Here is a 70,390-nt window from a genome sequence, read left to right as displayed (position 1 = left end):
AAACCAGGGCGTGTCGTTCTCTCCTCTACGTTTGGCGTCTTATCTGGGAAGTCCCGCGCCGCCATTTTTGGGTCTTGCTTTTTGGTTTCCTTGTGTTTGTCCATATACGACGGCCCAGCCGAAAAGTTGTTTGGAGCATCTGGCCTCTTTAGCATCCTTGCTCTGTATTCACTACTCTGTGGCATTGGCTTTACCGGAGAGGTGGGCTTCCTCTTCTCAGCCTCTTGCTGGACGAGACTAACAGGAGAGGAGGTCGGGTGCTGAGGTTGGTCGTTTGTTTTCTGTACTCTGAAAGGCTTGTGGGGTTTTCCTTTTGGCATGGCCGAGCTAATGCACTCCGCCAAGATGTCATCTCCTTCATTTTCTACTGTGGCAGCTTGCGTGGAACTTGCAGCACCGGCATCCTTCTCCTCTGTGCTTTTGCCTTCAGGAAGAGTGTCTCTTCTTTGACTGGAGGCCATTTCTCCACGGGGAGCGCAACTTTCGGAACCGGCAAGCTCATTGGGGGGAGAATCAATGGTGAGGTCACTGAGGGACGTAGCTGTAGAAAAATTGATAGGGGTGCCCTCCACGCAGTATATTCTGGGCATTTCGTCTCCATGGGGGAAGTTGCCGTGCTTCTGCTGTTGTCCCCTGTTCTGTGGGGGAAGAAGTTTATATACAGGAAGTTGGCTTGGTTTGCGCGCAACCGGTGGGGGTATTCTGGATGTGGATGGGGGCGACTGTTTTTTAGGTTTCCTCGATGACTTTGTGGGCATGGCAGAATTGATGCAAGCCTCTAGTATTTCTATGTCATCGTCATCAGAGTCATCCAGAATGTCTTTTTCCGCCTCGTTGGACGGGTGATTCTCTTGGCCACTGGGTCCCTGTGCATCGTCCGCCTCAAGCTCAGCCTCATTTCCCTGCTCGTCCTCGTGAACCGGTGGCATTATCTTGAGCTCCACATCCTTCTGAATGTAAGGTTCGTCGAGGCTTAACGCACTGAGGCTGGACGCGCAGGAGAACCCATCCGGGGTGCTTTCCGTCGCAAAGTGCAATAGGGTGTCGTTGTCTTGGATCACCTGGACTTTTTGAATGGCGGCGTTGACGGCCACGTGCCTAGGAGCCATCTCCCTCTTCTCCGTGAGAGGGGCTACTTTCTTGTGCTTCATGGGCGCTGGGTGAGGCGGCGGCGGAGGAGTTTTGCTTCTGCTGGGCGGCATCGTCTGACCCGGGCTGTCGGGCAGATCGCTCGGGCTGATGATCCCGCTGACCATCCCGCTGCACAGCTCACTCTGCACAGAGCTTGCAATGGAGTGGCTTTCGAAGCTGTCCAGGGAGCTCACGGACGTGCACCTGCTGAACATGAGCGGCGTCTCCTGGACGTAGTGTTCTGGGGGACTTTTCGGCGTCTGGGCGCCACTCTTCGACGGCGACTTGGCTCCGGATGAGAACTCGACAGCTTTGTGGTGTCTGGATCCTTCCCCGTGGCCATGGCTCCTTGGAGGCTTCATCCTGACATACTGCACCGATGACTGGCTCTCGTTTGTACGTTGATCTTGAGGACCGGAAGGCTCTTTTTCTGCAATGGGAAGAGTCGGGTAGTTGCTAGCGGCGTTGATGTTCCTCTTGCAACTCTCCATTTCGTCTTCGTCCGAGGACAGCGACGACAGAGAGCTACCCCTGGAGAAACAGATGGGCGTGTCTTCGACACAGTATGTCTGCAGCGTCTCTTGATTGACAGGGTTCTTCTGGCTCACCCGGGTCTGCCTCGCTTGGGCTGAGGAGGAATGAAGCTTCTGCCTGCCTGCGTTCTTAATGGATGTCACAGAGGACGCGGAACCCTCTTGACTGTGGTGATCTTTCACCGAGCTCTGAGTGGAGGAGGGCTTTGAATGGCTGAAGATGGGAAGATGGGATTTTTGGGAGTAATCGATTGGTTGTTCCACGTGATGCTCCTCACTGTACTTGATGCTGTAATTGGTTGGCTGGTCGTCGGGCTCTTCCTCCTCGGAGTATCTCTCACTGTAATTGGTTGGTTTGTCATCTCCATAATCATCCACAGTGCACATGGTCTGATTGATCTTTTTGTTCATTCCTTGGCTGGAACCAGGAGAGCTTTGATCTGGGCAATTGGCGTTTCTAGATCGAAACCCCGCTTGAAGTTCTGTCTGGACAAACCTTGGCTGATATTTCTCTTCCCCTTCTTCTCTGCTCTCTGTGTACAATGGGTAGCCGGGACTTTGGGACCTCCCAGGCCTCTGGTCAGAACGTTTCATTTCCTCTTCCATGTGCTTGGGCCGGGCCCACCTCTCGTTCTGGCTTGGGCTTTGCCTCCCAGAATTCAGCTGCTCGTCAGAGTACTTTAGACTGTAGTTGATGGGCGTGTCCAGGTCTCCATCATCATCCTCCATGTGATTTGCATTGTAAATCTTATGGGCGAGATCCGCCGGGTATTTCCTGTAGACGCAACACTTCCCTTCATCGTCCTCGGAATAGGAATCGACCGAGGGCTTCATCTGACCTCTCTTGCCATAGCCATCAGTGCTATTGACACTGTTGAGGCTGTCATTGGACGCCCTGTATTCCAACTTGGGCATTGGACAGGCTCTGCCCGAGTGATCCGGTTTGCTGTAGGCGTATGCGTTAGAATGGCCATGTGTTGCGGTCGTACGATGGGGCTCCTGGGTGTTTTCCGGCGTCCTGTCGTCCAGGCCTAGGTGGATGTTCTGCACATCGTCCATCACCATGACGATCTGGCCTGTGGTGTTGGGGATTTGAATGCCCATTCTCTTGTTCTCCATGTCGGGGTGGAGCCCCCCTGGCACTCCCCTCCTATCCCTGTCCCCACTCCGATCCCTCTCGGCCCTGACGATATCAGCGGGCCCGCGGTTCTCCCTCGATGACGGGCTGGACAGAACGGGCGTGTTCATGTACTGGGGTCGCACGGGCATGCTGTTGGGGCTGAACACATCCGATCTGGACACCCCATCGTAATCGCCGTAGGCATTCGCTTTGTGTCTTGGCTTGCCCCGGTGGGCCTTGGGGCTCAAATTGTCTATGTTATCGAACGTTTCCGAGAGATGCTGCGCATCCAGTTCCTCGATGAGGGCTTTCTGTTTCCTGACGTGGAGGGAAGGCATGCTGGAGCCAGGGGACATGATGTTGGCATCCTTGTACTTGGCAGGCCTGTTGGCCATGAGGTTCCTCAACGCCGCAGCGCTGCCCATGGCGATCATCTTGTGCTTGGAGTGGATGAGGTTCTTCAGCATGCTCACGGCACCCATGTCCCACAATGCCTCTTGGTCTTTCGTGTTCCGAGCAGAGAGATTCCAGAGAGTTCCACAAGCGTTGCTTACTATGGTCAGGCTGTGAGACTTAAGGTGCTGAAGAAGAGTCTGGAGGCAGCTGTTTTCTCTTAGAACTTGCCTAAAAACAGAAAAGCCATGATGTGTTAATGGGCATTTATGAAAAACATGATTACAACACCCCCCAAAATAAACTTGTATCCTTTGTTATTTGAAACACAAATTACCTATGATCTTCGTTGGTAGCAATGAGACTAGACACATTGCGAAGGATCCCTCCTCCACTCTCAATAATGGCAAGAGTGTTTGTTTGGCTCCTATAAGTTAGAGTGGTGACCAGGAAGGCCAATGCTCCTTGTACAGCACAGATATCCGCCTTGTTCTCAGTGCAGTGAGCTGATAGGTTCCAGAGGGCACTCAGTACACTCTTCAGAGTAGATTCCTTCAACAGAAATAAACGCGACACGTTGAATATCCAAAGAGCACAACCCGTTTCTGTGGGAGTATTTGATTTGTCTAGTGAAGATGTCAATTATTTATACGGGTGCAGACTGCTGTGCGCACAGCGAATCCAAAATCAGCCTGGCGTGTAAGAGCGGGGCCTGTCTCACCTTTTGTACCTCCAAGGCACACTCCATCAGAGCTCTGACACAGCCCACCTCTCTCAGGGTCTTCTTGCTGTTCACATCCGCACGCCAAGACAAGTTCCTCAACACGCTGGCAATGACCTGGGTAGAGAAGTCATATTTATTTGTATAATATATATATATATATATATATATATATTTTAAGTACCGTAATTTTCAGACTATAAGCTGCGCCTGTTGTCCCATTTTTCGACCCTGCGGTTTATATAACGGTGCGGCGAATCTATGGATTTTTACAGCTGACGGCTAATAAATGGGAGCTTCCTCAAGCAGCCATCTCTTTCCCAACAATCCCCTATGTACAAACCCTTACATATGGTAATTAAACATTAAAACACCTGCTGCTTATACAACGCTGACAGAAGACATCCCTGCTAAGATTTATAATACACTGACATTTTTCCTCCAATAAATGTATTATTTTCTGTGCAGCAAAAGATGGCTTCTCGTGACCTTAATACAATGGTTTTATTTTGATGTCGGCTACAGATTAAAACTTTGCTAGATTATCTCTCTGCAGTAAGTCATCCTACTTGGGGGGGATTTGAGAGCTGCATACCTGCTGTAGGTCCTCACTGTCAGACTTCAGCTGTGCCACCATGGCCCTCATACAGCCCTTCATGGAACACAGGGTGGCCTGGGGATTTGGAACACAGACAACGCCATCTATGTCAATCCATACTGTCACGAGTTCCAAACCCTAGCTTGCAGCAAATGACCAATCAATGGTATCCGACCTTATTGGCTACGTCCCCAAATGTGAGGTTGGTGAGGGCCATTCCTGCATATCTCCTCAGGGTAACACTGTAGTGGTCGCTGGTTAGGCCGTAAATCTCGCAATCCACTTGCAGAAGCTCCCCGATAGCCTGCAGCCCCCCTGGGAAATAAGCAGAGCGCCCGGTAATTACAATCAATAATGCAGTGGGCGAGTAAATAAATGTTTTACTACGTGATGTCCTGGATCAGCCAGCACACACAGGGCACGTAACACATTGCGTGGCTGTCATTATGTATAACACATGATGCCTCGCCGCGTGAGATTCTCCAGTGAGAATACATCTAAAATGTTCGATCCGTTTTTAACGTAGCCTATTAAACTCAATATTTTTTTCAATCTGGATTTACTCGATAAAAAAAAAGAAGATAAGTGCATGTAAAGATACAGAGTACACCGCGTGCTTACCAAGTTCATTCATGGCATGTCTGTGCTCTTCGTCAAAAGACAGCTTCATGAGAACACACACCGCTGGGCAGATCTGGTGCTCCACCGGAGAGGGCACTAGGAAACACAGGAGCGCGACATCAGGGTAATAACACGGAACGCTTTCCATTTGAAACACACACATACATTTACATTTAGTCATTTAGCAGACGCTCTTATCCAGAGCGACTTACAGTAAGTACAGGGACATTCCCCCCGAGGCAAGTAGGGTGAAGTGCCTTGCCCAAGGACACAACGTCATTTGGCATGGCAAGGAATCGATCCGGCAACCTTTTGATTACTAGCCCGACTCCCTCACCACTCAGCCATCTGACACGTACTGTCCGTTTAAAAAGCGAGTAGCCCTGGTCACACTTATCACTATGGGCGTGACAATTGGAATGATCTGAACGAGCCTCACTTGGGTTTTGGTCCTGGTCCACCCCCCTCTCGTGGCTCTCCTGCCACTCCCAGCAGGTCTCGCAGTACACCCGGATCTGCTCCAGGAGGTGCAGCACGCGGATCTCCCTGCGGCCGCGCTTGTCGTCCGGCTGCGAGTGGATGATGTTGTGCAGGGCGGCGCTGGCCCGGGCGCGCGCCTCCTTGCTGCCCCGGGAGTTCCCCAGCAGCACCGAGTCCTTGTCGTTGCCGTGGAGCAGCTGGATCAGCAGGGGCAGGCAGCCCGACTGGCGCATGGCGATGCAGCTGTCCTGGGAGCTGGACATGGCCAGGAGGGTGCGGGACATGTCGTCCTTGTCGTGGGTCCCCAGCATGGAGAGCAGGGAGTACACCATCTCCACCTGTTTGAGAGGTTGGGGGGGGGGGGGGGCAGGATGAGGATGTACAGAGGATATCAAGTGCAAATGTCACACTGATATGGAAAGTGTTGGCAGAAATAAGCCTCTTATTTGAGATGTTATACCGAATAGGCATCGTAATCGCATTTCTGTAAGCCATCGTCTAAACAGATTATCTTAATGAAATTGTCAAATCAGAGGGAATTTAACCGTTTGGACTCTGGAGCGTTGCCGAGGGGCTGGTTGACAAAGCAGAGAGCTGGGGGGGGGGATCTGCGGTTACCTTGGTGCCCAGGTGACTCGTCAGTTTCCGGGGTACAGAGTAACTTCCTCCATAGCTCATCTCGCTGGCCGAGTCCGAATCCAGACGACTGCTGGAACCCTGGAAGGAGAAGCACTAGCCGTTACCGTGCGCATTTCACACAGGCTAAATGGCCGCTCTGTCTAGAACACACAAAAAGAAGTGGATATTCGATATGGTTGATCTTTGTCATCGATACTGCCACTGGATGCTACTCTTCCCTCAACATGCTACATTCGCCCAGCTACAGTGAAGTCAGACTACATAAAAAAAAACAAAAAAAAACATTAATATTACAAATGAGACCGGGGAATGTGCCTTTAACTCAAGCTCTGGACTGAAAGCAAGCAAAGTAAAAAACAAAAGCGTCATGAGCGTTAGTTGAAAAGACAGGCGATGCTTTGAGCACAGTCAGGCTTTTCACGACAGCTCAGCGAATCCCCCTTCTCTCTGCCCCTTTAGTGAGGCAGAACCTCGCTAAAGTGCTGAAGTGGAATGGCATAACCAAGCCCATCTATTAGAGATGGGTTATGCTGGGGGAATGCTCGTGTGGTTCTGTTGAGATGGAGGGGGGGGGGGGGGCAGTCTTTACCTGGGCACAGCCAGCGCTGGTCATGGCACTGTCCCCAGAGGCCTGGGCTCCCTCGCTCTGGGTGGCGGGCTCATGCTTGCTCTGGAGGGAGGGGGGGGGGGGGGGGTGAGGGAGGGAGGGAGGGAGGGAGGGAGGAGGAAGAGAACAAGGAGAAGATGAGATGAGACGGCCGCATCAATATGAGAGAGTGTGAGTCAACAGGGAGGATACAAAACCGGTCACCTGGAAGAGGCAGAATTTGTTTAAAAAGAGAGGACGGGGGGGGGGGGGGGGAGGCAGACAGAGAGAAGAGCAACAAACACAGAACAAGAGAGAGGGAGAGAGGGGGGGGGGGGCAGACCGAGAGAGAGAGAGCGCGCTTCAGTCAGTGCGGCCTAAAGTGCTTGCAGAATCATCATGCTTCCTTCCCTGACCTACATAAGCTCCAGCTCAGCCTGCAGGATTACAGTGGAGGGGGGGGGGGGGGGGGGGGGGGAGGGGGAGGGACATTAACCGCGTCCGCCACGAGATTGATCTACCCCCGGGAACGGGGGGAACGCGCTCAGGAGACCGAATACGCACGGGAGGGAGGGGGCCAGACGATAAACAAACGCTCGGCGTTATCGACAGATTGATGGTGTGCACACGGGGCACGTTCTGTCAGTGTGCCGCCAGAAAGGAGAAGGCCCAGCCCGAGCCAGAGTGCCCCCGGCTCGGATGGCGTGCCCGTGCGACACACACCAGGCCCCGTGGGCCGGCTCGTCGGTGCATCCAACAGGAAACAGAAGGCTGGTCACCGATGGCTGCACATGCTCACCCACCAAGTCTTCTGGTGGAGCTGGGAGCTAACAATGTCCCTCTTTTCCAAAAGGAAGAAAGAAATACTAGGCGCATTAGAGCACTTTCCTATACCACAAGGAGAGCGCATTTGGTTTTCACCTCAGAAGTCAGGGTCGAGGGAGGGAGGGAACTATGTGGGATGGATGAAGTTAAGCGCATGCACTTTCCTATACCACGAGGAGAGTGCAGTTGGTTTTCATCCCGGAAATCAGGGTCGGGGGAGGGAGGGAGCTATGTGGGATGGATGAAGTTAAGCGCATGGATGCGGGAGGATGGATGAAGCGCGGGAAGACGCCCGGAGGATGAGGGGAACACCGTGTTCAGGTCACATGACCCCTGCGTCGGATTACTATGAGCGCAGTCCACGAGAATGCTTCACAGTCGTGTATATAGAATGTATACAGACAATACACATGAAACATCACATGGAGGATTATATGGACCTCCGCAAATGGGATGGCCATGGCATGGAGGGGGCACAGAGATGTAATCCGCATTAGCTTCTTTACATGACTACAATTCAACAAGCTGTGACTAAAGAGAGCAGTTGGGCATGTCCATCAAGTCGAGCTTTTCGAAAAACACATCCAGCCTGACGCCGGGAGGTTTCCCCAAAGGGATTTTGACAGCTCAAGTTTTCAAATGGTGCCTTGTGCCTTTCCAAGGAAAACACTGGTCATACAACATACTTAAAAGCATTACAAGAATATACAATTTTCGCATATATATATATTTATTTTTTATTTTTTTTACCTCAGGTTCTGCGGACTGAGTCTGGAGGTGCTGTCGGATCCTCAGCATGTCCTTTTCGATCTGCTGAATCCTGGCTACGCGCACCTAGAAACAGGGACATTCGCCCCATCACTCATCCGAGGTGGTCAGGTATCACATGATGGGAAAGGCTTTCACAGATGGGGAGATAATGCCTTCATATTGAATCTCCTGCGCTCAAGTACTTACTGCCACCCACACGTTATCCCAGCCAACCTCATCTATGTCCATTAAAACGCCAGGTCATTCGGTTTTTGCCCGGTTCCAAACCTAGCTTACCTTCAAAACTATCAGAACAGTATATCCACATTTTATGATATTAACCCTAGCGAACCCCAGAGGAGTTAAACCACTCATAAACTAGACCAGTATTTATGTTTGAGGTCCATTCTTCTCATCCTCCTCGACTTCCATGACCTTCCTCTGTACCCACCCACCCACCCTGGGCCCTCCTCCCTGGTCCAGGGCCCTCCTCCCTGGTCCAGGGCCCTCCTCCCTGGTCCAGGGCCCTCCTCCCTGGTCCAGGGCCCTCCTCCCTGGGCCTCCTCTCGGGTCCAGGGCCCTCCTCCCTGATCCAGGGCCCTCCTCTCGGGTCCAGGGCCCTCCTCCCTGATCCAGGGCCCTCCTCCCTGATCCAGGGCCCTCCTCCCTGGGCCTCCTCCCTCTCACCTGTGCCCTCTTCTCCATGTCCTGGCAGGTGCCCAGCTGCTCCTCCATGGCGGCGCGGATCTGACGGGCCTCGAACTCCAGCTGCCTGCGGGTCATGTCTGTCTGCAGCGAGAACTACAGGGGGGAACACACACACACACACAGTCAGCAACTCTGACGGTGGGGAAAACCCCGTGGCAAAAAGGCGCTTCACAAGCCGCCGCGCTCACGTTCTCAGTCAGCGGCAGGCTGTCGATCCTCTTGGTGAGGTTCTGCAGCTGGGCGTAGTACCAGTCCTTCTCCTTCTCCTCCTTCTCCAGCTCCGTCATCAGCAGGGACCTGCCCTCGGGGGGAGGAGGAAGGCGGGACACGACAACATTACAGGACAGTCACACCCCGGACCTGGCGGGCACGTGGTGGGTTGACTATCACAACGTGCACATACCCTGTAAATCCCACCCGTGTGTAATCCAAGAGGGAACGCTTTCTTAACATGACTTAATGTGTCTCGAAATTGAGTTTATCATTTGGTTCGATCTGAGGCGAAGACGCCCAGACGGGATCCTCTCAGAGCCCCATCAGTCTGATCTCAGTGAACGTCTGGAATTACTGAACACGGATCGATAAAGGTGAAGGAGGACGGGCCCTCTAACGGTGCAGACGGTGTCGGATGGAATAACAGCCGGCTGGGCTCAACGTGGAAGACGGGCCCACCTCTCCTTCTCCAGCTCCTCCAGGTAACCCGCGCTGTCGCGGCCTCCGTTGGCCACCCCTCTCCTGGGGACGGAGCCCCCCGCGGGGCTGGGGCTGCCGTCTGTGGACCTGGCTGAGCCCGGGCCCTGCATGGACGGCTTCTGTCGTAGCTTCACCCCCGGGAACGAGTTGGGGTCCATGCTCATTTCTAAAGAAAGAAAGAAGGGAGTCAGGCGGCTGAGCGGTTAGGGAATGGGCTAGTAAACAGAAGGTTGCTGGTTTGATTCCCGGACGTGCCAAATGACATGTCCTTGGGCAAGGCACTTCACCCTACTTGCTTAGGGGGAATGTCCCTGTCCTCTGTGAGTGTGTGTGTGTGTGTGTGTGTGTGGGGGGGGGATATTTATGTTTAATCTGTGCTCTAGACCTAAGAAACAGACGCTTAGGGATCTCGTCCTGGGTGACAAAGCCTTACCTTTCAGTCTTTCCAGGAGATGGATTTGTCCGGATGCTTCTATAGAGTCTTCTTCAGCGTTTCCTTGTAGCTGTTTAAGCACCTCCTGCGCGACAGAACAGACAATCCGTCAATGACAGGGTCCGGAAACGGTCCCAAAGCTTGAAGTTATTGGTTGACGAGTAAACAGTGGGGCTAATCATTTTAGGCTGAGGCCATCCAACTGATAACGCTGCTAGACTCTGTATGAAGGGAAAGGCTTGAACAAAGAGAGACAGGGCGGAGAGGGCACGATATCTCTCCCCTTCCCAGGGCTTTGAAGTGTCATCAAATAGCTTTCCTGGCCAACAGAAGCAAAAAAAAAACTGCTCTGGGGGCCTACAGACAGACTGCTGCTAATTCTTTAATCTCACCCTCCCTTCATTTCATCTCTCACTAGGCTCTCTGTCTGTGTGTGTGTGTGTGTGTGTGTGTGTGTGTGTGTGTGCGTGTGCGCGTGTGGAAACGGAGGGGGGTTATGGATCTTCTCCGAGTGATTAGATGTTGACTAGTTTGATGGACCAGGACCCGGGCTTCAAAGATCTCCTGTAGTGTCGAGGCTTTGAAAGAGACCTTTCGACTAAATTAGTGGCTCCTTTCTAGATAAAAAGGACCAATGAACATTCGCCTGAAAACCAACTCGAAATGCAACCTGGAGGCACCAGGACAGCAATACAGATACATTGTTTACTTGGTACTTGGACGTTAGAGAACTCAGCAATAAAGATTGATCTACTTTGGCTACTTTTTTTTTTTTTTTGGGGGGGGGGGATTAATTGCATCACAGTAACAACCAGACAGAAAGGACCTCACAGCTTTACAGATCCTAAAAATACAACCAACCCACTAAAGAGGACCACAGCTGTTTTGTTCGACGATACCCGTTGCATGGCTCCCTAGCGGTCCTTAGATAATGTTGCTAATATTTTCTCGAAATTAAAGCTGTTCCGATCGCGCCCCTCAGACCAGCTGAGACATCATTGGACATTTACTCAGACACAATCAAGAGGCTGGTTGTAAAGGGATGAATCCCCTCTCATCGAGCCCTACAAACGCGAGCCACACTAGGCACTTGCTTTGTATCCCGTAAACCAAGTCTTTCCTAACAATACAATCCCCTGTTAAGTTAGACAGTTCACTAACAGCACTTGCGCCATGACCCATTCCAAAAATGCATTTTGGGAACCCTTTGCTCGCAATCAAGATCTCGAGTCCAATTGATCGATAAACATCAATGTCATCTTCATCTGCAATGAAGACCACGTTGCTAGCAATAAAGATGGGACCTATCCATAAACCCTTGGCACAACAGTAAGACAGTTTACCGCATAAGAACACCATGTGCCGATAAAGGAAAAGCCGTCCCATAATACTTACCACAATAAACCTACAGCGTTCATCGAGTGAAAGGTGGATAGTCATAGTCCTACAAGACAACACGGCCACAGTTCGAAAACCCCTCCAGAACCATCCAGCGCGACCGGAGCAGGGCTTCCGGAGGCTTTCATAGCTCGGGGGGGACACCAGAGTACAGCGGCGGAGCCTCCGACTGTCCGGAGCGCGCGTGGGTGTGAGAGAGAGAGGAGGCCACGGCGCCGGGCACCATGTCCGACAGCACGCCTCCCTCTCAGGAAGCCTTGCCTTCCGCCCGCCCCGTGTCAGAGCGTCGGTCCCGGCCGCAGGCCCCAGCTGCTTCCCATTAGACCCCGGGGCTCACTCCTACATAGCCAGCGCACGACCCCTGGAGGGTCAGCGTGTCCGCCCCCCGCCCCCCTGACCTCCGACCCCTCAACCCCACCGGGGAGGACAGGGAGGGCTCGTGGGGGCGGGGAAAGGAGGATGGATGTGTTTGGAGGCTAACGACGCGAGGCCAAACACACACACACACACACACACAGCTCCGACTGTGTGACTAAGACTGGACCCGTGGCCGATGCAGCGCTCCTGTGAAGACCGCGAGTGTGACGCGGATGATCTCCCCGAACAACGGCTTCATTCTCTGCACGGGGATCATATGATAAAGGGCCCTCTTTCTATTCCGAGTCAGCCCAGCTCACAGAGGCCCACTGCCTTCAGCATGGGGGGTGATAAACATGTTGTTCCAACATGTGAAAGCCCCCCGGGCGGAACTCCGAGCACTCGCAGACGACAACCAAAAAAGGACGCGAATTGTGTCAACTCGACACTGCTGTTTTGTAAAACCTTTTAGGTCTTTGAAAGGAACCTGTCAGCGAGAGGGCGAATGAAAGATTTGCACTTAAATCCACTATCCACGAGGCAAAAAAGCCGAATCGATAACCGCTAACTCGTAAATCGCTAACGCTAAACTCGTTTCTCTTTCGGCGTACCACGCTCATTCCTGGAGGTTAAGCCACTCCCACTCACGACAGTCAGCTGAGGGAGATACAAGACACGGGTTTAGAAATCCCAGATAACCCACGCGAAGAGCTCCGAGCCCGGCCTCGATCCGGGGGGTTGAAGAAAAGGTCATCCGATCCTGACGTACGGGAAATCAATGCTGTCAGAGTACCCATCGGCAGGGTCAGATCGCAGCGCGCCGGGGTGGCTCGCTTTGCATTTCATGTGATCCGAACCCCCGGGGGGGGGGGGGGGCATGGGGGGAGGGGCTCGGCTCTGAACATAGGAGGAGGGGAGGCATCATGTCCTGTTTTTGTAGAATGGGGGAGATTTTTTTTCTTTCTGGCATGTCCTTGAGATGTAGAGGAAAAACATCCCATGATACACATGGAGGAGTGAGGAAACAACAGGCATTGTCGTCATGGGAAGGGCGAGCGTGGCGGGTGGAGATTAGGAGAGGAAGGCGTGAAATACTACCCCCCCCCTCCCCCCAACAAGGAGACCTCGCACATCACAGAGCCCGTATCTTGTAATTGAAGGATTACAGCACTCAAAATACGAGTTGAAGCACAATATGCAGCCCACGCTAGCTGCGTGAGCTGTCCTGAGTCCTAGACGCAAACCTAAAAGGTCTGGCTCAAAAAAAAAAAAAAAAAAAAAAGACTGACGAAGACTCGAGAATCGGAGCCTCTGGGATTTTGCTCTTATATAAAGAGCCTGACGAGACCTTTTTTCTCCCAAACATTGTTGAGAGCTTAGGTTGCACGGCGTGTCCAGCAAATCTTAAACCTTAAACGTCTCCACGGAGAACAACAGTAGACGCCTATTCAGACAACCCCCTGTACCATGTATGCTGGGAAACACTGTGGACTCTCACACCCGCCATTGCAACTTTGGCTGATTTATTGCTGAGTCATCCACTAAGTGGTTGCATTGGAAGGACATGACTAAACAGGGCAAAGCCACATGTGTCACTTCAAACTGGAATCTCCCCCCCCCCCCCATCCTACACAACCAGCCACACCATGGTGGAATCAGAGGTTGCCAGAACAGGACATGTCACTGTGTCTGTTCACCCGCCCCTCCCCCCTCCCCCAATCCCCAAACGGAAGACTCAATCAAAGCTGGAACATTCTCTCAGTTCTTCAGGGGGAATCACAGGTGGCTCCCCCCCTCCCTCCCCCCCACACACACACATCCTCCATCCCTACCTCCCCACACATAATCACTGCTTGTGAGGCAGCGCGGCGTCGGAAAAGACGGCATCTGGGGCGGTCGGAGCGAGCCCCGGCATGCCCGCGTCGGGAGGACCGACGCCCCCGGGTAGAGCGAGAGCCTGAGCGCCACCCGAAGCTTCCTCCGAGTCTACCGAGCGAGCCGCGTTTGTGTGCGGGCGGCGGCGGTAGCTGCAGTTCAAAGGAGGAGCATTTTCGGCGAATGCTCGTCTGTCTCTCTGTCTCTCTGTCTCTCTGTCTCTCTGTCTCTCTGTCTCTCTGTCTGTCTGTCTGTCTGTCTCTCTCTCTGTGTCTCTCTCTGTGTCTCTCTCTGTGTCTCTCTCTGTGTCTCTCTCTGTGTCTCTCTCTGTGTCTCTCTCTGTGTCTCTCTCTCTCTCTCTCTCTCTCTCTCTCTCTCTCTCTCTCTCTCTCTCTCTCTCTCTCTCTCTCTCTCTCTCTCTCTCTCTCTCTCTCTCTCTCTCTCTCTCTCTCTCTCTCTCTCTCTCTCTCTCTCTGTCTCTGTCTCTCTCTCTCTGTCTCTCTCTCTCTGTCTCTCTCTCTCTGTCTCTCTCTCTCTGTCTCTCTCTCTCTGTCTCTCTCTCTCTGTCTCTCTCTCTCTGTCTCTCTCTCTCTGTCTTTCGCCGGCCGCAGCTGCGGGGCTTTGAGAGCCCGCGGTGGGGAGGAAGTGGCTGAAGGACGGAACTGAGACGCATTCATTACATACAATGGGAGGAAGGGAGGGGAGAGACGGAGAGAGAAAGGGGGAAAGGGGGGTGAGAGGAGAGGAGGAGAGAGAGGGAGGGGGTTGGGGTGGGGGGTGTGGGAGGGAGGGGAGAGAGGGACAAGAAAAGTGCCCCCCCCGTCTTCCCTGAGGTACAGAAGGAGGAGAGGAGAGCCTCAAATCGATAGACGGTGCCCAGGGAGGATCGCGTTGCCAGAGAGAGGGATTGATTCCCAGCAGTAGTCATCTCATCCATTAGTCACAAGCCACCATAACGGCATCAAGACCGCCATGCACCGCTGCTCGGGGTGACCCGATGACACGATGATAGCTCCAACCCTGACCAATTCGCACTGTTGTTGCGAAGAGCGCATTTCATAGGCAGAATCAAATTCCGATGTGAAATGCACAAATATACACTCACACTGACCGGAGGCGGTACGTGGCTGGCCGAACCACAACGCTTTCTTCCCGGAAGGACACGAAAAACAATACAGATTGACTAAACAGATGCTCTGGTCGTGAACTGACGATTTCACCACACGACACGGCTCATTCTTCGACCTCCAGGTCCGATGCCAGATAAGAGACAACAATAAACAGGCTTGTCGCGGTGCGGCGCAACGCATAACGGCCACTGCGTCCGCTTCTAGCGCAGCACTCAGACTGCAGCAAGGCAGGTCGGCTTACCGAATCACTGACTGGACAGAATATCTCTCTCTCTCTCTCTCTCTCTCTCTCTCTCTCTCGGCATTTGAGAGCGTAGCAGACGCGGAGCTGATCGGGCGCATTGTTAATAAACCGGCCCATTCAGCAGCCCAGCCTCACCGAGGGCGAACAACGGCCTTCCCCAAACACCGACCTGGGGAGCGGGAGGCAAAAAAAAACCCAGGCTGGCTGTCGCCATGACTGGGGTGGGGGGGGACAGGCTCCACTCACCGGTGCTGGAAGCCGCCCACCGGAAGGCTCTCCCAAAGCGGACGACAAATGAGGCAATTAGGCTCGCGCCGAAAAATATCACCGGCGAGAATTGCGACTGGGGGGGGGGGGGGGGGGGGGGGTTCCGCCGCGATTCGCCTCGCGCTTCTTGATGATCGACTTAGGAGAAGGACGCTGAACGAGAGCCCAGAGCGGGTAGGAAAGGAGTGGGACAGCACCAGAGAGCCCGTGACAGCAGCGGGCCTCTGTCTCTGGGCAGAGAAGCCAGCCCTCTGACCCTTCCTTCCGGTACGAAGAGGAGCTCCCAGCAGCCATCCTCCTTATTATCATGCATGGCATAGCAGCGTCCTCCAGGGAGGGGGACTGGCATTCTGGACACAACCCAGGGAAGGAAAAACTGCCTGCCCCTGGGGGGGGGGGGCAGGCAGTGAGAGACTGAAAAGGTTGGCTGGCACCTCCATCCGCAAAGCCAAGTTCTCTTTCACCGCGAAGTAAATGCTAGGCTGCAGATACCGACTGGTAATGTCCTCCCGAAGCCCCGCCCACAAACATGAAGGGGACCTGTTCTCTCTAAGACATGGCGGGCCGTATATCAATGAGCTCATGAATAATGTATTCAATAATCCTCTGGCGGCAGACAATGTACAATATGTGGCGAATGTGGAGAAAGCGCTTGGGGAGGGTGGGGGAGGAGGACATCCTCGTCCGGGCATCTGCCTGCAGACGGCAACCAGCCCGAGAGTGAGCCCCCTTTCATGGTGTACGCCGTGACGCCGAGACTTAAGCTACACATCCACACACATGTCTCGTTCTTATCAGTCAGCTGAGCTACATTCCTTTTACATGGAAGGGGTTGGGAGAGCAATGGGTTTTTAACCACGTAGATGAAACATGACTGTAGTTTAGTCGTGTACGTCACCCTTTATCGTCCTCTCAGGTCTGGTTAACGATGGCCCTCTGAACCGCCCCCATTAATAGCATTTTGATCTAATACTGCAAGCTCTAATATTCTAACGGGATGACGGTGGGAGGCAAACTAAATGTCATGACCATTCCGGAGAGAATCGCTTCTTGACGAGCCATCTTCGCTGACAACACTACAGTGGATTGGACTAATCTGAGTTGGCACCGGTGACTACCCATGGGTGAATTGTGCGTGTGTGGGTGTGTGTGTGGGTGCAAGAGACCAAGGGTCTAAAACGTCTCTGTGAATGTAGCCCAGGGAGTATGATCACATCCTCCCAGCCCTCACCCTGCCAAGTCACATCCAAGTCTGCACTGCCCGCCCCCAAACAGGCTTCCACCGGGCACATCCAAGTCTGCACTGCCCGCCCCCAAACAGGCTTCCACCGGGCACATCCAAGTCTGCACTGCCTGCCCCCAAACAGGCTTCCAACTGGCACATCCAGGTCTGCACTGCCTGCCCCCAAACAGGCTTCCAACTGGCACATCCAGGTCTGCACTGCCTGCCCCCAAACAGGCTTCCAACTGGCACATCCAGGTCTGCACTGCCTGCCCCCAAACAGGCTTCCAACTGGCACATCCAACCTAGCAGTTCCTCAGAACAGAGTGGGACTAGAACGGAGTGGAGGAAAACAAAATAAAAGATGGTTTAGGTAGAGGAAGGTGGGTCAAATGAAATGTTTTGACTAACTACAGAGAGTGGAGCGAGAGAGAGAGAGAGCGAGACAGTGAGAGTGAGAGAGCGAGTGAGAGAGAGAGAGACAGTGAGACAGAGCGGCGGGAGAGAGAAGCCGGTGATGAGGTTTAATTTCAATGTCGGCAGACATGAGGAAGTATTTTAGTCGCAGCTCGCTTTACGTTCTCTAAATCAGGGAGGAAGGATTACTGGCCATAAATTAGTCCGCTTCCTCAGTTTCACCTAAGCATTTAGCTGTAATACATAGCAGAATTTTGCCAGAGAACATTTGCACACATATATATTTGGATGAATCTGTAGCAGTGAGCCCTAGGGGGGAAAAAACACCAATGACAATGCCCTCTTCCCATTGGCTGTCAAGGGTCCTTTTTGGCTCTTTGTATCAGATTGGCTGACTCGTACCAATCCTCCTGTCTCTAGACTCCATGGAGAAGAATCTCAGACGGATCAAATCCCCCTTGAAAAGGCCCAAAAAGATAAATCACGAAGGCCTGCGATTGGCTAACACCACTAAAGCTGGCATCGTACCAAACACAAGGACAATAGGCTCCAAAGTTCTGTCCTGCAGTAGAAAACACTTTCCCTCGAAAATGTTGAACTCGGGGAAGTGTAACATTCAAGTGCTTAACGTATGAGGTGAGGTTTTTTGTGCGTTTCATATCCAGCTGAGAGTTTGACAAACGATCCTACACTTTTATAATAGTATGTTAATAATTTTTGTTTGCTACTCAAACGAGATGAGTCACAAATGTAACAAGGTCAATGGAAAAACCCAATCGAGGCACATCATCCAAACACACAGCGTGGAAGAGCTTCTGGGGTGGCCCGGGCAAGTCACAGGGGGGTTCCAAATGTCTTGCGAGAGCGCTAGCTACTGACCTTCATATTAGACGCCTCCGTCTCCAGCTTGGTCAGGTGGTTGGAGTTGTCCTCGAGCTCTTGTCGCAGGTTGGAGTTCTCCATCTTCAGCGCCTCCACTTGCTTCAGCAGCTGATCGTAAGACGCTGCAGCCATCTTACACTACCTCTTGGCCTGGAGAGACACACAATGCTACACGTCGATGCCGATTCTTCACTCTTCAACGCGGCCCATGCAATATCGCGGCTGTTAATTCGTCCATTGGGATTGGGCTAATGGTTTAGTGCTATTAGGCTTATGATGCATGGGAGCAATTTGTCAACAGCGTAGAGTGAAAGCTGACTTGGTTTTAGATCCTGCAGCTAGTGCCATCCAAGATGTTCAGGGACAGATTTAGAAAACGGTCTTAAAACAGATTTTAAGACCCCCCCCCCCTCCTCATCGCACCCACCCGCCCCCCTTGCTGGAGAGAAGCTGGACTAGGACTAGGCTGGGCCTGAGGGCTCGAGCAGGTCAGAGACGCCTAAGTCGAAGCAAAGAGAAACGCACTCGGACAAAAGCAAGATTCAGTGGAAACGGAGGCAAAAGGAGGTTACAGTCGTTCTGCAGGACGAGAACACTGTAAATGCCTTGTGCTGCTGTGGGGTAAGAGCAATTCTCACACTCGTGTGCACAGGGTTTTATTTGATATACTTATTTATTTTTAACAGTCAACATCAATTATTCAACCGTGGACAGATTTGAAGGCTAGGCTAGGTGGTGGGGCTTACGATTCATTAATACATTTTATCGAATCTGACTGAAAACACTGTCAGTCAGCCCCATGCCTGGCTAGCATTACCTGAATATGAGTCTGAATTGTGATTAGGATTATGCATTATTCAGAAATATTTATTGGATTTTTTGCTTTTCATGTCATGAACTGAATGCTCAATTTCCCCAATAAACGCAAATAAAAATACAAGGTCGATCTTGGTCTAGTCAATATTTTGTCGACAAAGGATTTAGAGGGGGTGTGGGAGAGGATGAAGGGACGAACAACGGCAGTCTACAGAACAGAGGACCGCCTCATCAATATTGCATCAATTTTTTCGAATGCATTAGCTCTAATGAGCACATTTTGGGTTCCAGTTTTAAAGGTGGATGGTCCATTAACATGGAACAATGAAGGAGAGAAAAAATAAAAAAAATGAAGCTTGTCTTCCTGTGCATCCAATATGGATTCCCTTCCAGAGCCAGCCCCCTCCTCCTGCCTCCCATTTCCAAATGACGATTCCATCTTGACACTGCAAAACCACTGGCCGTTTACATTTCCCAAGGCTGACATTGCACTTGCGACACTGCACTGACTGCGTCTTGCAGTCCGTATAGCTACACTTAAAAACCCTGCAGTCAGCTGCAAAGTGACAAATGCCCTTCCGTTGACATCACAAAGAAACAGTGGGCAGCCACTTAGTAGCGTTACCCCACACTTAGCCCAGATAACCTAGCCTCTATATGGTACAATACAGCCCGGGATTAACGACGATGTCAGCCCTAGACAAAGAGACAACCGGCCCTGCACTCCCCGACACCGGCATCCAGAGACAGCCCATGACACGGCTGCTTTGTCTGTGCAGAGCCCCTAACCCAGCGATATGGTTGGGACCAGCCCCTCTCTTCTTCCCCACCATCTTAGCACATTCCAGCAGCAGGACTGACATTTCGGGCATCCAGCCACAAACAGGTTCTCCCTCTCCTTCACTCGTTTCTTTACTCTTTTGGATTTTTTTTTCTTCACCCCCCCCCCCCCCCCCCAAAAAAAAATCCCTTTCTCCCCCCCCCCCCTCTCTCCTCCTCTAACACAATGCAGCCTTGCTTTTTTTTTGCGCAGCCTTTGCAGCTCCTGATGATAAAGTGAGAGTGGAGGAACCATGCACATCCCCCACACCCTCCCTATCCTTCTGCCTCTCCCTCCCTCTCTCTCTCCTCTCAACAACCAACCATCAAAACAAAAGGCTTAGCAGCTACGCCTCACTATTCACACAAACACATCATTATTCCCCCCGTGAGCTCCACAGCCAGCCCTAATCCCCATTAACACAGCGACAAAAAAACATTTTCTCTCTCATTTCTAGCAGCCAGGAATCGGAGAAGAGGAAAACCTACCCCATTTCGGTAGCAGTGACAGTCTCCATCCCATCTCCCTCTCAACTGTGTCAAAGACGCGAAAGCACATCCAGCCAGCCCCGGTCACATGGCCTTGCGGTGAGCCAATCAGCAGGGTGGACCAGCCCTGTTCCGTGGTTCTGCAGTGACCGACGCTGGCTGGCTTGCTTCCAGTTCTCTGCACAGCTGCTTCCCCAGACTCAATTAGGGCTCATACTGGGAGTGGTGCTGGTGGCAGCTCCAGGCACTGGAGACTGGGCAGGGGGGCGAGGAGAGGGGGGGGGGGCAGGATGTGTGAAGTGGGGTAAAATGACAGGTCAGAGAGCCTGAAGGTCGGCCACCGATGGCAAAACAAAGACCCTAGAGAATCTATAATGACTTGCACAAATGAAGGATAATAATAAACCAACAACAATGATAAACCGACTGCTGATAATTAGGTTAACCCCTTAAACTAATATTAGCTTCAAGCCAGGAAGAACGTTGTTCACATGAAATTGTAAACATGAAAAACAACCTTTTTTTTTTTTTTTTGTAAATAAGAGAGATCACAAACGTCTACAAGGTCTAATCCTAAAACAAAGCCAATCCAAAAGGACCAACAATTGCCTTACAGATCTGGCCAAAGCCATTAACTGGTTCACACCACAAGGTTTCATTTGAGCAGAAATTCTAGCCTGGGCCTTTTCCTCCATGTTTTCCTATCCTCATCCTTACATTTCCTGTCACTCTGCACTCTTTCTTTCCCCAAAAAGTAGAAATACCTTTAAAAAACTAAACAAAAAACATGCACACCAAACAAACAAACAAAAAACTTAATATAAACACAAGATGTCACCTAAACAATGATTCCCTTCCATAATTACATAATTATACAAAAGTATGTTGCTGAGTGTCAACTGAAACAATTATAAATTCAGTGAGCAAGAAACAGTGGTAAAATTTCAGTGGTCATACAAACCAAATATAGGCTATATCGTAAATACTGCCTGACTGGGAGTCTACAAATGTTGAAGAGGAAACACTTCCCTATCCAAATCAAATTCCATAACAAAAGAAGCACTGCTCAACTCAATAAGAGTCCCATTACGCGTAGACAGACACCAGAGCAGAACCCAGAACCTACTAACACGCACAGTAGAAATCGGATTCGATAGTCTGTCAAACATCACGAGGATCTCATCTTTCTGATCAAGCTGAAAATAGTACCTTTACTCACACACCTAAGGGCACTCACACATCAATGCTCCAAAGTGCTGGCCTGGGCCAGTCCTGACTGGTTGGAAAATTCTGACAAACATTCATGAGGATGCATTTATTAAGCCATCAAATGGTATAAGTTGTGTGGCTTTAAGTGCCTGAGTCTTGTAATGGGCTCTATATTTTTTCAAACACTATCGGTATTGTGCACAGACATTTCTGGAGCAAGTGACCGATTTCCAATGCCATTCTCAAACAGGGATTAAATCTGATAGCTACTTTGTCCACAGATATAGCCTATTTAGGAAGTAATAAAAGATGCATCTTTCCTCTTGGTATTGGATTGTACCAATGCACTAGTATTGCAAATGAGGATATTGCCAAATAAAAGCAGAGAAATACAGACTTCTTGAATGAACTTCTTCATAGCGATTATATTCTGCGTTCCCTCCCATCCCTCCCCCACTAACTGGATCTGAATTGATGGTCTGTACAACAACAACAAGAGAGAAGGAACAAGTGATTTCTGAATGTGGCCTTGTTTTTTTATATGCAAATGCAAGAGTTTTATAAAAGAGCAGAGCGGGCATTGGCCCTCCTTTAGCTGGATCCTGGTTGTTACCCTGCTTAATAAGCTTCTCACATTCTTCCAGTGTGTGAGGGTGAAACGTCCAGTTGAGGCTATTCGATTTCCAGGCAACAGCCAGAACAGCCCTAACGATACCTCAATGCTCATTACAGCGTCTGTTTCAGTACCCAAATTTAACCAAACGTGGCTACACGCAGCTTCAGAGTGTGGATTAGTTGACTCTGGTGAATTCAAATAAATTGTCAGGCGAAATCATAGTGTGAACCCAATGCAAATCAAGCATGTTCCGATACACAACTGATTTGTAACTAGCTAACATAGCAAGCTCCTAGCTACTGAGCAATAACATTGAACAGACGTGTTGTAATCGCTAGCTAGCAATAACACCAAGTTAACTGCTATGATAATTAGAGATAATACTAATTGATACGTACTGGTTTCTCAACTAAAACTAACGATTCATTTTGTACTTCATGTGAGCTTCAAATATAGCTAGTGTGTTTGCATTCTAGATGTTGATGATGGCTGAACTGGCAAAACGACTAGTTTACCTAGCTGGCGTGCGTTTAAAGCCGATAACTTGATGCCAGTTAATATTTCACGGCTGTGTTTGAAATGGCTAGGATGTAACAGTAGCTAGATCTTGGCTGTAGACTTGTGGTAGTTGCATGTGTTGTTATATTATGCGCCTGGTAGCTGAATAGCTTGCATAATTATTACTGGTAGTGTTAGCCTCTTTGGTCAGGACGCTAGTCATCAGTCCTCCTACTAGCGTACTTAGATTTTCTTAGCAAGCTAGCTTTTGCTAGCTATGTAACTAGCTTAACAGAAAGGTACAATCTCTTACCTCTTCTAACATTCGCTCCGGTATCACTAAATACTCTCATGAACGCATTCCAGGGACCAAACGCCCTATTAAATCCACGCGAATAAGTTTCGAAAACAATCCATGTCAGCACACTGTAGAGGGGAAACTCTTCATGAGTCAAACTAAACTTTTCCCTTTGTGTCTCCCTTTCCGTTTTTTCCTGTGCTGTTTGTGGCATACAAGAAGGGTAAAGCCAGCCTCAATAAGGAATCCATGTTCCGGCGGATTTCTTTCAAAATAAAGGTCTTGAGACAAATTTAACTAAAAATGTTTTTACCTTGGCAATCTTTTCCCAAAATTATTTTTTACTGTATATCGAGGGGACTAGTATGAGTAGCCAGAGTAAATTTCATACATGTGAAACTTTCCTAGTCAACGTTAGCAGGGGGTGCATTTTGTGGCAATACATATCAAGACAAAATCTTTCACTTTTTGAGTGATTTAAGCGCGCGCTCCCGCGAGGGGTTGCTTTTCAGGGCGGGGTGCATCTGGGGGCACAATACCGGTAATGCAATTGAGGACTATTGAGGCCAGTTTCACAGTACTGCCTCTACTAGCAGTGGCCGGACTACGGTCTGTGAACTATGAAGTAATGCTTGGAAGCAATATAGTGAACTAGAACTTCCGGTTCCGACGATAATGTGTAGTTCAACCAATCAAAAACAATCTTTAACCGAGCATCATCAGGAGGCGTTATTATTTTCTGAAATTCCTATTTCTCACCTCTTACATTTTTATTTATTTAAGAAAATTGCACATGCTGAATGGTGACACGCTTGTTACGAAAGGGGAATGTAATCATTATGATTATAAATATAAGGTTTGGACCATACAAATTACGGGAGTTTCCCTGGAGAAATAACAAAACTGGAGGGGGGCGGGAGATGGGTGTGAAATACGGGTGACTCCGTGGAAAAACGGGAGTCTGACAGGTATGTTTTAAACCCAAGAACATGTCATTCTAATGGCGGGGGCAGACGTTATCCACTAGATGTCACTAAATTACGATACAAGCCGATGTCATACAGATAGCCTAGAGACTTTAAAGCCTTGGCTTTACTTTAAATAGCCTACTTGGACACATGCTTCATGTTGACAGGCTAGCATACTTTGGTGTTTAGGTGTTTAGCTATTTCCTCTTTCTTCCCTTTTCCTCTCTCAAAATGTTGCCCTCGAGGTTGACGCGAGATTGTACCAATTTCATTTATTTTGTGGCAGTTTGCCCCAGACCACGATTTAATAAGACCTCAAATACAATTTAGGCCTGTACCGTTTATTGTGGAATGTGCATCTTCGCACACAAAACCTGCATGCGCACACATCCGACAGGTGGCAGAGTAGTATCGCCTATGGATTGGCCGTTGAGTCCAAATAGGCGGAGTCATTTTTTGCCGACACAGAGCTGGAGCTTTGTCATGAGAGATGGGCACCGCTCCTTAGCAACGGCCTGTCTGCAATGCAAGTGGTTTACATGCCTTCCCTAAATGAATATTTGTTGAAAACCAACCAACGCACCTAACTTTACTTTAAAAGGTTACTTACAAAAAGACTTGGGATTTACAGACGCGGATTAGTTAGTAGGATTTTTTCAGTGGATCGGAGGGCACAAGAGGCGCACAATCCATGAGTGTATTAGACACAATACAGAGGGACGCATTGCAAAGACCTGTGGTTTAAAGTAAGTTTGCAAGACTAATGGTTAAATATATGAGCTGTTATTTTTAACTTGTTGTAACCTGGACCTAACCGATTTGAACTAGAGACTGTTAGCCAACAAAAGTAATTTTTACAGACTAGACAAAAGGTTTGGGATTAAGGTGTGTACAAGGGCTTCGTTGTCACTTGGACAAGTGGATGCTATTTGTTGAATTGAGTATCACGCCTTTAACAGTGTGATTCTGTTCTATTTTTCAGGCTTGGACAAATTGGCAATTAAACTACAATTGGCAGTGTTGGGGCACTTTCTTTTAAAACGCATGAATTGGATTTATATTTACTTTAAACATATCAGTCAATTACGACCAGTTTTAATGACTGAACTGCTAGATGTTTTCCTTTACATCTTAAGCTAAATCAGTTCTGTATCCCCTTCACAAGACAAGAGATGAGTTGCTTCTGTGCTACCCCAGAGGAGTTTTACTGTGAAGTTCTTCTGTTGGATGAAACCAAATTGATTTTAACCACACAACAACAAGGGATTAAGGTAAGATATGGTTCACAGTCTCTGTCTCTCAACAGATAACCCTTCCGTCAGACATCTGTCCCCGCATGCGGCAATGAGACATGTGCTAAGGTTCGGTTGTACGTCAGCATTGTCTGATTTATATATTTTTTGAACCTGCCTTGATGAGGAAAAAAGTATTGAGTTTCAAATGTGTATGTGTAGTGGGCCTACCTACCTGTAATCTTCTCTTGTATGTGTGTGACAAACCCATTATTTTTCCATTCAAGAAAAGAACCCCTAAGGACCCAAATTGTGATGAGTTATGAGCTTGAGGTAATATCGGAAATTACAAAGGGGAAAGTCCAACACTACAATGCAGAGGACATGTTCTATATGCATGTGTGCTATTGAAATGCTCATTAGATTCATGTCACATTTTTGCATGGACTATAATAATTGAGCCACCACAAACAATTTGTGCATGTGGTGAAAGTATGCTTTGAAAGGATAATTGTGTCAGGATGAGTGTGATTTTACCCCTGTTTCTTCCCCCTTGGTCTCAGATGAAAGACTTCTCATGGTGTACAGCAAGAATCCACCTTGGTTAGACAAGCCCACCATTTGTCATAATGAAACCCTGGCCATCGAACAGTCCAACATCTCACAGTAACATTGGTTGAATACACAACAGCTTTAACGTCTTACACATACGAGAACATTCCAAGACATGACAAGGTGAGACAGGGTTCAGTAGAAACTGTGAGAGGTAGAATGCCTTCACCACAACCCACAGGTTTGCTAGGGTGGGGGTGGGTGGAGGGGGTAAATAAGTTGTCTTCAACTTATGTTTCCTGTTTATTTACATGAAGCACTTTCAGGTCTTTGGTCTTTTAAGGTCTTTGGCCTACATGGACAGATTATATAATAAATCAGGTGGTCATATCGTGGCCCACATGAAACACCTAACATGTGTTGGGTTGTGTCTCTGTTAGAGAGTCCTACAGTTAGAATATAGTTATACAATCTGTCGTAGCACAATGTAATGTTTCATGTAACATTCATTGTTTGAGACAGTCAAATATTCTGCTGTTCACAAGCTTGGGAGGGTTATATCATTTTAGAGTTGTGTGTTTGAGAGGAGAGAACCACTGAAGGCTTTGATTATCTTCGAGGGATGGCCCTGATGGCTTCACAATGATGCAGCTGCCGTCTCATGGCATGTCTGTATTGTACAGTATGTGTATCACGTGTGTGTGTGTGTGTGTGTGTTGTACCACTCGCCTGTTTCAGAGATCAGGTTGCTCATCCCGTTTTAATTGTTAATGTGAAGCTGAGCATGTTGGTGCTTTGGCAGGGATGCCCGTGCGCTTCCAGATGAACAAAGCTGTGTACCGATTGTGTGTCTCATTTTCTTCTTGATAGAACATTCGCACCCTAAAAAATTACATATTTGGATGACTGCCCAGTCATTTGTACCCGAGGTATAAGCATACAGTTAAAGCAGCAGTGGTGTCAGAACGAAGGGGTTTACTGAATCCTTTCATAATGGAAGTATTAGTCATAAAATAAGTGACAAGAGGGTTCGTAAAGTGAAAGTGGCACTAATCCTATTTACCCTGTCCACTGTTGGTGTTCCAGAGATTGTACTCAGTGGAGTGGCACGTCACCACATATTTTCACGGCTCCCTGCTCTCAGTGACTCTGTGACGGCGAACCACATGAAGAGAGACTCACAAAGACAATGAAAGGGTTGAAGTTAAAAAGCTTGAGCCGAAATAAAGGCATGGAATGTGGCCGTGCACAAAGTGCTCATTCGGGTGACAAATGCTTTTCTGGGGGGACGAAGCCAATGCAGTGGGCTTGCTCGCTCTCTCTCCTTTCTCCTTTTGCGACAAGCCCAAGAGAACTGCCAAGGAAATGGCACGTTGACCTCGACACGCGTGTCCCCCGAGGTGTTGTGCGAGTCCAGCTGTTGCCCACACTTAGTCGCTTCTTGCTTGTGCTATTCTCAGCAGCGCGTAGAGTGAGAACAAAAAAATCAAACCTACATGAAAGGGCGGCCTTCGGTTTGTTTCACGTTATTATTTATATATTTGTCAAAGCGGCGGTTTACGGTTGGGGAACTCTTTGACGTCTCGACGCATTCGGCCCTTAAGCCTGGTCGGTGTCTGTGTTGGAGCGAGCACGGCCCGCTGTACTCGCACAAAGGCTCCATTGAGCTTTTTCCTCAGGGCTGTTTGGGATTTAGTGTGTCGTACAGGACTGCTCACGTGTTGCCACCAGAACAAAGCGAAGCTGCCCAAAGACATCAGCACCGGTGACCCTGAAGGTGGGGTTTGTTTTCCCTGGCCGTGGTGGCGAGGCTCTGGTCCCTTGTCCGTCTGGATGATAACAGGGCCGCTTTTTTTCTCTCTCCCGGACGAGGACAGCAGCTGCTTCCTGGTCGTCACTCAGATTGTCTTTGTCTTCCGACTTCAGCCAAAGCACAATGACCGTGTTATTCCAGCAGGTCACCCTCTAAGGTTTGCTACAAAAGAGCAGGCAACGTTTCATGTCAGTGCACCTATAAAGAACTTCCTGCCTCTTGTCATGAGTGGTGGCTGAAGGGGGTCCCACGTAAACCCGATGTGATGGATGGGTCGCCTCGGGTGTTGATCTGTTTGGCTTAAGGCAAAGGGCTCCCTTTTCATTGGTCCTGCATGTTTCGAATGCTCTTCCACTGTTTGTTCTTTGATTGAGGATACTGTGACGTGAAAGTCATTTGAACCACGTTGAAAAGGCAAGTTTATAAGATAACTTCCCTCTCTCTCTCTCTCTCTCTCTCTCTCTCTCTCTCTCTCACACAATCACACATAATCCTTATCACATTTTCCCTTAAAGCAGTGATTGCTGTGTTGTGTTTGGGAGTGTGCCTGGTTCCTTTTGCCAGTGACAGGGCAGCCAGTCATACAATACAATTAGACCTAGTGGTGTAACTGGAGGGAACAGATGCCGCCTGACGGCAGACTAGATTTAGTTTCTCAGAGCCGCGCACACGGTTGTTAGCACTTGGTGGGATGCACACTCCTCAACCAAGATAATCACAGTTATTCATTTTTTTTCTATAATTGTTTTGTAATAAGATTAACTCCATAGCATCCAATAGATACAGTACAATCCAAGCTGGAGAATCGTGCAAATCTTGCTTTTAGAAGACAGCCTTCCATAAATCATCTTAGGTGCATTAAAACCTCTTCATGCTTGAATGTTTTGGTCTTCTACCAGTCCTCCCCTTCCTCCTTAAGTTTTCCTCCTGTGATTTAGTCATTTGTCTTAGAGGTCAGAGAGTGTTTGAGGGCCTGTTGGAGACAGGCACAGACCTTCCCCTGGTTCGCCCTCTGACTAGGCTAAGCACTTTGGGAATAAATAAACATTTTACACCAGCTGGCTGGAGAATGGTTTTAAGAGTAGAAGAATACAACCCATTCAACCAGATCCCACATAAACAACCCGTTGATCTGGTTTTGAATGAAAGACCACGCACTTGCGAGGACAGTCCTCCAGGGGTTGAGCTAACGTAAAACCGCGAGCCACTTAAGGCCGTTGAAGCTGAGAGGCTTTCCAGTGAGTTTATTTTCCGCATTTGAAAGTTGAAAGAGACTTAAGTGTGTGTGTGTGATAGAGAGAGAGAGAGCGATGATGAAGCCTCACTTGAACTTCCTCGGGGGCTCCTCTGACATCCTTCATCCCCATCCAGCTCAGTGTGAGGCTTCGCGCTCACAGAGAGAAGCCGTCCTTTTACACGGACCGGTGGACATAGCCGTGCTCTTTACCTAATTACACCTGAGAGCTGAACCCTCCATTAGCACCTAAAGGATGAGTTTATGAAACACCCTCACCCACCCTCCCACGCATACACATCCATCCATGTGTCCCAGTGGTCAATTATTTACTCTAATGGCACTGCAAACAGTATTTCCTCTGCGAAACTGATGCATCACATCACGTCAGCGCGCGAAGAAACGCAATCCTTTTCCGTGGAATCGAAATGTTTCCACTCTGTCGCCGTCGGATGTAAATCTGAAGTGCTCGTAACATAACATAAATGATGAGATGAAGGTATTGAACAAAAACGGTGATGGAGGTTCACCTCCAGATGAAAATGTGCAGCATGGTTACAGACTCTGGCACCCTCGAGTTGGGCTAACATCAACTGACATCTCACATCATGAAGCTGTATGTCTACACACCCGTACACTTATAGCTTTCGTGATTGAACCGCGCGCCAAAACATCCTTCCCTTCTTTAGAGTCATGCCAGCAATCCATCATCACAACAATCATCCTTGCACCTCTCCCTTCATCACTCTCAGTACGCGATCCCCAAACAGGTGTAAACAAGCGGGGAAAAAATGGAGAGGGATGGAGTGATCTCATCTTGCAAGACGAAGGTAGGCTACTGAAGTGTGACCGAACGAAGTACCTGCTGCGGAGCCAGGAATGGGGACGGGGGTTGTTGAGCTAAGGGACTTGAGCCCAACCTCAGCTGGGGGGAAAGGAAATGTACTTGGGCCTTTCACCGGGTTGAGAGGAGAACGCCGGCATCGTATCTGCATCACTGGCTGTCTTTAGTCCTCGTGATCAACATAATCTCTGCTTTGACAGGCTGGAATTACCTCGGATTCTGCTGTTATTGTTCACATACCTTCCTTTCTCTGCTCTCTGCCTACACGTGCTCTTTGATTCGTATTCCTCTTCGCCGAGATTTACACAGGAATTCTGGTCGGGACTAGCCCGGCCGCGCCCCTGGGTAAGCATTTCACCTGTGGTCGGGAAGTAGGGCAAACATATGTCCGTGGAGGAAGGGAAGGACACATAGTTGAAGCGTGTCCAAACTTCTGTCTGAGCACACAACCTGTATGTATAGAACAGATAATCAAACCATCCATAGTAACAGTACCAAACAGACATTTCCTAATTAGTTATTGGTGTCTGCATCCATTTTGCAGGGAGCTCTTCGGATATAGATCCATAAAGATGGATCCTAAACCTGACAGATTTGCCAAGATAAATTGATGTTGTTGACCTCTCACACCATTACGCTGTTCATCAATAGTATTTGATCCAGAATAATGATATTTCTGGCCTTAGGAAGGTCAGTCCCCGTGGAGAATAACCTGATGTGTCATATCTACTGCTCAATCCCATGGTTGCTGCTGATGTCATCAAAAGTGGCCGGGCGGTTAATCTCCTCCAAGATGAGATCAGATGGGAGCGCTAGTACATAGCTCACAGCTCAGCTAATTGAACATTTCACAACACACTATTTAAATGAGCAGCGAGACAGGTTGATGCATTATTAATATCCCGACCTATGAATTATTACTGTTGTTGGAAATCAATTTTTCAGACTCTGCAGGGCAGACCTTCTCCCCTCTCTGACGCTTGCACCCAGACACTTTCCTGCTCTGGGATCCGACACACAACACTGCTTCAAAGAAATCCCAGCAAACTGCAACGAAACACTTTTAGTTGTTCGTTTTTGGGTGACAAAAACATTTTCAATGTGTGCCACCAATGTTGCTATATTTCTCGACACCCTAATTGCGGTCAAGATATTTTCGTGATCTCTCTCACAGGACATACAGTGTATATATATGTAAATATGTCTAAATATAATATTATATACTGTGTATAATAATACATCCATTCTACTATGCTACTATTATCAGGACTGTGCAGAGCAAGATACATAGTCAGGACTGAGACTAACTAAATGTGTTATATGGATAATTAGTGGGGACTTAAGTACCGACAATATATATTATAATATCTCTAATCTTCACGAAGACTGAATTCATAAAGTTTGATCTTAGTCTCCTTGGTGACAAAGCAGAATTTGGCATTCATAGCCAAGTCCTGCTTCTGTTTCATGGTGGGCTGCTATATCTGTCCAGAGACAGTTTGATCATAAAATTAGGGTTTAATCTCGCGTCTTCTGAAATCCTTTCAAAAAGAACAGATGGTTGATTATCATTGAAGTTAGTTGGCACTTGTCACCACTGTCTGAAATGGGCATCAGTGTACATGTGAAGGTCTTTTACAAAACTCGAGTACTTTATCAGTAGCTTTTTTTCCTGTTGTGCACGGCAGTTAGACTGTATGACTTTGTGATTGTGCAGCTGATAACCATGGGTGTTGTAGTCCCTTGCATGTGTTGGTGCTCAATGGCCCAGTGGCTTCGACTGTTTGTTGGTTTCACGATTTAGTTCAGTACACACAAAACATTCATGGTGACAGCCCACTCGGCTATCTCGGTTTATCTTTCCTGCTCCTCTGCATTTGAATACCTGCTCGGATTTGGAACTACTGCCGAGGCGCCTGCGAACACGTTTTTGCTCCACGTCACCAGGACCTTTCTCTAGACCCGTAAATCACCTGGAGACGGTGTCCTCTGGGTGTCCGGTGCCAAGTCGGACCTATCTCCGCCCGGGCCGCACAGAAACGGCTTCACGTGTCTGTCGGGAGAGAGGCCGCTCGCCCTAATACAGTGGCAGCTTGTGTTTTTTAAGCGGGGGTAGCCGTGGTAACGTAGTGCAGACTTCTCTGGCACCTGACTGGTGGCACAGGCATCTGGACGGTTTCCAGCGGCAACGAGGGGAGGGGGGGGGGTTTCGATCGGAAGGGAGGAGGAGCTACAGATTTGGTGCCGGGTTTCCTCCGAGGACCGGGGAGGACACTGTGCCAGGGAAGCATGTTGAGCTCCAACCCCCCCCTGCTGATTTGCCCAGCATGCTGTCCTCATTTAGAGAGAAGAGAGAGAGCAATTTCTACTGGGGATCTGGCGGGTATCCTCTGCTGACAGGAACCCCTCGCTCCGCCCCCCTTCCTCCTCCTCGCCCTCTCAGCCCCACCCTTGGCCGCCCGCCCTCCCCAACCCCTGCTGCTGAGCTGATGTGTCTGGGCCGAGAGGAGCCGTGGCCTTCATCCAAACCAGCTCAACAACAAAAAAAGCCCCAAACTGCCCCCACCCTGGAGGGCCCCTGCCCAGCAGCTACCTCCACCACCACAGCCAGCCAGCATCAGGAACCTCAGAACCCAGCAGATGGTCAGAGCGCTCCATGACCCTGTTACCATGGGGAAAGAGTGACAGAGGGAGAGCTAGAATGAAGCTACCCCCCCCCCCGCCCCCCCTCCTCACCGGACACGCTAAGCCTGTGGTACCGACACATATTCTACTGCACGTACTGTATCGAATCAAATTTGAAATTGGATAGCCCTTTTATCCACGCAGTTTTGCACAGGGCTTCACAAGCGCCCACAGAACTAATAGCTAACGACTGCATGTAAAAACACACACGCACGTGGGGCTGCGTGCGTCTCACAAACATCTCACGGCTCCTTAACAGCGGAGGACGTGCCCCATCGAAAAGATACCGTCAGGCGCCGTCCTCCGACATCCGAAAGGGACGCAGCGCATCCCTCACATACGAGCCACGTTTCTGAACAGATTGTGCCATCATTGGATCGACCGTGACCGTATTGATAAGTGGTGTGTCTCAGGGCCATAGAACGCCATAAGGAGACGATTCATCACTGTCTCAGTATCGACAAACTTTAACTCGCGGGCCTCCAGGATCAACAGCGTTCAGCTCTGGTCTCCCCTTCCCCAGCCCCCAGCCTTCATTGACACTCAGCCCAACATTTGTCTCGTTGATTGAGGTCCATTCGCGAAAAGGGCAGGGGCCACAGGCGGTATGTCTGCCGTCTCCGACGGCAACATTTGACCACACACTGTAGAGTGTGATCACACAGCCTAATCAGTAATGGGGATCGGATGTTAATTATACTCTGTTTGAACGGCACAGATAATGACATGTACCAGCCAGCTTCCCAAAGGATATCTGCAACCTTTCTCCCCCTTTAGTTTCAGTATAAATCCCTAGAAAAATCCTGTTTTTTCAGTGCATGGATTTGTATTCCATTGGGTGTTTCTGACCAGTGGGTGTGTTTCTCTGGTAGAGAGAAATACTGACAACACTTAATTTATCGTCAGTCCTCTAGGTGCCCTTTCAAATCCCTTAATGACTCACACTAGGTTCATTTCCCAAGGACTGATTGGCTCTGACCTCATGCCATTTCAAACATAACCCCCTCTGACCTGGAACTACATCAGACAAAGATTTATCCCGGTCTTATACATTACCGGTTCATGTAATAGTTGGATTTGTCATTGTGAATGTATGGTTGGTTTGACACAGGAATGTGGCAAGTAAAGTAAAATCATTCAACACAAAGACAATCATTTTCCAAGACAAGCGCCAGACACCAACGTTATATTTCAAATCCCGGTACCGAGGTTTCATTTTGGAGATAGACCGACTCCATGTGAAGATAAACCCTTCCACGATGACTCAACACAAAACTAGGACAGATATGCCCTTTAGTATGTATGTTTCCTCTCCAACCCCAATACCTTGTTGTGAAAATGTTATTGGACCCATCCCAGCCTCTGATCACCAGACATCCCTTATCGGCAGGGTGAAGATAAAGGAGGAATGCAGGGAGTGTGTCTGGGAGGATTGGGAAGAGCCCTCACAGTAGAAACACAACAGGGTGGTGCCAGGGCTGGCTCCTTCCTTCCTGCCTCCTGATCCTCTCCCCTGGCTGTCAGGGTGTGGGCCAGTTGGTCCTACCTGGATGATGTCATCCAGTAAAACCTCAGCGCTCTGCCGCCCGCGGGCCATCGTGGTGTTCCGTTACTGTATTCAGTGGCCACGTGACCAGGAAGGCTCCTCAGTGAGGCCCACATTGTGCTCCTCAGCGAGGCCCACATTGTGCTCCTCAGTCAGGCCCACATTATGCCCCTCAGTCAGGCCCACATTGTGCTCCTCAGTCAGGCCCACATTGTGCTCCTCAGTCAGGCCCACATTGTGCTCCTCAGTCAGGCCCACATTGTGCTCCTCAGTCAGGCCCACATTATGCACACATGTAGGAGGATCAAATGATGGACACGCCTGGTTATTAACAGGAGAGATGTTCGCCCTCGTCTCTGGCTCATGAAGTGGAGTCAGAGTTAGATATTCGGTTGTGTTGACACTACTCACCTCACGGATTTCCGGTATTTGACCTTGGTCTCAATCTAAAGGGACTGGACCCGAAATCCGTATGCAATGATCTGCAACCAGATGGGGTGCCGGCTGGGAGCTGCCTAAAGCCGAGAAGCATAACCGTGTGCATCCACTCAAATCTCACATGGGCCGCAGAAAGGTCAAGCAAATGAAGCAGGACGTAAAACATCAAACGCGGGCAAATGTTGTACGTAGGAGTGACTCCCAAATGGAAGATCAATGCACTGCTCCCTGGTTAGTCCCCTTTGGCCACAGAGAGGCAGAGAAAGCCGCGGCAATTATTCCATGTTAGTATTTGTCATTTGACAATGGAGTGGGAAGCCTCTTTCCCAGCACATCACAGAGAAGGTAAACAAGGGCAAACTTGATGTGGACTGTGTGTGCGTGCGTGTGTGAGTCATAAAGGGTGTCTGTGATAGATCATGCATTATGGTAGGGATAGCGTGTGTATGTCTATAAACAGTGCTCCGTGCTCCCATCCAAAGCTGCCAGACTCAAATGTTTATTTGTTATTTCGAATCCACTAATAAGGTTGGATCTGAAACACTGACGGAAATGAAATGTCGTCCCTCGCGGTAACGCAGTGGAAATAAAGGCCGGGGTTCGCGGAAAGCTGTCAGAAGCCGTCACAATCATTGATGGGAACGTCATGTCAAATCAAGTCATCGGGATTGATAATACTTTACGATAAGTGAGGTGCTGAAAGGATTGTCGGATGATGTTTTGCGTTTGGTATGGAAACATCTGAGCAGGTCAATGATGGGATGTCTGAGAAGAGAACTCGCTGAGGTTTGTTTGCGCTGGTCGTGCTGTTTACACTCAAGTAATCATTAACCCTGGCTGCTTTAAGGATATTCAGTTCAAACCTGGACCGAAGCAGGGGAACAAAATGATTCAGTCACTTGTTGTGCACAGGTGGGACAATCCAAAAACCACACAGTTTCAAACGCCCGGCGTTTTCCCTACCTGCGCCTCTGTCGGTGTTGTTGTTGCCAGCGCGAAGCGCTAGCGGGTAGGACGTGTTGAGGATGTTGACATGATAATCATCTCGGCGAGGCACAGAGAGAAATCCCATGGTGTAACAGCTGTCTGCCGGGTGACAGCTCATGCATCATGTGGTTTGATCAGTGGGAGGTTTAATATGGCGGGTGTCTGTTCTGTTCCTTTTGTCTGTCTTCTCTGCTCTCGTCTGCCCTGCTCTCGTCTGTCTGTCGGTTTTTCTGTCCGTCCGTCTATTTGTCTCCGTCTTTCTGTCTCTGTCTGTCTTCCTGTCTCACTGTTGGGAGATCCTGGACCTGAGGGAAGGGAGGCGGTGACCCATTCAGGCCAAGAAGTGTGTCAGCAGCATGCTACACGCTGCCGTTTTGCCACGAAACCCGAGCCTCGCTTGCACCCGTCACTGTCTTCACTCTGGAATTTGAAACCGTCAAACGTCGGGGCTCCCACGGAGCCCAGTAAATCATCTCGCTTCTGCTGACTCCGCTGCTGAAAGACGGCGTATTTTGAGTTGGGCTCTGTGGAGTCAGATTTGAGCCTCTAGCGGAGCAGCGCAGTCTGTCTGTTCATCCCTCTTGAGGCATAAATCACACTGGCCTAACTGTCAGAGTCAGTGATTCATCAGAGGTGTGTTTTCGTGGTTCAAAGCAGACGGCCGAGTTTCCTCGCTGGGTATCGGAAGCAAACAACCCGCCAAGTCCTGCAATTGGACAAACAGCCAAGAGCCCTCCATGCTAACACGCCGCAGTGATAGATCGGAGAGGGATTGACCCAATGAGATCTCCCCAGCATAAACCAGGGGGGGGGGGGGGCAGATTGTGTTGATTCACAGATGAGGGAGAGTGAGGCCAGAGCACTGGGGACGAGGAGGATGTGTTTGTGGCGTGTTGCCATGGCCAACCCCGACTCGACGTGCGGAAGGCTGTTTGTCAAGTGAAGCTTGTCTTTCATTATCAGAGTATGCAGTGAAGCCTCTACTAAAAAAATCGCATTTCCTCTCCCGGGATGTAATTACATCGCCCCCGAGGACAGAAATTTGAAGGGGAAACTCACCGTGCCGTGAAAGAGAGGAGAGGGTCGGGGCTCTGTTTGGAAGTTGCTAGTGCGGATTGGTGATCCATGATCAATAACGACAATCATCAGTAAAAAATTGTGGGCCGTCAGATCTGCGTTTTATTTGTTTACGCTTTAAGAACTTCTATTACACAGCCATGGATCAAGATCAATCCCTCCAAAATAGATTTGACCAGGATCCCTTCACAGCAGTAAAGTAGTCGTCATGGTAATGCCCCTATTACCACGGTTTGTCTGTCTCGCAACCATGACATCAGAGAAATAATGCCGTTTCTAGAAGTAGATTGCTTTTGTGACCAATAAGCAACACCCGGGAGGTGTGTAAATTGCAGTGGAAAACAGTTTCCAAAGACTTTGTCTCTCCTAGTAGTGGAGAGACTGTTGAGCTTCCTTACTGAGTCTGTTTATGTCACGTCTGAATCCAGATACTGGGATCTGACGGTGAGGCATGGTTGTTTGTATCTTGTTATTATGGAATTGTTTAGGATTCCTCTAACCGTGTTTGCTCGTGAGTCAACGACTTATGATTGCGCGTTCAAATCCTTTGTTGTTCGGCTCATCATTACACATCGGCAGCTATGATGCGCTAGCATTTCGGGCCAATTACATTTGCGGGCGCTCATGCACACAAGCAGTCGTGCCAGGCAAACAAACCTCAAACGGTTTCGACATGATTGCGACGTGAACGGTTTGCCAACTGCATTGTTTGATCCCGGGTTGCTCAATATCCCTTTTCCGTAACCGCATAGACATGGACTGACTGATATGCTCTTATCCACAGGAGTCTACCAAGGGCTCGGTAGTGCTGGACTGGGTCTTCGGCCATGTGAACCTGGTGGAGACGGACTACTTCGGATTACGCTACTGCGACCACAGCCACCAGACGGTGAGTGACAGCACTTCGACTCTTTCATGACCTTTCTTCCGGAAGAGCAGGGGGCCTGGCCGGCCAAAGATGCCAGCGAGAAGGGCTGGAAAGTAGAGCAGAGGGGATGGAAATCGAGAGAAATGTAGGCGTCATGCAGAGAGCTATGGGAGTTTTTTTTTTTTTTACCCTCAATTTATTGGCGCAGTGGGAGTTTGGGTCCCCTTGAAAGTGCAGAGTGACATTAAAGTGAAGACCTTTTCCATCATGCATGGCTCTCTAGATATAGAGAAGTTGGACTAAGTTTCAAGCAAACTTCAAATCTTATTTCCAAAACATCTATAAAGAATGCGGTCCTAAAGACAGCCGTTTATTCATTTCCTGGCTTGGAACCGAAGAAGAACCCAACTCTAGCGATAGTACCACAGCACGAGGCCCTCTCTCCTCATAGAAGCAGCCCTATGGTCATCCACTGCCATTCCTTCACAAGGTGCCGGCGTTGCAGCAGAGCGGTGGAGTAACAGTGTTGAGCCCCGGGGCTCCAGCGCAGGGTGAGACAGAGTACAGGCCCACAAAAGAACACAATGATCTGACTCAGTCCCTCTCACCTCACACGCAAGGGCGGGATCCAGTTCTGTGCCCTCCGGTGGTTGTCTCCGGAGCTTTTTTGATTTATCTCCCGACCAGCCCAGGATGGAAGCACACCCGTGTGCTTGCGAGATGTCGGGGCCTATCGAACGCCACGTTTTGACGTGAAAGTGCCAGACTGCGGTGTCTCTCAGCCCTCGCCCGGACACGCACGCAATTTGAGCATATCTCAACGCCTCTGTGCGCTGAACGGGAGCGCGGGATTGGATTCGTGGATCGCGCGCCGCTGCCTTCTCCGGGGCCTCTTCCAGAGTGCGTCAGGTGTCCGCCTTACATCCGCACTGCCGGCGTTTACCACCGTGGCGTTGTGGGGAACCTCAAACAGACAACACGTTCCAGCCACACTGGAAGCGTCTGCCAGCTCGACGTCTAGGCACACTGGCGAGTCTCAGGAACCAGACTGATCCTCCTTTAAGGAAATGTCCTCCTGTATTTAGATGAAAACAGGCCCCAGGTGGGGTTTGCATCAATATTTATACAACCGGGAATGGATCCTTATAAACATACAGTGTTGGCAGCTCACCCTCCATCTGCTAGGTGAATATCAGGCCCAAGGGCGTCCTTGAATCAGACTCCATACGCGCACATTAACTTCCCTCGTGTCAGGAGTCGTAAATACAGCGACGCAGAGGAGCAGCTGGACACGCGCACGGCGTGCCGTCGAGGCTTCGGTGCGGAAAAGCTCATTTCATAAACCAGTCCTTTCGACATGACACAAATCCCATTTGTTTCTCGAAATTCCTGTTTTCGTGTATTCAGGGGTGTTTTTGTCCACGTGTGCGCGGTGCCTTCCCCCACTCCACCCCTGCGGACCCACGGCGGCCTTGAACTTGCTCGTCTTCTGTCGTGTCGTACGTGTGTCAATCACGCCAGTCGGGGTAGCTTCCGTTTCAAAGCGGTTCCACGCCCGGCCCCGCCCCACCTTGCAACTGCGGCTTTTTATTTATTTATCGTCTATCTTTTCATTTATTCATCTATTCTCTGGGGGCACCGCTCACTGCTGTAGGGCAAATACATAACTCTCGTACATGCTCTAATCCCTTGTATTTAGAGGCCTTGAGGCGTTCAATAAATCTGGCACTGGAACAGACAAACGGAGAGGCGGTGCAATTCCTCACAGCTTCTCAGCGGGTTGGACCTGACTCTCTCACACCTTCGCCATGTGATCCGTCTGCACGCACACAGATAAAGAATACGCGAGCATTTTGAAGAAACTTTTGGGTTTGTCTCGTTCTGAAGGTCTACGTCGCAATTATAGATATGTGGGAGCGCTTGTTTCCTCCCGGAAACCCACAGTGGAGTGATTGGTTATTCACGGGGAGTTATGATAGTGTTGAGGTGCGTGATTCAGGGATCTGTTTATCATACCGTTCACCTTCCACCGGGGCTTGCCAGACGTAGTGACGGGGTTTGCGGTCAACTCGGGTAGCCGACGGGGGTTCTCGAGAGAAAGTCCTCTGTCCTTCTCTGCTGTACATGGCACCGTGTCGGCCTGTGTTCTCTCTCACCTCTCGTTTGCATATATTAGCATGCGCTCGAACGCACCAGCTGCGGTAATGTGATTATTGCAAATTCGATAAGATTTACCAATTCAATTAACTTATTCTAATTCAGTCGCACACAGCCCTAATCACGTCCCCTGCTCACCGGCATCCGCTCGACTGCGTCTCTTTTCTTTTATCTTGTGTCCGTGTGGTGGGGTTTGTGATGTGTGCTGGTGTTTCGTGTGGGGTGGGTGTGGTTTTGGGGTGTGTGTGGTTTGGTGTGTTGAAGGGTTTTGGTGGGGACGATGGATCTATGAGGCTTCTGAGTCTAAAATAGGTTGGCATTGTTACTGCCAGTTCGTTACACTAATATCTATTCATCTGCATGCTCTCCAAAATAGCCCAGAATCAAAATATTCAGCTCAGAGACTCCTCCTCTGTGGAACGGCTTAGGATTTTCGGCAACATCTGCAAGAAATGCCCTCGACTTGTATGAGATGCATTTAAAATATGACTTGAAGGCTTTTTCAAGGGGTGCAGCGCTATTAATTTTATGGTGGAAAGGAAGCAGAATCTGATTTCACCCCACAGCCAAACGAGAGCAGATTCCTTCATTTGTCTTCCGAAGGAAAATGGAAGCGTGATGAAAAAGACACGTTAATGTTTGATGGATTGGGATGTTGGCTGTTTCTGGGAAGTCAACACTGTGTTAGTGTTGAGTTACTGAAAGAAAAGAACAGCTGAAAATGAAGAACAATATTCTGCAGTCAGTCTTTTTTTCCGTAAGGACAGCTCCCAGGAGAGCAGTGAGCACGTGATGAGCTCTGACAACAAAGATAAAGATAGCTAAATATAAATAGATGGCTAAAGATAGATAGGTAGACGGGGAAAGATAAGCGATAAGGAAAGAGATGGTTGAAGAATAGTTGTTATTAGATAAAGACAAGTGGTTCAGGTGGACAGAAATGTTATTTTTCATGCCACAGATAATCTAATAAATCTCAGAAAATCTTGGGATCAGCTTCATCACATCGCAGTGTGTAGGTTCTTCATTTTCATCCACAACAGTATCCTTATGGTGGTGATGCTTTTTCGTAGCTCCTTTTGAGACCAACTCTTTGTAACTCATGTTTTATTCAAAGAAACGGATGCCCTCTTTACTCAATTCTACATATAATGATTAATGTGTAAGAACATTGTGCAGAATGTCTTGTTTTCAAACGTTGATTCATTGGAAAGCTGACAGTCCAGCAAGATAGAGGATTCCTCACAGCCTTGCTGCCAGTAAGATAAACAAGCGGTTTGTGGAGTTTCTGTCAGGTAGGCAGCTCACTGTGACCTGCTCAAACCTGATGTTTTATTGGTGCAGATTTGAATGACTCGCACCCAGTTTTAACAAGACCGTTTTTTTGAAAAGTCGGTTGACTGTGCCTTTGTATTGTGCCAGGGCTTGCATGACTGAGCAGCTCCCTGAGTCCAACACACAGCACAGACTGTTCAGCCATGATTTGACTAAACAAACTGCACTGCTTTCTTCCAGCTAATTAGGGAGCTATCATGCTCAAAGGAGCCTAGTACAACTTGTTCCGTATTGTCTTTGATGTGCTGTTGGTAGGATGTGTCTCTTAAATGTCTACGGTCTGAACGTTCTGTCTGTTTTTACAGTATTGGCTCGACCCGTCGAAAACCCTCTCGGAACACAAAGATCTCATAACAAGTAAGAAAGTACTCTTTCCTCTTCGTTGAGTTCAGCTGCCGGCCTTGCCTGGTGACCTAGAAGCATCCGATGCTTCATGGAGAAGACACTGGAGGCAACAGACTCTCTGAATCACCCACTGTGCTGTCCGCTACAACCATGATTACCTTAATAACAGGCTGGCCACTCTGGCCTTTATTCTACTGAAACTTCCAGAACATTGTCAGGGGGGGCGACTCCTTTTCAGTCTCATGTGCCAACTTTATCAGCCCTGTTGACCTACTTATATTGGCTTTTACAGGTTCTGTTCAGTGTGTGTTTGTGTGTATATCAGTACTATTAGTGTGCTTGTGTGTGTCAGTACTATCAGTGTGTTTGTGTGTGTCAGTACAATCAGTACTTACTCTCTTGTGCTCTTCCAGCAGGGCCTCCATACACACTTTACTTTGGAGTCAAGTTTTATGCTGAGGATCCGTGTAAACTGAAAGAAGAAATAACAAGGCGAGTTATTCTTGGCACCACACCATTGATATTGTGAGATATTGACAACAGCGTTTGCCAGGTCCTTTTCGAGCTGTTTTTACCCTATCCTTGTCCCGCTGCCTTGTGACTTATGCTCGCGCCTTATCTGCAGAGCTAACAACTGTATTTCTAAATGATTTATGTGTGGGCGCATCCTTAACTGCAGGTACCAGTTCTTCCTGCAAGTGAAGCAGGATGTTTTGCAGGGCCGAGTTCCCTGTCCGCTCGACACCAGCGCCAAACTGGCAGCCCTGGCCATTCAGTGTGAGTGAAATGGCGGGAGCGAGGGCGATAAATGTGGTCCTGTAGCACTTGTACTGTAGTGGTACTCTATAAGGCTGCGTTCCCAACCTGTTCTTCTGTTCCACCTCCATCCAGCCGAGCTTGGAGATTTCGACCCGTACAAGCATGTGGCCGGTTACGTGTCGGAGTATCGCTTCGTTCCGGACCAGAAGGAGGACCTGGAGGACACTGTGGCACAGATCCACAAAACTGTAACGTAAGGAAGTGCCGCATTGCTTTGACGCGGAGTCCAATCTCTAACCTCTAATCCATGCTGGGGCAGATTACAGATTATGTGTGGTGATTTTCCGAGTCGTCCGGAAAAAAAAATCTCTTTCACTGTAATCTGCAATGGTGGTCTTTGTTGTCTCTTTTGTTAGGTATCTGGAAGTACTAGGTTTCGTAAGTGAACTGTAATGTCTTACAATGCCAAATTAACTCCGGCCTCCTGTTTGAATAGAACGGGCACTATACATCTGGGAATATCTCCTCCTCTCACCCAATATTCCCCACTGTCTCACATTAAAGTGGTCCATTACATTTTACATTTACATTTAGTCATTTAGCAGACGCCGTTATCCAGACTTAAAGTAAGTACAGGGGCAAGTTTGTCTTGCCCAAGGACACATCGTCTTTTGGCACGGCCGGGAATCGATCTGGCAACCTTCAGATTACTAGGCCGATTCCCTAACCGCTCAGCCATCTGACTCCCCCATTACCAGGGTAATCCCACGATTCCTTGTGTGAGGAGAACATTTCCCTGGGAGGGCCACTGGGAATAGTGCACTCTGGAATGTTGTTCGGTGATAGCAAGGATTCCTCCCTCTGGCACCGCGCCGTGCCTTTGTAATCGGAGCCCACGAGCACCAATGGTCTTGAAAGACCTCTGTCAGACAATTACAGGGCCGAACTGTGTTCAGTTTACTCACCTGCCTGGCATTCTGAACCAGGGGGAAGGAGGGGGGGGTGAAGGGGGGGGGTTGTTAGAGGAGGAGGGGGGGGGGAGGGTGTCGGAATTGTCACACGAGACAAATAACTCCCGGCCAGGCACGCGGCGAGAGCGAACGAGCGCATCCCCCTGGCTCTCTCTCCCTCCCTCGCGCGCCCGTCGTCCTCATCGACGCACACTCCGGAGTGACCGGGACCACGACCCCGTTAGCCCTGGTCGTGGATTATGGTCGCGGCGGCCACTCCAATTGGAACATACGCTCCCCACTCGCACAGCCTCATCCAAACAGGATGGAGGCTTAAACCTCCGTGTCTGAAGGCACGCACGCACCGCCGCCGCCGAGGGAATCACATCCTAATGGAAGTCAAACAGAGCCTCTGATAGCTTTGTTCAGATCCCCACGGTTTGATCCTCATCCTGGCGTCAGCCCGATTCCGCTCCGACTCACTAAACGGGGGCTTCGCACACAGCAGTCTAGAGGTCGCTATCAGGGTTCCGTGCTTTTCAGCTGTCTCTGGATCCCATTGGTGCGTTCCGTACGGTCGGTGACAGGGATGTGATTAGGGGATCGAATCCGAGCATGAAGGGCCTGCGATGCCGGCTCCTCCAGCTGATTACCCCCCCCCCCCTACCGCCCCACAAACTACCCAGTCCTTCACAGACACAACAGCCCCTCCCCAGACTCACACAGCTCGTGGGGGGGGGGGGGGGGGGGAGGTAGTGAGCAGCTCCTGTTGCAGCTGTTGGCCGCTCGAATGTGAGGCCAGCGGGCCGCGGGTCTTACCCAGCCCCGTGGGGACGAAGCCCAGGTCTGGCCTCCTCATTGAGCCTGAGGATGCGGTAAGTGTTCCAGGGGGGAGGGGGGCGAGGAGCGGCCCGGGCTGATTGGAGATCGGGCGGGGGGGCGGGGGGGATTCATTAGTGCCCCTCTGCTCTCCCTCCACTGTCTGGCTGACAGACGAGCGGAGAGAGGCTGTGATATTAGGACAGGGAAATAGAGGGATTACTGAGGGGGGGGGGTGGAGGAGGAGAGAGTGAGAGAGCGGGAGGGAGGAGAGTCGAAAAAAGGGCGAGGGAGTGACGGAGCACGAGGAGAGAGAGAGCGAGAGAGAGAGAGAGAGAGAGAGATGGGGAACAGAGAGACGGGAGAGAGAGAGAGAGATGGGGAACAGACAGAGGGGAGAAAGAGAGGGAGAGCGGGAAAGGGGAGCAGTCCTAGTTGTCTCCGGGGGCCTGTGGATGTCGTGCTGACTCTGTGATCCTCCACACAGTCACCCTCACACACACAGTCATTTCTGTTCCGATATATCTGCTCCCCGACAGGCTCTGTTTCCTAGTCTTGTCTCGCACATTCCCACAGGCAGGCTCCAGACCAAACGCATGGGATGTCAGATCGGCTACACCCATAAATAACCGTCCGGGCCCCCCCCGCTCCTCGCCCCGCTCCGTATTTATAACTGAGCGCGCCCATTCACTCCCCCCCCCCGCCTCGGCCCTGCTCTGCGGCCCATAAAAAGCGTCTGAGCGGAATCCATAATAGAATCATAAAGTAGCGAAGGATGAGGGTGTGTGTGTCTCTTCCGCGGGGCAGGGAAGGGAAGGAGTGGAGGGGGAGGGGAGCTTGCGGGTCGCACTTGAGAAGCCTGGAGGCGTCGGAAAGGGCTTTGGCGATGCTAACGCGTGATCGGCAGATCGATGAAACGGCCTGGGAGGAGAAGGCGATACCGTGGCAGATCGTAGCGGCCGTGCAGCGACAGCCCATTTCACACTCGGGCAATCAAACGCCTTCGCTTCACCTTTGTGTCTCTCTAACCCTTGATACCGTGTATGTAACAACCACATTCCTGGTTACTTGCATCACATGGTTGGCCTGGATTGATGACTGCTCTAATCCAGCCACTGCCAAGCAGAGGGAGTTGGCCCTATTGTCCCATACCTGCGGTGGTTACCTCAGACTGCATACTTTTGGCTTTTAAACACAGCCCTTCTCTGTTAATCACTGATGGTAAACCTTCAACCTAAACCGCAACCCCAGGTAAACATTACCCCGCCTGGAATTTGAAGAATTGGAATGTGAAGGGACGTAAAAAAAAACTGCGATGGATTGTTTTGCTATGTGTTCCTCAAGTCTACACCTGGACCATTTCTGAATATACTTTTATTTGGATATACAATGTGCCACTGCATCTGACTCAATAAGCTCCCACTTCTCTGAAACGTCTTCAGGAGGCCCCTGTTGTCTTTTATCTCCCCTTGAAGACTAGTGTGTGGCCATGCTCTGACCAGCTGAACATAATTAGCCCTCATGACCAAGGTCAGATGGGCTGCAATGTCAGAGTTACTGCCTATTAGATTGGGAGACTCTCAATAGCATGTTTCATGTGACATGTCATTGTCGTGACTGTGTCTATTGAGGTGAAGTTCAGGTTACTCAATTTACGAAAGTAAATGTCTGTCATGCCTAAGGTGTTTGTCCACCATTGTCGTTAGGTGTTCGTCATAACTATACAGCATGGTGCAGATTAAAGATTCCCTAAAAACAGAAATGATATTTTTCGATTACAACAACTGTTCAACGTGACAAGTCCATGTATTTAACAAGCGTATGCTTCGATAGTTTCTTGATCACCAGTACGTACCCCCATGTATCATGTATGTTACACAATTGCTTATCTACCCAACACCCATTCAGTTTGGATATCAACACTGTGCTGTACATCGACACAGCAGTGTGGTGCCCAGAATACGAGCAGATGTAAACCAGATCGAGTCCTCTGCATGTGGTGTTTCTGATGCACGGCGGACGCTCCTTCACTAATGACCCCCCGCGTCTTTGTGTTCAGGGGTCAGGTTCCCTCCGAGGCTGAAGTCAATTATTTAGGAATCGCCAAAACCCTGGAGATGTACGGCGTCGACCTTCACCCCGTGTTTGTAAGTAGACGCCGGAGCCTTGAGCGCCCGGGCGGCTCATTAGAGAAGCTCCCGGAACGTTCGGCATGAATCATGCAGCTGTGATTCCATTCTCCCCCTTCCGTTCTCCGTACCCTTCCTCCAGCATCACCCCGTCTGGGTGTTTGTGGCCTTTGCGGAGGTGGATATGCAGATCACGTGCTGTGAGGTATCTCTGGGTGTGTGTTACAGGGGGAGAGCCATTCCGAATACTTTCTCGGGTTGACACCTACTGGCGTTGTCGTGTACAAGAACAAAACTCAAGTCGGAAAGTATTTCTGGTGGGTATTTGTTTGACGTACGGTGAACTGGCTGAGTTGGCTAAATGCATACATTTATGCATTTAGCAGACGCTTTTATCCAAAGCGACTTCCAAGAGAGAGTTTTACAAAAGTGCATTTGGTCACTGATCATAACAATGAGATAGCCCCAAACATTGGGAGTAGCCAAACATGAAGCATACATTGTGAAAACCAAATAAATCCCAAAGGGAAGAACAATAAGAGCATGTAGTTAGACAAGTTATAATTAAACAGTATGTATATGCAGTAGATACAGTATTAAATCTTTGCTAAATGATATGTTGCTGTGTTTGATTTGATGTATACACTCACTGTACAATTTCAGGCCAAGAATCACGAAAGTACATTTCAAGGAAACGCAATTTGAGCTTCGAGTCGTCGGAAAAGATGTAAGTTGCTTTTGTTTCTTTGCACATCTTTAATTTGACCTACGGTAAACAAGGACTCATTTTAACATCAACCTTTCTTTGCTGCTCCTTTCTATGTTAACGTATTTTTAACGTATTCACGACGTACTTCATGTCGTGAGCGATCAGTGTGAATATCTGTCATCAGGGATGTGTGAATATTCGCAACCAGGTAGTTAGGACTGACTGAGTCAATAAAATGACTAAAGTTTATACGACATATTATAATAGCTTCTATCAAGTCACACTTAATTATCGGGCCGGCTAATTAAAACTGTCAAAGTCTCCCCAAGAACATCTGTAGACTTGAACTAGTGGTACTTTGTGGAATCTTAAAAAGGTCAAACTGTTTGATCTTGAAGCCTTTCGACATGCTCTGTGGGTCTAAGGGGAGATATGAAAGAAACATGAAAGTGCAAGGCTACGTGCCATGGGTGCAGTCTGGAAACAGACCATCTCTTCTCTGCACTTCCTCTGGCAAGTGAGGACAGCGAAAAAAATCGACTTGAGACGCGATTCAAACGCTCGGGTAGAACAGAAACTTTGGAGGACGGTTTGAAGGATGTTTTTTTTTTCTATGTTTGGATTTGCGGTGGCCAAACTTCCTCGGGCTCCACTCGTGTCGTGTTTCACCCGGAACTGCGGGTACAACGGGCCAACGGGAATTTCGAGACTGCGCCGCTTTGTTTGTTTTGTCAGCGATTGGCTTAGCTCAAACCCGAAACGGTCTCGTTAAAATAGCACGTCAGTGAAGCGGAGGGATACGGGCCATGCGGTGAGAGCCGCTGTTTGTCATCCACCTCCATCACACCCATCTCCTGGGAGTTGGAGGCACATGAACCGAATCCAATGGGCTACCTCCACTGTACGACGATAAAGTCTTTGGTCTTCTTATAGCTAATGACCCAGCACACCCTATCCAGAGAGGGGAAATGGCATATTAGACAGTACCTAATGGTCCACATAAAAGAGAGGCACATGTATTATTACGTTTGATAAAAGCGGAACGCAGTAGTCCACCACTAATGCCGCCTAAACGATCTAGCCTGCTGTTGTCGGGATAGTGATGACGCCTCTTTTATTCTTCTTCTTTGTTTTGAAAAGCGAAAATGCATGTTCTCTCTCTCCCTCTCCCTCCTCACAGTGCACAGAAACATCTTTCTTCTTTGAGGCTCCCAACAAGACGGCATGTAAACACTTGTGGAAGTGCTGCGTCGAACACCACACCTTCTTCAGGTAAGCAGCCAGGCTCTCAAAGCTCCTCAGAACGACATCCCAACTCGGTAAAAAAACCCCAGCTAACTCGACCCCATTCCCTGTCACGTCACAACACTGGCCAACAACAGCTCTGCCCTCCCTAAACCCTAACCCCGTCGGAGCTGAGTGAGAGCCTCGCGAATCTCCATTCCCTCCATGAACAGTAAAAAAAAAAAAGAGAGAGAGAAAAAAAGTGAAAAAAAAAATGACAGTCCCTAATGGAACCGCACAAGCCTCCCCTTCGGCGGCGACGTCTCTGGTGTGTGCCTAATCAGAGCAGAGCTTTACCCTGTACCGCCCTTGAGCCTGTCAGGCTGCAGGGACGCGGCGCTGGCTTCGACCCGCTAATCCGCGTGTGAACCCTCCGTGTGCCGGGGCTCCGAGCCACAGAGCAGAGCAGGAGAAGGCAGCTAAGACCGGCGGCTTGACAGGTTACCCACCCCTGGCTTAAGGCTTCTGCTGGGCACCAAGGAGGTGGTGGTGGGGGGGGGGGGGGGGGGAGGGGAGACAGCGCTGCTGAATAAGCAATGAGGTAGCAGGGATCGTGGGTAGACATCAACTATACCGGAGTCTTGCTTTAAAAGTAGGAGAAAAAAAGTGACATTGGCTATGTGGACTGTACGCTGCATGGCATGGCTTTCCGACAAACGGAATATAGGGCACTCTTCGATGAAGGAAATCTGAATTATTCAGCTGTTCTCTTCGTCCAGCTAACCATTCGACCCCTTTGGCCAGCAACAGAGGTCCACGGTCAGACACCTGGGAGACAGAGAGCTGTCAGAAATCTGCTAAGTTTGTCAGGTTGACCTTAATGAGCAGTCGGGCTTTTACAGTTGTGAGGTCGAGTGGTATGCTCAGTCAGGACATCTTCTCGGCACCCACGCGTATACACACTAAGCACACACACACTCATTAGAGAGTGCACTCAACTGACAACCAAGGTTCTCCCTCTCTCTCTCTCTCTCTCATTTTCTGAGCTTTGAATTTTAATCAGGATCGAAAAGCCCTCAGTGGTGTTTTGGCTGGAATTCTTGTTATTACGGTAAAGATCCCTACAAGAAAGTGGTTTGTCCAGGGGTGTTTGAACTATGGCTGCTGATCTTTCTCTCTAATAGAATCCAAACCTAAAGAAGTCAAATAGGGCTTTTCATCTTCAGGAAAAGCACGGTCGATGTGTTTCTGTTTTAGGAATGTGTCCTGTTCTGTTGAATAACTTCCCTTCACAGTACGGGGTTAGGCATTTTAGGCGATTTTTTTCACTCATAAAATAAGATAACTAACTAATCCAAGACTGTATTGAATAGGAAGTATCTTAGTGTCATGCTGCATATATTGTTTTGTTTTGGTAGAATGCCAGAAAATGACGCCAACACATTAACAAGAAAGCTCTCCAAGTTTGGTTCAATAGGATCAAAACACCGTTACAGGTGAGTAAATAATTGACCCACTCTCATACATTTATCACTATCATGCACCCAAATTTGACATGCTGAAATGTTTTCGAGCGCTTATTCACGGTGACGATGAAAATTGGGCATTTGTAGGCGCACGCTAAAAACCCGGGTTCATGAATAATGGAGTCTGTCGTAGACGAGAAGCTAAAGGAGGCTCTCATCACCACAGACACCGGGGAGAAGTGGAATGACTGAATAATTCAGGAATCCCACTCCTTCTGCCCTTTGTGATCCTACTGCCTTTTCATTGGGCTCTGGTGCTCTGCCACAGACGCGCCTAGTCATCAGATACTGGGTTATCATACACAGGAGATTGGATGTTCGTCTTAATCGTTACCTCACGAACCAGTAATCCCTGGTTTCGAGGAGGCTTCTGTCAGTGTAACTCGACGGGACTGGGCTAATGTCCCTCAGTCGAGTGAATGCTAATGTCCTTTAGTCTTTTCTAAAGTGCAGTGTTAGCGCCGCTTTGTCTTAGCCTCTGAAAGGTCAAGCGCAGATCACATCTCTCCCTCTCTCTCCCTCTCTCTCTGTGTTTTTGGGTCTCTCTCGCTCCTCCCTCCTCCCCTCCCTCTCCCCAGTGGAAAGACGGCCATGCAGATGGGGAGGGATGCGTCCATCACCCTTCCCCGGCCAGACCTACAGGTGGTCAGGACCCGCAGTAAGACCTACCCCAAGAGATCGGCACAGTCCACAGGTCAGAGCTGAACCAATCGCAGGTCTACCATCTACATACGCCACTTAGAACACTGGAGCGTTTCATGAAATGACATAACATTCACATTTATTGTATTTACAGTGGTATTTTTGATGTTTTATAGCATGTGGACTCCCAGTTAATTCTTGTGACTTTTGTGTATATATCACCTCTTGCCAAACTCCAACCCCAGCTTACCTTCACCTTATACCTAGCTGTGAAATAACTGAAAGTTACAGGCATGAAGCCAAGGAGTACATTTGGAATTCAAACCCTCCCAACCCAACCGCTTTCAATTTCAATATTAGATTCACTTGAGCAACTCTCAACGCTTATAATTGCATAACCAGCTTTACAGGCAGGTGTTGTAAGTGCGGTGAGGGCGTCATTACTGACAATGGTGTTAGTGAGGGCTTAGTGTTTTCCTCGAGTCTCAATGCCACTGCAAGCTCTTAAACTAAAAGTAAATGCTGCTTGTGCTATGCCTGAGTGCTAAAAACGCACTACTCCCCCCGCTACTTTTAGTCAAGAAACAAACACCCGTCTAGACACACACCGGCATGACGAACAGAGAGGACGGTAGAAAGCGTAAAAAGGAGAAAATCCAGAACAGAGAAGAACTAAGACACTTGAGAATGAACTCGGAAATGGGACGGCCCAGAAAGACACGGGCCTGCGTCACGTCCTCTATCCAACCCTGAGCGGTTTAATAGCGTAGTATTCAGTCTCGGAGACCCTCTGTTCCTCCTCTAGGTCTGAACAACGGCACGCAGTCCAACGCCAAGACGGAAAACGCCGAAAAAGAAGCGGCGCCGAAGTCCGCCGCCCCCTCTCCTGTGAAGAGGTACGCCGTCACACACGACACACGGTCACAGACGACGTTTCGAAGGACGATGCAGGGAAACGACTGAAATCCTCGCCTCATCGCCATCTTACGAGCATGACTGGGGGTCAGATGGCTGAGCGGTGAGGGAGTCGAGCTATTAACCAGAAGGTTGTTGGTTCGATTCCCGGCCGTGCCAAATGACGTTGTGTCCTTGGGCAAGGCACTTCACCCAACATGCCTCGGGGAGAACGTCCCTGTACTTACTGTAAGTCACTCTGGATAAGAGCGTCCGCTAAAATGACTCAATGTCACTGACTGTTCCCTCCCAGTTCCAAAGTGACCAAGGCGGAAAACAGCCCAGAGCACCAACAGGGGAAGCCCAGTGCACCATGGGATGAGAATGCACCCCAGAGGTACAGTGTTCCGTAATGACCAGTCTTATCTCTGTCATGTGACTAGCACTACTTCGCATACCTGATGCAGTGTCCTTTGATACCAGGATGTTTGATTCATGTGCCGTCTGTTGAGCGTGATCGAACACGAATCGGCTATGTGTGCGCGTGTTCAAGCTTCACACACGCAAAGCCGGCAGAGCGGAAAACACTCGTGTCGTGTAACATGTACGGTATCAGTGGAGGACGGTAGAGAGAAAGGGATTTCTGGGTTAAGCTGATTTTCTTTTGACCTCGATCATAAACAAAAGAGAAAAGCGAATCCAAGCCCCTCATTAGCAAGGCTAAACGTGGCCACCGCCACTGCACATCCCCGACTCGGTGATGAGGGCAGGGAGAGACTCCCGTGATGGCTTGTTTCCAAGCCACCGTGTCACCAGTTCACAGTGTTTACTCAGCAACAGCCTCGCACACAAATGGAGTTCAACTGCCTGGAAGAATGTATATTTCTGTGTGAATGGTGTTGAACCCAAGTTCTGTGTGATTGTAACGTGAACCAGATCCCATTTGACGTTTCCTATTTGCACGTCAACGTTTGTATCTGCATACAAATGTCGCTCTTGTCTGCGTGTGTGCTTGTTTGTTTGTGTGCGTGGCTGTGGCTGTAGATGTGCATGAGTAGTGACGTGTGTTATCATGCCTGTGGGGCCAAAAACCGCTACGCCAAGTCCTAGTGCTCCTGGCTTCTTTCTGTGTCTATAAGGCCACCCTCAAGGGATGAGGACAGAATATAAATGCTGAATATTTTTGTTCCGGAAGGATCCTCGTCTCCCTACCTCCTCGCGCTCACACCTCTTTCTCTCCCCCCCCCCTCCCCCAGTGGACTTTTCAACACGGCGAACGAGCGGACCAAGTCGCCCAAATTCCCCACGGCTCGCGGGCGCACCCCTTCGGGCGGAAGCGAGAACGAGACGTCCCAGTCGGCACGGCGCAGGTGGGTGGCCTGTCGCCTCCTCCTCCTCCCCACCACACAGTCCAGTCAGGGACGCGGAGCGCCGAGGTGTCTGTGAGGTGGAGACTAGTGCAGAGCCGCGAGAGGAGACCGCATAGAAGGAAGCAATTACAAATGAAAATGTTGCCTTCTAGTGGTCGTAACTGGAACTGACTCCATTCAGTGTTCCGGTGGCTTGTTTCGGGCGTGTTGCACAGATGTAGCACGCGTTCTCTTGCTTTGAGGTTGCTGTGTAGAGTGTGTGAGACAGACTGGGGCTTGGCTGGCGTGCGGAAGGAGTCTTTCGCGCGACACACTCTCACGGGCGGAAAAAGGCTTGGATTCTCTCGCTCTCAGACGAGAGCTAGTTGAGGTGGAATGTTTGACCTCAGCTCTCTTCTGATTTTACCCCTCAGGAAGGGCCAGGCCAATGAGGAGCCACAGACCAAACAACATCGACGACGGTAACTATGCAACTCCACCGGTTGTTGTCTCCCCCACCTCCCCAATCTGTGTGACTTGGCCAGCACGGAGGATGATTTGATCTCGGTTTTAAAGCAGCACCCGACCAACAGTATAACACGACTTGCTCACTTGCGCCCTCTGGCGGTTCATTTGTCATTTGTGACAAGTTCATAACTGACCAAGGGAATCACTGACTGCGTTGCGTACGGTTCCTGCTCTCTCACACACACACACACACACTTTTTCTCGCTTCTCTTTCTTATTTTCTTTCCATCTCTCTTTCTTTCTTGACTTCTCGTCTCTCTCTCTCTCCTCTTTTCTCCCTCTTTCTCTTTCACATACACAGCAACTTTTAACCCCCTTGCTTTTTCTACTCCTGCGCCTAAGGTCACGCTCCCGTGGCAACACAAGCAGTGGAAGTGAATCCGAAAATTCCACCCGAGAGCATCGTAAAAAGAGGAACCGGTGGGTGGTGATGCTGACTTACATTTAGTCATTTTACCAGACACTCTTATCCAGAGCGACTTACAGTAAGTACAGGGACATTCCCTGAGGCAAGTAGGGTGAAGTGCCTTGCCCAAGGACACAACATCATTTGGCACGGCCGGGAATCGAACTGGCAACCTTCTGGTTAATAGCTCGACTCCCTCACCGCTCAGCCACCTGACTCCCTCTCCCACTTACAGGAGCTTTACAAGACACTTACCACCATCACACAGTGGACTACTTTCCTAAATGTGGATTATCCCTGCCTGCCATTACTGTATTTATAAGGCCCATACACTTACTATACATGTAATCCCCCTCAGAATATACTGCGGATTAGGATTAGGAGTGTCAGTGCGAATGGTAGCATGTCCTTTTATTTTGTCATTTATAACAGTTTATAGTATTATTATCTTGTATTGATATTGCTTTCATGAGTCCTGGTTCATGGTATGCAGTACTCGGTCTGTAGGGGCTCACTGTAGGGACTCTGTATGCTTCATGACGACGTGCCTGTGTAGGTCTCGTCAGGAGAATGAGATGGTGGACTCGGGTCCGCAGTGGGAGGCGGTCCTCCGCCGTCAGAAGGAGCGGGCCCAGAACGACCCCGCCCACCGCCGCTCGCGACACCGCTCGCGATCGTAAGAGACCCCCCCCCCCCCGTCATCTCTTAAGCCCAAAAAGACTAATCCTAATCCCATGCGCTCAGACTAGGCTTATTTCTGATCAAAGAACAAACAAAAAAACAAAGAACCCAAATCAACCAATCAACGGCGAATATTCACACAGTATTTCTGGGTGGCTTTCTCAGGCGGAGTCCAGACGTCCAGGCCAAAGAACAGCTGTGGAAACACATCCAGTAAGATGACATACGCCATGACTGGGCGAAGAGATCTGGTACAGAGTTAGCTGTTCAAAAACAGGCCTCCGTTGGCACTTGTAACACAGTCTATATGTCTACAGGAAGGAGCTGGTTGATCCATCTGGCCTATCTGAAGAACAGCTGAAGGAGATACCCTACAAGAAAGTAGAGTAAGTAGCCATGGTCCTGGCATGCGTCTTCCATGTTATGGTTCATGTTTCATGGGTCATTCCTGCCCATGGCTCATGTTTCCTGGGTCATTCCTGCCCAACTCAATTAGATTGTATTAGTAGGAGCACGGTTTGTGTTATAAATCGGTTATTGATCATCATACGAGGTCTCTCCGCTTCCTACTCCATGGCTTCCTTCCCATCTTTATCTTGTATTCACACCCAAACAGAGGTGTGCATGGAAGAACAAATCCATTTTCAAATCCGCCCTCTGTGGGGTTGTGCGCCTTCCCAGCCTCTGAGACGGATCCTCGAACTGCCGTTCTATTGAAATTCCCGCGTGCGACGTCGTTTTGAAACAGTTCTCTCCCTGGTCCTTCAGAACCCAAGGGGATCCAATCAAAATCCGCCACTCCCACTCGCCGCGGAGCTTCCGGCAGTACCGGCGCTCCCAGTGTTCTGACGGGGAGAGATCGGTCCTCTCAGAGGTCAAGTAAGTCAAAGAGCTGATCTGGGGTCAGATCTGGTGTTTTTCCCCCACACGGGGAAAAAAACCTCATCATTGTCTTTCAGGGTTGTTCTATCCTATGTTGTTCAGTAATACATCATTGGCAATGTGTTGGAGTTAGTTTGTGGTTGTTGTCGAGTAATTTCTTCCCTGTTACTCTACTACCAAGCTCTCGGACAGACCTGGTTCCTCCTTTAGCCGTCACTCATAACGCTGGTGTTCCCGGATCAAGCTCCGCCCCTTCCCAGGTCAGTCTCGTCAACATCTCTCCCTCCCAACCCGTCAACATACAGATACGTTGCGCGCCAACACACACACAGATGACTGTACGCCACACTACAACCTTTCACAACACGTTTTCACGCCGTAAAAAATCAAATAAGCTCACGTCAAAGTAAGCCGCCACGTTCTCGGCCGTTTTTCCCAGAAGAAGCACGGCTCCAAAGACAAGCTGTCCGAGATCAGCGAGGTGGAGGTGAAGAGCAGCGTCAAGGTGGTGAAGACGAGCCAAGCTCCAAGGACCAAGACTGAGACGTGACCGGTGGACTGACCTCACGGAGGAGCGGCCTTCGCTCACCCAACGTGTCAAACATAAACCCCCGATGTTTTTGGAGGGAAAGAACTGAAGGCGAAATGCTATGGAACCTGTAGCATATACTGGTTAACCCAGTGCCCCCCCCCACCCCCCACCCCCTCCCCTCTGTGAAGTGCGGTGCCCCTGTGTGTTTGTATAATATGGTAGTGCGTAGACGACCTCGAAGAGGAAGACTTGGACACTGGATGTCTTGTCGTTCTGGCGACGAAGTGTCTTCACAACAAGATGACGCGGGAAGGCAGGCTCTGCCGGGTAGAGATGTAGCCTAAAGTGTACAGGGCCCAACGCAAAAGTTAGCCTAAAGTTGTTTACAACTGTTTTGTTTTTCTTCAGTCACCTGTTCACGCGCCTCATGCAGCGAGGGTCACCGTGTCTTAAAGATAAAAGTCTTCTGTTGTTTTCCGACATATGTTCACATGAAGGATAACGGTCCGTTTAGAGAACACAGGCACAGTGAGGACCGACGTCACGTCTCACAACAGGGTTCCCACCGTCTTGGAAAACGTGGAAAAGCCAGGGAATTTTTTAATCGGCGACGACCGAGCCTGGGGAAAAAGTCGCGAATGTCACTCTCAAATCATGGACATTTCGAAAACCCTACTTCCTTTTTACGCGTAGGACAATGATCTGTGGTAACGTGGGAACCCTCTCCTATGCACCCACCCCTCCCAAGTTGAGTTGGCCGTCTTGTCATTCAGTATTAAAGCTAAGGATTTGGGCTGAAGCTCATCTCTGAGTGGACACTGGGTTCAATAGTTGTTGTCAGGTGTTTACTGTATGTGTAATCTCTCTACTGTAGGAAATGTTGCTGCTGGAACCCAACTTTTTTTTTTGCACATAAATACTGTTATGGTCTCTTTGTCTTTCTCTGCAGTTTAAGAAGAAATTATAGATACTCTAGCTAACACTGTATGGTAAATAAACTGGAATTTCAATTATTGTCAATAAATGCATTCAATATGTCTTAAATGTTCAAGTGGGATTGGATCGTTTTTTTTTTTTATTCTGCACTTCATGGATGTAGTTGCTTTCTTATGCACCGACTAAACCACCAGAGGGCAACCAAATGCTATTTTTGTCTACACTCTATAAAAAACAAGTTTTGTGACTGGCATTTCCCAAAAAATTGAAAAATAAGTATCTCAAAAACACATTTACTTTTGATTATTAATTCTGCCCTGTAAGGGTGGAGTATTGAAGTGCCTGTGCATACGTGTGGGAATTTAAGTGAAACCACATGTATCCCCAAATGAAGTTGAGCAATGGTTTTATATTTCAGTTCACTGTGTGTTGAAGGAAGGTTATCGATCATATGCTCATGTGTTGCCGAGTCACAAACAGCTGAGTCAAGAAAAACGGAACTGAAGGATCCTTGAGATCTTCGAGTTCATCTCTCCACAGAACATCTGCCGTCACACCAGCTGGCAACATCTATGACGCCTTTCATTACTTTTCTAAAAGTTTGTCGCTGAGCAAAACAAATAAAGTTGGTGATACCATGCAGAGAGCAATACACATCGTATCTATTGTTGATATCAGTTTCCTGATATCAACCAAACCCCCAAATGAATACAGTCGATCGTATGATGGGATGAATGCCAACATCAATAGTGATACTTCCATGTTGAGGCTAGACAAATAATTGTGGGAAATGAAACGAGTAAAAGATTTCTCAAGAGGATGCAGTGACGAGCAGCTGTTGGTCCTCTGGTCATGTCTTGACTCTAGCTGCACGTTCAGATTCGACCAGATGTATGAGTGTGCATAAAAGCTGGGTTTCCCACCACACATCTGCACTGGAGCGAGTCTAGATGTTAACATGTTATGGCAGCATACCAGCACACGGCGCCAAATGCACTCAGTCACCTCTCTCACAGAGGGATAGAAAAAGGACCTCGAAGTGGATTCATGAACAGTGAAACACGGTGAACAGTGAAAGTTGGATGTTTTTCATGATTGGGAACGGGTAAAGAATCGTTTTTTTTCCGTGAATAGGGTTCACAGACAACTTTAGGGCTGAGTTGCACACTTGCATATTTCTTCTTTCTTTTTTTTTTTTTTTACACGACATTCGCCTGCTAAATGCATTCTCATTCTGTCGTCATGCCAATGTCGGGGATAGGCCATCCTTGCACTGACACAATATCTGGGTCTGCAGATCCCCAAACATCCTGTTTTCTCTGAAAACAACAGCCAGAAGCACTTTGTCTCATGTAAACAGGATGACATCCTTCTCCTTCCTCCCTGCCTGCTTATGGCAAAGGAGCATACATGTCCTGCAGCAACAATCCAACAACACTTTTGGATTAGTGAACGCAGCTCCCTACCGTTCATATAGCAGACTGACCCCGAAAAATAGGAATTCAGTTGTGTGTTGTGACCATATAGGATATGACTTGTACTGGGCTGAGACAACAGCATCCGCATGCATGTGTCTGTGGTGTATTAAGAGTATGGTTCTGCCAAAACACAGTCCAGGCAGAATCTCCGGAGCCTTCCGTGTCAGATGTCCTGAACGAGGTGCACTCGCCATTCCACGTTTACCGTACGTGTATGAGAAAAGGTCGTGTTTGTCGTCCCAACACGTTTGAATCAGCGTAAAGACACATCCAGGGACCACTTTGCTGGGTCAATGACAGTGACCTTCCAACTCTGTGTTCTCTTTCGAAAAAAAGCTCTCTTAATTAAAGGCTGAATCAGCTCTAGCCAGTCTGCCAGAGTCAGTTACATGACATTTCAGCAGGCTGCTCACCAGGTATTTCCTGATCCTCTCTGCTTAGTCTAAAATAACGGTAAGTGATCGAGATCATGTGTTGCCCGTGGACACTTACACAATTTACCAAGGCCCATTAAAGACCGAACCAGAGACTCCATAATTCCATTAGAAGGAGAAAGGTCGTGTATCACGGATACGATACATCGGGTTAGGAAACCAATGTCCTTTTCTCCTGTGTGTGCGGCGCTCAGTTGCGCAAGAGCGCAGCACGTTATCAACTGACAAAACAAAAATGACTTGATAAGCAGTTGCCCAATGAAGCACCATCATTTACTATTTTTTTCAACATATACACTTAAATGATCATTCTAGCCTCAGACTATTATTGCCATCTCAATCACCCAGATGCCCAAACATCCAGTAGTTGCGTGTTTTAGAGTGGCAACATTTGTATTGCTGTAGCATATAAGCCTGTATAAATTCCACCATGCCCGGACAAAAGCTTCTGTACATTCCAGCCCCACACTGGAGTCAACCAGTCACAAATTAAGCTTGGCCCAGTCCGTTTGCAACCATACGCTTACACCACAAGCAGGAAGAACAGACCATGTGACTGGAGGAAGTGAGCCTCACTTCCGGAAGTGGGCCTCCCTCCATGAGGCCCCCGACTGACCGCAGCGAGGGCCACGGCCGATCACCAGCTGCCCTGACAAGGCATAAGAGCCACTGCTCACCGGCTGGGTGTCGGTCCTAATCGACACCCAGCCGTCGAACATGTATCGTGAAGTCTTTCATGTACACGTGCTCTTTTCATCCGCAGAAACACGGACGACAAGCCTGTCTAAAGAGGTTTCTCCAGCTGCCCAAGCTCCAGTCCTACGACTTCCTCTTCTTCTGATCTCGATCTGATTAGAGAACACTGACTCTTTTTTTTTTGGGGTGCAACTTGTGGTTGTCTTGTGTGCTGCCCCCTCAACTGGCATCTCACCACGTGTTGTACCACTTTGCTCAGTCTTCCTTTGACCCTGTTTGTGCGTTTGTAGCCTACTCCAATCTACAATGCGGCCCTTTCGCCGCCCATATGGCTACATCATTTAGGGGTTGGAACGCAGGCAGGCGTCAAACAGCCTTCCATAATTGAGGAGAGGTGGTCAAACGACGCTGTATAATTACGATTTATTATCGCTTCAATGTGTGCTCTTTAGGCTCGCTTTGTTCAACTTCATGTTCATCTGTCCGCTTGTGAGGAATCCATGCTGTTGAGGGTGGCATGGAAATGAGTGGAGTGCGTGCCGAGAACGGAGGAAGGGAGAAGGGTGGGCGAGAGAGGGGCACTTCGGAGCTGGAGAAGTTGAGGTGATGGGTCCGAAAACAAAGACAGAGGCAGAAAAGGATGGACCTCTCTCACTGACTCAGCGGAGTCCGTCCAGAACCTGTCTCACAGATGTGAGGAAATAAGACACCCCTGGCCAACCCCAATTCTCCGCCTGGAAGCAAACACGCATACGCAAACACATTTTAGTCCCTTCGAGGCCAGGCTTGTCCGTGTTCACAAGACACCATTTTCGACAAGACGCTATGACACATTGGCAGAGACGACGACAGGTTCTCAAAATAATTTTGTAAAGTGTGTGGCCACCAAGGCAGCCTGAAAGGGCTATCCTTTGCCAAACATTAGCTTCCCCTTGACTACATTTTCCATGTGATGTTCCAAGTTTTTTTCTTGATTCACACTTGTTAAGAGGACCATTAGAATTCCTCAAGAATGTTTATGAGATGTTTTATACTGTACTAGCTTCACCGATGATAAAGCTCTTGTGAATCAAGTCACCATTATGAGGGTAAATAAACCAGTAAATGTGGCTAAGCTACACATTGGTATCTATGCTCATGTCCATATGGGTTTAGTCTTGCCATGTCCCTGTCATATAGTAATATATAATAACCACCTAAGTGTATTCATCCCATCGATGTGCATTAATGAGATTGAACTCAGCATGCCTTTCATCTAAAAAAATCCTCAATTTAACGCTTTCTCTCTTCAAACTTGGCTTGCTGCTGTCTTTTCGTAAGTGTCTTTGCAACCGTTTATATGATCGATTGAGATTGACAGAAAATGGACCGTTTTTCACAGCTCATTCATGCAAGGGAGACTGGAAACGATTCAAAGAGCTTGCCTGTTTATTGAGCTACTTCTAAAAGTGCCAAAAAAGTACATGGGATACTATAAGTGCTTCATTATTAATGTCGAAAAGCGAGCTTCGTGGTTTTTCACCTAGCCATACACACTGGTAAATACAGAATACATCAACACACTACAACAGATCTGGCCTAAGCTATTCATTTTCTATATACAATACATACCAAGTCAATGGGAGGAAAAACAGAAGGAAATGGAATTATTTATAAAATCAACAATAGAGCATGCAATTAGTTCGACTACAAACTGATACAGTAATACCCCAATATTGAGGGGTGACATGGAAGACTAGAACACTAACGTGGGCTTTCAAGTTGGTTATATTAGAATCAGAACAATTATGAATTAACAGGAAGCAAGGACAAAACTGGAAATACTGACATATCTTCAATGTTTGAAAACCACTAGAGCCAAAAAAAAATATGAAAGAAGAAGCTTTTTGGTTTAGTTTGTGTTTTGTAACAAAGAAAGCGTCTCAATTAATTTACAAAATCATTCAGAAAAGACATCAATGAAAAAGATTGTTCTTCTGTGTGTTATGTGATGCTACATGTTTGCTTTGTTTGGAAAAAGCTTCTTTTTAATTTTTTTCAAACAAGATTATACTTGTCGGTCTCGCATCAATTTCTCTTTCATGACTATGCTATAACGAGCTGGTGAAAGACCCCAAACCCAAACCTGACAAGGCTGGGACTTACTCAGATGGCCTCTAGGCTGTCTGGCCAGTTCACAAGAACACTTTTCTTGCCTGAACTTATTCCAAGCAACTTGAAGCAAACTCTGCAAATGACAGTACTGTGGACTCTAACCACGTCCTTTGATCATGTCATTGCTTTGTCATTAGTGTGCATTATTTTGCATATATATATACTGTCTATTGAGAAAGGGAATGCACTCTTGGTTTGAGATTGTCTATCAAAATGCACAAACTCAAAAGCAAACGGCATTTTCTAAAAGTGACATGTGCTGGGCGCTATATCTTCCCTTTCTACACGACGAGTTAAAGGGAAACTAGTGTTCAAAGATTGCAGTTTTGTGATTGCTCCCCTCAACATGATGTATTCGGATAATCATGTCACGTGATCCCTTCCTTTATTTCAAATATCTACCGTGATCGTTTGTTTTTGTTTTTCCCCCCTCCTCTTCAATTTGCCTTTCTACAAATCCAACGAGAAAGCCGCACAGAAAACCACAAAAAAAAAAAAAAAAGGTAAATCCAGGCCAAGTTACAACAACCAGACGACAAGAGAACCCACACCTTCTTAGAATGTGAAAATATAGAATAAAAACCCATCTCAGCTACCTTACCAAGGAGGAGATTAAAGTCCAAAATAGCACCATTCATCAGTGTCTCAAATCCGTGGCAGCATCTCGATCACTTACCACAAGGAAACAATGCATTTCTACAGCTACTTCTATACATCACAGCGTACATGTACTACATATGATTTTAATTACGGGCAACGCAAACGCCTGACCCTAACAAAGCATACCTACTCGGGGGGGGGGGGGGGGGGGGGGGGGGGAATAAATTGGTAAAAAGACAAGCACATGAAAATAAAGCATAAACTACCAAGCATTTAGTATCTAAATGGGGGGGAAAACAGGGACTCTGAGCCTCAGCAAATACTGTAGAGTGTGAAATGTACGTAGACCATGTCGCTGTTGTCAGCGGCCTAAAGAAATGAATATTTTGACAGGTTGAGTACCTCTGGAAAACAAAAGACGACTGTCAGGAATACGGGACTGGATTTTCTGCATGATTGCACCTGTGAGGAAACCACACGAGACCGTAAAGCGAGAACGGCACTGCTCCATACGAGGCTGCACAGCCAGAACTAGGAGTGACCGTACAGTAAAAAGAGAGAGAAGGATGGTTGAGTTGTTAGTGTGTTTTGTGGAGAAGTGGAAGACATGCTGCTGCAAGTTGCTTAGCCCCCCCCCCCACCACCCGAGGCAACATCTGCGGAGGTTGTCCGCACAGAGCGGTGGGTCCGTCTCTACATAGTTGCTGTGTGTCACATCTGGCTTTTCCTCCCCTCCCCCGGATAACAAACATATCAACAAGGCTTAGAGTCCCATATGTATTCTAACATGTTAATAAGAATGATCATCACACAGACAGGAACACTTCCCCAGTCATGTCATGATCTTATCTAACCCTACACCCCCCCCCCCCCCCCCCAAAAAAAAAAAAAAAAAAAAACACAACAAACGAAAGGATATACTAGATTACAGAAATTAAAGTATGTCGACTTCATCTTTTCCATTTGATCTTTGCAGTGAGAGCGTGCGTGTACCAGGCCAAAGTGAAAGAAATGGGAGTTCCACAAGAGTTCCCATTTGATCCGGCCGCCTTAGTGATCCTGCAGTCGTCTCTGGCAATGCAAACGAGAACACAGAAACTTGTTAGGCGAGTCAAACCTTGTGAAATACATTTCCTTGCGCAATATTTGCACACCGAGTTACCATAACCATTAAGATCTGAAATCCGACAGAGAACCATGTGATACGTCCTATAGGAGACAAGAATGACCTCATAGCCGGGTGGCTATGTGGAAAAAAAAAAACAAATCTTGACCGGGATTTCATAAATGTTCAGCATGCAGACATGATTGTTGCTTCTAAAACCATAATTAATAGTGCTGGAACTCTGATAACCATCTTTGTCTTTGGACAATCTATGAAGTCATGACCAAACGATTTTTCTGTCTGTTGGCTCAGTATGAAGCTTCGGTTAAATCTCTGAGAAGAGTCTGTTACCTCAGGGACACCTCCATTGACTGTTGATTACAATCCAGCCGTTAAGCCCGTACCTGTGAGGGAGGTGAAATAAAACACATAAAGGTCTCCGTTTTCACATTAAATGGGACTCAAGATAAAGAGCATTGTTAATGACGCTTTGTCATGGTGTGCTTGGCCGCCTCATTTATGCAAAACATTGAAAACAATTTGTGGAGCATATAAAAGCATTTGACCCAGGAGACTATATTACAACTAGCACAAAACGTGCAGAAATAGACCCTTATTTTACAGGGTATGCTTTTCAAGTAAACACACATACATTCAGCATTAGTCATTACAGTAGAGTCCGCCACCTGCTAAAAGCAGTGTGTATTCCACATCCCTGACTGTAGATGGGACGGCCTCCAGCAACAGTCGAATGAGGTCACATTTTTCCTCACGTCAGACCGCCACACTGAGCGTGCCTAAACCCTATGAACCCACAGCCACAGACGGATCCTTGGGCCCCGCCTCCACTGACTCTGCCCCGGCTGAACTCCACAGCACTGGATGGAGGAAGGCTGCAGCCTAGCTTAGTGGTCTCCAGCACTGCATTACTGCTGCTCAAGGTTCTGATAGGACCACTGCAGCACCGCAAGTGCCTCGGATTGGATGAAACAACTACAGCTGACTCCAATTGGTGCTGCTGGTTCAGTGAGATCATTCAGCTGCTTTCAGAACAGCTTATTCTTTAACATGGTATTAGCTTTGCTATTGACAATGAGGGATACAATTGTGACAGTCAACCATGGTGTGTCCGTCCAGAATGAGCAGTCCGTGTTCTTTGAATGCATCTGCATTGAGGTTGTGTGAGGCAATGTTGAGGTTATCTGAGGATAAACAATGAACCAACGACTGTACACTATGCAGAATACACGACACAATAAAACTAATGTCTTTTAATACAAAACTCTGATTTGTGTCCTATATAGAATCTAGGCCATTTTTATCACATGCAGCACAACTGGTCTTTGCTAGGCTGTGTCAAATCTCACCATGATCCTCAGCAAACGGAGCTTTTTTTTTTTTTTTTTACTGCGGTGTCTCGTCGTCGGAGCAGTTTGGAACCGCTGCAAAAAGAAGGAATCCGATGTTTATTAGTCGGACAATGGACGTGGTGTACAGTACATTATCATATGGCTAACGTTTGCTATCTTAAATTGATGCACCGGTGCTTTTCTGATGCATTTACTGCAGACAAAGCACGATTCGCCTGACTCCCTGGATCTAAATATAGATCCGTGCTGTCTGTCCGCGAACCCGAACTGGTGCAAGTTAACGGTTGGGGTTTGGCCACATTTGCCATCAAGCATTTCGTTATACCGTCTCTAGTATGTCACATGCTGCCAAGTCTCAGTCCCTGTCTGACACAAAGCAGGAAGATTACCTGGTACATTCATTCAACGACTTAGAAAGGTTGGACTTAACTGCTAGCCTTGCTGTCCTAGCTATCGCGACTAGCAAGCTCCTAAGCCAAGTATGCAGGCTGACTAGCAAAATAGCTTCGTTGGGTGGTTTGCAATTACATTTGTGTCTAACGTTAACCATAAAGCTAGCTAAACTGCAATTAAACAAATAAATGCGGTCCATGCTGAGCATGAGGTCACAATAATAAAGCGTCTGCTAAATGAATAAATTTAATAACCAATAGTGGTAGGGATGTGAACAAACATTAGCATTGCTAACTGCTAGCTTGCTACGCTTGATGAACAAACAAGCAATCTGTATGCAATGAATGGAAACAGCTGACTTGTGTAGGTCATTGTGGCTTGCTAAATAGCGAACAAGCCAGCCATTACATTAGCTACTTACAGATCGTCCCGTTCCACTAGTCTCTATTGCTGGTGAACTCGCCAGCTAGCAGAGCGCTCGCTGAAGTTAAAAAATTACTGCAATGAAGTCGTGCTGAGCAACAGCATTTAGGGATGACTACAAATAAAAGCAGCCTTGTGTCTCTCCAAGGCTGTGTTTAACAGACTGTTGCAGTCTCTGCGACTTGGTAAAGAGCTAGAATCTTAACAATGAGCTAATACGAAAGGTTTTTTGGACCGGGGCCAAGCCCCCCATTAGAACTGCGGTAGCTACAGCCAGACAACTGACTCTGTGCAGTCCGCAGTAACTCAAGGTCCTCCTGTCTGGGTTGATAGAACCGTGTCCACCAATCCGATTTTAGGCGGGGGGAGCTAGCCCTCTGGGCATTGGCTACGTGCGATTAGTATTCCCGTTCCATGCTTGCGTTGAATACCGGCGATGTAGGAGTAAGTGGTCCTCTGTGACATCTAGTGGTTTTACATCAAAATGGCATATGGTCCAAATCAAATAAACCGTACCTCAATAAAACGATCAGATGAAAATTCGGAAAAGAGATTTTCAAATTCCATAGGGACCTACATTGCATTTATTTATTTATTATTATTTAGTGGCCCCTTCATTTTAAGATGGGAACCCGCAAAAATACAATTCTGGCTAGCCCCCTGCGCGTTCACTCAAGGGTTGGTTCACTCTGACTTCAACCATGTTTTTCTTTGACATAAGCCTAACCTTGGTCAATGTTGCATTCAGCATCCAGAGTGGTGACCGTACAAATGTGCCAAGGGGGTACATGAGTATGAAATTCAGGTGTATAAGGTATGGAGAACAAATGAAACAAAGGATTCATGAAGGTGTCTGTGTGATTGATTGAAGATGTGTGAGTGATTGTACCGGCAGAATAGAAGGGTGGCAGGATAAAAAGTCACACAAAGTCAAATAAATCACACCAAAACATATGAGAGCCTGTATATTTACTGAATTTTTCTGCAAAATACAAATACCAGATTTCCAATACAGGAAAATACATTTGATTTCTTACAGCTGCGACAGAGGTGAACTTCCAGTGAGAAACATTTTGTCTTCAAGTGGCGACAAAGGCCAGCTTATGCCGCTTGGAGCCTCTTAATTTCAAAACATTTACTTCAAATTTCCCAGTCACCAGCAAAAATAAAAGCCCAAACCCTTGATGGTTAGTGTTTTCATGTTAAATAAGGAAAACAAATAATACAGAAGCCACTCAAACCTTATTGTTCATGGACCTTTATCGTTAGAGGGGCAAAGTTATTCTACTCTCATGAACACAGAGTTTGGAACTGATCAGAAAGTTTGTATTGTGGGTAAATTTGAAGTACAGGTAGATTGCAGACTTTACAGCACAGACACATTCTAATAAGGGAGAATACAATACAAGGAAAGAGAGTTGCTCTGACCAGTGGATGAGCAGGATCAACATGCCATGGTTAGTCTATAACCCATTTGCTCCAGGTTCCCAACTCAATACTTGAACTACCCAGAATAGTGGCCTCCAACCAGGGTCCCAGAACCCCATAGAGAAGTTTCTGCTCATGTCCAGCCCTCCTGATTGACCTCATCACACATTCCTGTGCTTGGTCAGAACCTACAAAAGGGTTGCTCTTCAGGACTATGGTGTGAGAAACAAACCCTTGTTCATTTGAGAGAGGATGGGAAGTCAAGTAGAATGAGGCATTTTCGGGGCTCTGCCCTTTTGCACATACATTATCATGGTATTGCAGCCTGGCAAAGAACAAAAATGACTTTCAAAGTCAAAAGTGATGCTTTTGGGTTACCTTTTTGTCTTCGCAAAACTTTTAAATGACATCAACCACAGTACAACTGTAGTAAGGAGATAGGCAGCTGTCCAGCCACTGCTCAGATAAACCAAAGTCTCAGAATAGAACAATTCAAATTTTAAAAAGTACAAATCTCCATGAAAAACATTATAGCTTGTGATATAGTGCACACAACATCTGGACTGAAACACAACTCTAAGTAGTTGGGGAAATGTTCGAAGCAGGATTTAGGGGGTGCGGCTGGGGGGTTTGAGCTTCAAATATACAGCATCTCGACCAAAATATTCAAAATAGACACCACCCAGCCATATCTTACACCTGTGTAAAACCATTTTTACAGCCTCTGTATGCTGCTCATCATTCCTTATGTCCATGTGCCTACAGCAGGTCTGGCTAGCAGACTAGAATATGACAGACTAGAGCCTGGATCCAGTTTTTACCCGCTGCTGTGGAGTGTAGCTTGGTGTGAATCTCATGTTTTTCTAATGGGGGTTAAACAGCTTAAGGCACTGGTTCGTCATGGTATACTGATACAGTATGTGAAAAGAACTTTGCGTGTTTATTATGTCAATGGAGAGATACAGCAACCATGATTGTTGTGGTTATTTAAGACACATTCCCAGTGTCAAATTGTATCGGTGTTTTCTCCTGGGACACGGGGGGGGGGGGGGGGGAGAATGCATATCTGATTTGAAGACCTTTGTATTTGATCAAGTTAAAAGTTAATCTATGGCAGGTAAGTGCTATCTTGATCATTTGAGGCTAGATAAAAAAATATGTCTATCCTAAACAGCCCTGTTATGTGAGACTACAGAGAATACTAACCACAGCAGCGGAACTGTACCCAGGACTAGCCCCCCCAACCAGAGGTCCTGCAGAATTACTGTAGAAATGCACCCTTAATGTGATCACTAATCTCACATGGGCCTGTTGATGAATTTATACCGATTTTGTTTAAGGATACATTCAAAGTATTCAAACAGGGTTATAATCTTATTCCGTACAGATCGACTTGTATAAATGTATAAATGTACACTACCTGCTTGTACTGTAGAATGACTACTCTAAGCAAAAGTCTACTGCCTTTTGGCTAAACAAGGATATTTGATAGAAAAGAATGTGCACCAGCACTTACAGAACTTTTGCTATTCTGAAAAACAACTGTTTTGACATTATTAAATAGACTTAAAAGGGCTAGAGGCATCCTTAATTTCAAATACATTCAAAATCCTCTTCAAATTAATATATATAATTAGGTAGGAATATACTCTTTTTTTTTACATTTCACTATAAAGAGACGTCACGTTTGTGCAGCAAAGCATCCAATTTCCATCTGTTTATATGGCTCTGCTTGCTCACACTGTCAGATGTAGGAAACACACTCACTGGCTCACTCTATTCTTTACAAAGCCAAGCATGCTTTGCTTGAGTAAAACTGTTCACTTGGAAGAGTGGAGTTCAACGCAGCCCCCTTTTCACTCCGCCAACTTGGCATTGACCAAATTCATGGGCTTCTGTCCTTCAAGTGGAACATTCTATTTGTCCTGGGGTTCACTTTTCTGCTACCTATGGCATAGGCCTCTGTTCTTCTCCCTCACACTCTCACCAACTTTCTTCCTCCCTCTCTCTCTCTCTCTGGCTTTCTTTCTTCCTTTCTTCCTCCCTCTCTCTCTCTCTCTTTATTTATTTCTTTCTTTCCTTCTCTAACTGTCACCCTGCCAATCTCCCCTTTCTATATATTTATATTTACATAAATACGTTGAACCTGCAACACAGCATGGATTGTGGTGGGCGTACATACAGCTGCAATTCAACCAGGACAGCAGACTGAAACACCTGGGCTGTTAACAAGAACTATACAAGTACTATCTCAGTATTACATTAGTACTTCACCTTGCTCTCATGTCCTATGTCTCACTAGGCCTTAACAATTTTTTTTTTTTTTTTTTTTTTTTTTACCAGTAGCTTTGAGTACCAGACTTATTTCCTCACATCCTTGTTACTGTAGTTGACCTAGATTTTGCACATGTACAAATGTGCATGCATATGTATTTACTTATATTCCCAAACGCACACACGCACACAGTACAAGCAATACATGTCCCACCCCCACCCCCCCTGCCCCAAACCCTTCCTCACTCGCCACCCACTGTGCACGGGTGGATCTCAACTGAGCCCCTGTCGTTCATGTCATGGACTACATTTGGCCAGAGCTACTACAGTATACAGTATTAAAAACACGCTGTCATTTCACTTAACGCTACTTTCCATCCCCTATCCAGTATATGTCGCTGTTATACCTATAGCACTCACTCAGCACAAGAATAATATAATCATAATAACACTATGCGGTAACACTATAGACAGACCCCTCCCCCCCTGTGGCTTTCCTGCCTTAGGGGTGGGATTGATCATGTAGCCCAGCCTTCTGATAGGCGCATGCGTTTGACCGACGGGCTGTGGCGCTCATCCTGATTGGACAGGGGTCGGAGCAGGAAGTTGTCGTTGCCACGGTGGTCCTCGCGGTCGTCGCTGCCGTCGTACGAGCTCCCGCAGCTGGACACGCTGTCGCCCGGGGAACGGCCGGCTTCCGCCTGGCCCCGGTTGTTTGGGTAGCCCATCGTGGACACGCCCCCGAGGCCCCCACCCACCATCCCCATACCCCGGTCCCTGGGAGGGGAGGCGGGCTCCGATTTGATGTGGAGGTTCTGATGACCGGATGAGAGGTTGAGGTTGGAATTCTGGCACAGGTTCCTGGATGAAGGGAACAAGGGAGAGACAGTCAGAGACAGAGAAAGGAATGGACACAGACAGACACAGACAGACAGACAGACACACAGACAGACAGACACACAGACACACACAGCCAGAGAGACACACAGACAGACAGACAGACACACAGACAGACAGACAGACAGACAGACAGACAGACAGACAGACAGGCAGGCAGGCAGGCAGGCAGGCAGACAGACAGACACACAGACAGACAGACAGACAGACAGGCAGGCCGACAGGAAGGCAGACCACACACACACACACGGAGCATGAGAGTTCTGCTCACCCCATGTGTCCTAACGTGGAGTGTTGAAGGCCCTGCAGCTGTTGCTGCTGCCAGCCGGTGACTGAGCCCAGGTGAAGAGAGCCAGAGCCCCCGAAGCCTGTCAGGGAGGACAGATCACTGCCCAGGGAGTACTCTGCACACGAGGGGGGAGGGCGGGGTCAGAGGTCAGACATCGGGCCGCGGCTCACAAACAGCAAACTGCGTGACGTCCATTCTTGTAGTTCCCCAGCTGTACTCACCTGTGCCATAGGAGGTGGAGAGGGCGGAAGGGTACCCGCCCATTCCCTGCCCGGGCAGAGTCGGGGTTGCTATGGACACCACCGGAGAGGCCAGAGTCTGGGCGGTCTGGGAGTGATTTATTCTCTGATTCTAGAAGGAGGGTCGTCAACAAAATCGTTAAAACGAATCTGGATTCAGCACGGCACGATGGTAACAAACGTCCATTCGGAACACACAGCTATGAAGGCCCACCTACATCTCTCATGTCAACTACTCACCAGCATTAGGTCAAAATCCTCACACTGGTAGCATTGAGCAAGAGGGAACACATTTATGTTAGTCTATGTGGCGATCTGCGTTAAGGCCTTAATGGATTGACACAGCAGTACGAACACATCTATCTACGAGGAAGTGAACGGGGAGTCATGACAAACAGACAGACAGACAGACAGACAGAGACAGACAGACAGACAGACAGACAGACAGACAGACAGAGACAGACAGACAGACAGACAGACAGACAGACAGACAGACAGACAGACAGAGACAGACAGACAGACAGACAGACAGACAGAGACAGACAGACAGACAGACAGACAGACAGACAGACAGACAGACAGAAAGCGAGCACTCACGATGGCGGGCATGTTGTTATTCTTGTTGCTGGGGGGCATCAGGGTGCGCAGGTCCGGCTTGCGGTTCATGCTCAGGGACATGGGGGGTGGAGTCTTAGCCTGCATCCCTTTGGACATGCCCCCAGGAGAACCCATCAGTCCTGGGGAGCCGCAGTGGTTACTATAGCTAACGGTACCTGGCCAATGAGAAGAAGAGAT

General features: G+C 48.4%; 3 protein-coding genes and 1 long non-coding RNA gene across 5 annotated transcripts in view; 1 reads left to right on the top strand and 3 right to left on the bottom strand.

The window, feature by feature from the left end:
* The window catches only part of apc (APC regulator of WNT signaling pathway), a 26,889-nt gene extending 3,928 nt beyond the window's left edge, over window positions 1–22,961 (bottom strand). The window contains exons 1-16 of the mRNA XM_084693554.1: window positions 22,784–22,961; window positions 18,021–18,173; window positions 10,232–10,316; window positions 9,778–9,964; window positions 9,294–9,402; window positions 9,085–9,198; window positions 8,398–8,481; window positions 6,826–6,906; window positions 6,216–6,314; window positions 5,557–5,935; window positions 5,118–5,213; window positions 4,672–4,811; window positions 4,494–4,571; window positions 3,899–4,015; window positions 3,515–3,729; window positions 1–3,408 (exon numbers count right to left, since the gene is read on the bottom strand). The exon at window positions 1–3,408 is cut by the window's left edge and continues 3,928 nt beyond it. Coding sequence (XP_084549680.1) covers window positions 1–3,408; window positions 3,515–3,729; window positions 3,899–4,015; window positions 4,494–4,571; window positions 4,672–4,811; window positions 5,118–5,213; window positions 5,557–5,935; window positions 6,216–6,314; window positions 6,826–6,906; window positions 8,398–8,481; window positions 9,085–9,198; window positions 9,294–9,402; window positions 9,778–9,964; window positions 10,232–10,316; window positions 18,021–18,155 — 5,327 coding nt within the window. The 5' untranslated portion in view covers window positions 18,156–18,173; window positions 22,784–22,961. The remainder of the gene's footprint in view (window positions 3,409–3,514; window positions 3,730–3,898; window positions 4,016–4,493; window positions 4,572–4,671; window positions 4,812–5,117; window positions 5,214–5,556; window positions 5,936–6,215; window positions 6,315–6,825; window positions 6,907–8,397; window positions 8,482–9,084; window positions 9,199–9,293; window positions 9,403–9,777; window positions 9,965–10,231; window positions 10,317–18,020; window positions 18,174–22,783) is intronic.
* A 1,234-nt stretch (window positions 22,962–24,195) lies between these two features.
* epb41l4a (erythrocyte membrane protein band 4.1 like 4A) lies at window positions 24,196–55,930 on the top strand. The gene is made up of 24 exons (XM_084693563.1): window positions 24,196–24,482; window positions 24,719–25,007; window positions 36,929–37,033; window positions 40,810–40,861; window positions 41,263–41,341; window positions 41,529–41,626; window positions 41,741–41,861; window positions 45,437–45,524; window positions 45,735–45,823; window positions 46,170–46,233; window positions 47,396–47,487; window positions 48,858–48,935; window positions 49,544–49,659; window positions 50,413–50,503; window positions 50,815–50,898; window positions 51,758–51,871; window positions 52,285–52,332; window positions 52,721–52,798; window positions 53,341–53,460; window positions 53,631–53,678; window positions 53,783–53,851; window positions 54,234–54,344; window positions 54,529–54,607; window positions 54,787–55,930. The coding sequence occupies exons 2-24, from the start codon at window positions 24,909–24,911 to the stop codon at window positions 54,895–54,897; spliced, it is 2,034 nt and encodes a 677-aa protein (XP_084549689.1). The 5' UTR covers window positions 24,196–24,482; window positions 24,719–24,908; the 3' UTR covers window positions 54,898–55,930.
* A 3,903-nt stretch (window positions 55,931–59,833) lies between these two features.
* Window positions 59,834–64,798, bottom strand: LOC146220617 (uncharacterized). Its single transcript, XR_014750877.1, has 4 exons — window positions 64,467–64,798; window positions 63,650–63,724; window positions 62,634–62,686; window positions 59,834–62,248 (listed from the first exon to the last, which is right to left on the bottom strand). It is a non-coding gene; the product is annotated as an uncharacterized LOC146220617 (long non-coding RNA).
* A 624-nt stretch (window positions 64,799–65,422) lies between these two features.
* Window positions 65,423–70,390, bottom strand: part of mef2ca (myocyte enhancer factor 2ca) — a 20,529-nt gene continuing 15,561 nt past the window's right edge. For both annotated transcript variants that reach the window (XM_084693575.1, XM_084693576.1), the window contains 4 exons: window positions 70,193–70,368; window positions 69,578–69,707; window positions 69,339–69,471; window positions 65,423–69,031 (listed from right to left, as the gene is read on the bottom strand). In XM_084693575.1, coding sequence (XP_084549701.1) covers window positions 68,689–69,031; window positions 69,339–69,471; window positions 69,578–69,707; window positions 70,193–70,368 — 782 coding nt within the window. In that variant the 3' untranslated portion in view covers window positions 65,423–68,688. The remainder of the gene's footprint in view (window positions 69,032–69,338; window positions 69,472–69,577; window positions 69,708–70,192; window positions 70,369–70,390) is intronic.

The sequence above is a fragment of the Hypomesus nipponensis genome, chromosome 27 (genome assembly GCF_054491055.1).
Source record: "Hypomesus nipponensis isolate SF chromosome 27, ASM5449105v1, whole genome shotgun sequence".
Classification (NCBI taxonomy): domain Eukaryota; kingdom Metazoa; phylum Chordata; class Actinopteri; order Osmeriformes; family Osmeridae; genus Hypomesus; species Hypomesus nipponensis.
The sequence above is the reverse complement of the archived record's forward strand: the minus strand, read 5'-3'. Positions and strand labels throughout refer to the sequence as shown.

Excerpts from the sequence above, each read along its gene's own strand:
- epb41l4a (XM_084693563.1), top strand. The coding sequence starts at position 24,909 with ATGAGTTGCTTCTGTGCTACCCCAGAGGAGTTTTACTGTGAAGTTCTT. Across the intron at positions 45,824-46,169 it reads CAAGTCGGAAAGTATTTCTG|GCCAAGAATCACGAAAGTAC; the intron begins GTGGGTATTTGT and ends GTACAATTTCAG. Across the intron at positions 52,333-52,720 it reads ACCAAACAACATCGACGACG|GTCACGCTCCCGTGGCAACA; the intron begins GTAACTATGCAA and ends CCTGCGCCTAAG.